This window comes from Thalassophryne amazonica, chromosome 22 (assembly GCF_902500255.1).
Source record: "Thalassophryne amazonica chromosome 22, fThaAma1.1, whole genome shotgun sequence".
In the NCBI taxonomy this organism is placed as follows: domain Eukaryota; kingdom Metazoa; phylum Chordata; class Actinopteri; order Batrachoidiformes; family Batrachoididae; genus Thalassophryne; species Thalassophryne amazonica.
Window position 1 is genome coordinate 4723173 of NC_047124.1, and position 63107 is coordinate 4786279.

The window sequence follows — 63107 nt, forward strand, 5'->3', positions numbered from 1 at the left end:
AAATGGACAGAAGGGTGACGCATGTGGTTTTAATAGCATTACCTGGTTTCCATTGATACCAAGCTTAATCAGCCCATATATCAGCAGACATCCAAAGCCCTGAGGACACATTAAAATGACCATTTTTAAACAACATCAAAGCTCTTTATGACACGCAACAACAAACACACCTTAAAATGTCTTTGTGACACAAATGTTTTATAAGTGCAAATTAAAAGCACAAATATGTAGAACAAAGAGACCAAAAAAAAAACATTTTAAAGTAAGAAAGAAAGAAAAAAAAATCTTAATTTCAATGAATCATTTATATTAGCAAAATGAAAACTGTTCAGCTGAACAAAACAAGTCCATTTTAGTCTACTTCTTCAAAATAAACTGGTTTTTATTCACTTAAAAATATTTGCACTGATGCATGCTGGGATTTGTAGTATATAACTAAAATAACTGATCACAAGAGGGAGCCAGAGAGCTAAAATGTGACACCTCTGGCTCTTGTATTATTATTACTGCCAATCTGTTACAGCAATCTATAAAATTTATTGTTCATGACAATAAATACCATGTGATCAGTTCTGTCGTGATTTTCAGAAATGTCCTTTGTCTAGCAGGTTGATTATTTTTGAGAAAAGTAGTGTGGAGAAAAAAATCTGCTAAATGTATGTAAGAAAAAAAAAACAGCATCTTTAAGAATTTAAATGTTATAAAAGTTGTAAATTATGAGCAAACCTTTTTTTTATTATATCATTTCCACCGACAATCTGCCGTATTCCGACATGTCGAGTTTCACATAAATGCGTGGGAGTTTGTGAAAGCTGGTGAAGGTGTGTGTGTGTGTGTGGGGGGGGGGGTGTCTTACAGGAATCAGATCAGATTACGCAACATCCTGAAAAAAAATGTTCAAATCTTTGGGACCCCAGATCTTTTTACTACTTTAAATTGTTTACAAAAATAAATTATTATTCTTATTATTAGGACTGCAACCTTTATTCCTAGATGTAATCTTCAAATGTTGAGGTGGCTGCAGTACATCTGGTTTTTCATGAAACTTGAAAAAAAAATGACATAGATATTGTGTTATAATGCCAAACTGTTTCAACACTAATGGCAACATTTTCTTTCCTACTTCACTGACCTGCAGGTTTTTGCCCGACCGAGGGGTCAAGTCGATTTGACTGTTTTGGATTTTTCTCCTTTTTCCCTTAAGGTTATTTATTTATTTTGAGGGGGGGGAAGTATATTTTTTTATTTACTCTTTTGTTTTTCGTTTAAAAAAATCAAAAACATAGCTGTATACATTCAATAATGTTTCAAGTCATTTTGGCTTTTAATAAATATATTTGTTAAAAAGAAGCAACCAATACAGACTAGATGGGGGTTTTCTTCCTTCTTAAATTTTTAACAACAAATAAATAAACAGGCTGGTTAAAAAAAAAAAAAAAAAAATTTCTATGATAGGTTTTTTTCCGATTTAAATTTACTTATTTATTTAAATTGGCTTTTTTCATTGTTATTTATTTCACCTTTGGAAATGAGACTTTACAAATAATAGTTATAATCTTTACAGGCATGTTAAAACATAAAGGTGCACATACAACATGTACAAGTTCCATTAATTAATGGCACTGATTTCACATTTCCGCAATGTTTCAACTACTGATTTTTTTAAAAATAATTTTTGATTTTTTTAAAATTTTACAGCAATTTAAATCAGCTGATTTAAATCATACCAGTTCTATAAATAAAAAATAAAATGATTTGTACTTACAGCAAACACTGAATTGAAGATGATGAAGATGCACGTGAGGACGTTGTTAATTTTTCCCATCTTCAGCTTTTCGTGTTGGATAAAGAAGCTGTACGAATCAAACTCTCTGTGGGTGATGGGGAACGCAGCGCTGCAACCAGACGCTCAGATTTCCGACAGACAACAAACTGCTCATAAACACAGCTCCACAAGCAGATTCAGTTTGTAACCTTTTATATATTTTCCCCTCAAAGCGAAACAACTCAGCCAATCAAATACACTGACTGTGGGCGTGTCAGGTCCGTCGCCCTAACTCGACCTGGCACTTAAACTGTCCCTGAGATCGTATCCTGCAAAACACAGTTTCTCAAAGCACGATCACACATAAAGAAGACAACTGTTAGACAGAGATCTCTTTTGTGAGACCAACCTTGCTTCTCCTGCTCCTCTCCGCTGGCCCTCCGGCGCTCTGCTCTTTTATTAGGAAACAATACAACGTAGCATCAGGGTACATTGTTTGGGGGAGGGAGGGGTGAACGGTTGCTTGTGAGTTACGGTTTCCTGTGAAACATGCTCGTTTCTTTCACCAAAAGAAGGGAGTAAGCAGTTAAGTTTCGATGTCAACAGAGTCCTGAAACAACCTTTAGTTCATCACTGTGGCTGGGCAATCATTTAAGTGCAGCATATATGAATGGGTACATAATTATTATGATTAAATGAGTAAATGAAGTATAAAAGAATATAATTCAGACAGTAATAAATGTAGAATCCTTTAACAAGTCAGCTAAGACACATATTCTTTCAGTCTTGTGGCTGGTTTCACTCCCACATCACACAGATAACAGATAGTTGATACAGTTCATTTCACAAGAAGCAGAAACTTAACTCAGACTACTTTTGATTACATTGAATATCATGTAAACAGGCAGTGATTAATTAAATAAATGATAACTCATAAAATCTCCATCATTTCCCTCCTCTTTTAGCATTTATTTGCAGTTAGCTAGAGTAAAAATAAATGTATTTACAGTGTATGACAATAATTCAGCGTCATTTCACTCATCCATCATGAGCACTTGTTTACACAAGAATTTACAAGAATTTTAGCAATATTTGCCACCAGGAGCCAGAGGTAAACCACCCCCACAGGCTCCATCGTGCTGCTGTTTCCTGAAACTCGGTGGTCATAGTAGTTTGCATTTTTTACAGGACCCTCATCGCCTGTTGTGCCGAATCAGAATTTATCTCATCAGATATATATGTACAGCACGTGGCATTTATCATTCCACATACTCCGCCTTGTGTCGCTGTTAACAAATCTAACACTAATCGATTTTGGAGGACCATCGTACGGATTTCGGTCAACATTTTGTTTTGGGCTTTGTTGACTACGAGAGACGCGTTTAGGAATACAGCCAATCGATAATTTACTGTTTCTAATCGAAACTGTAAGTTTGGAATACCCAACCAGGGCAACACGGACAGACCACCCCTCTCCCAATCTTTCCAGATCTTAAACTCCTCGGGCACATCATCGCTCTGCCAGATGTGTTTTACCTGGTGAATCTCAACGTCGTCTAAATTCCGCCTCACCCTTTCTGGCCTTTTGGGCTCGGCCGCAACGACAAAGGTGTGATCTGACACCTGGGTAGGGGCGCAAATTCCATCCCATCCCGGTGGGAGATTCAGGTACAAGCGTGTACCACAAACCCAGAACACGTCATCCACTGGCCATGTTCCGTTCCGGTAACCATAATTTTGCTATCCTGAAGCAATTGTGATCTGTTGGACAGGAGGGTCTGTCCTGAGCCCACTTTCCGCAATATAGGGTTTCAGATTTGGTTGTGTTAACTTGAATACACTCTCCAACATTTAGGCGAGTCTCTATACATCTCTTAGCAGTCAACCGTCCCACTGATACATTCCCTTCCTGATAATAACAAATTGGAAATTTAATTCCGTGGGGTATTATAACAGTTTTGGCCACAAGTGCAGATGCCTTAATCCTAGTCAAGATTATTAATTGACTACACGGGTCATAAATTTTCCCCCAATCAGATCCATTCCATCCGCTGTATGCTTTGGACATATATACGTGATCCTCACCAGTCATTGTTACGTACATAGCTTGAACAATACAGTCAGTGACACCATAACTAAATGGTCGTGCCCATAAAGTTGGTTGTGTGCTGGATATTGGGATGTATGAACAGACATAACAGTCTGTCTCATTAACTGATTGAGCTACGGTTGTTGCATAATTGTACCAAGAGTTTTGCTGTAATGGATTGTCTGTGGTATCGTTTTTTATCTCATCGAGTAGTGCTAGCATCTGTTTAGGTATGTATCTTTTATTGATTTTCGCGAACGCTTCACTTTGTCTAGCTGTCCCTTGTAACCGGAAATGATGAAGTAAATATATTACCCCTGCTAACAGAAGCAACATTATCATACAACAACAAAAACAAGAGCATTTCTTTCTGCTATGAACCTCTCGGATTTCTTCCTTACATCGTTTAACTCTGTCTCCTCAGCAGGAGCTCTTCGTCCTTCATGTTGACTGGTACAGGTGTCATCTTTAGTGACAGTTCAAAAGGTGCAGTTTGTCTGGGCTTAGGGGCTGAAGGTGACAGTTCACAGTCTCAGTTCAGTTCAGCAAGGGACTGAGGGACTCTGGAACTTTTTTTTATGTTATTTCCCTTCAGTTGTAGTGCATAAATCTGTACTATTATCAGTATGTCTAAGGCATGTTGCAATTGGACTTAAGATAATGTGTCATGTACTCTGTCCTGTGCCCTGTTCTTGACGTTTCTTTTAAACACAGGTGCACAGGATTAGAACAGGATCGTCTTGTCTCCTGTTTTCAAAGATGCAGTTTCGTCTGCTTCTATCTCCTGGTCTGGTCACGTCAGCTTCAGTGCTCTTATTTCAAGCTTGTAGTACGTCTGCTTCTGATCCTGGTCTGAGTTGACAGGCCTCTTCTTGGTCACAGTTGATTACTCATCTGCTTCAGGACTCTGATATTTGCTTCAACCTTTGGTCTTTGTCTTTGTAGTGGGATAGATGCACCCAAGATGACCTTTTCCTCTGGGCTGGATGCCTTTTCCTCTGGGTTGTCCAGGAGTTTTACCAGCTTACAGTGACTTAGGTGGATCCAACTCGACCTCTCAGCGATTTTAACTGCAGTTGGTGTTGTTAGTAACACTTGGAATGCCCTTCCCACTTTGGGCTGGACCAGGATTTCCTTTTGATTACTTTAATGTAGATCCAATCTCCAGGGTGTACTTCCAGAGTCTGTAAGTCTGTAGGAAGTAAAGAGAGTAAAGTTTCTTCTCTACAAGTGTCAAGACAGAAGTCAGACTACCAGAGCAAGAATTTTAGCTGAGGAAGCTTCTGTGATTTGAAGCAAAAGGTCCTCACGTCAAGCAATCCAGTCCAGTCGAAGATTCAAGCTTCTCTACTATGGAAACCACCTGGACAAGTGAGAGCCTACACAGAAACATAGGAAGTAAAGAGTTTGATGGCAGTAAATGTGTCTTTTGTATTTGTTTTTCTTGCAGCAGTTCTTTCATATAGTCTGCTAGGTTCTTTTTTCAGTCATAGTCTGAGCGTCTGGTAGCAAGTCCGGAAGTTTAAAACTTCATCCATACAATATCTCAAATGGTGTGAGTCCTGCTTGTGTGGGTGTTATTCTCATGTACATTTTGACTAAATCCAAGTATTCTGGCCAGGGTCTTTTTTTGTCCTCCATGCATTTTCTGAGTCTGCTCTTAATTGTCCCATTTGTTCTTTCTACTAATCCTGCACTTTGTGGATGATAAGAACAGTGATTTTTGAGGGTCATCCCCAAGTTTCGTGTTACTTTTGTGATCACCTCATTCACAAAATGTGTTCCATTATCACTATACAGCATCTCTGGGACACCATATGCCGGATTGATCGTCTTGCAGATGGCTTTAGCAACAGTTAATGCATCAGCTTTTCCACTTGGAACAATCTCAACCCATTTTGAGAAGGCGTCAATCAACACCAAACAGTACTGGTAGGGTCCACTTTTATTCAACTCAATGAAATCCATGTGTACACTCTGGAAGGGGTACTGAGGTGCAGGAAACTGTCCCCGCTTTGGCCTCAAATTTCCCTGTGGATTATGTCTTATACATGTAACACATGCTTTACAGAGGTTTTTTTTGCGTAGGAATTGAATCCAAATGTCGTAAAATGTTTGTTCAATAATGCCACCATACCCCCGGTTGACACATGACAAACGCCATGTGTCATGATAGCAGCCATTTTGAACAAACTTTTAGGCAGGATGGGCTTCCCTCCTAATTCAAAAATTTGATTAGCGTTCTGGAGGGCACCTTGTGTCGACCAGAAGGCTTTTTCTCGACATGGGGAACTTTGTTGGGTGTCATAAAGAAGATCCAAGTCCAAAACCGAAGAGTCAGCCATGTAAATGTCAGACACACCGAGTTCGCCCAAAGCAGCCATTTTGGCTACTTGGTCTGCAAACCTGTTTCCTTCAGACACAAAATCGGAACACTTGGTGTGTGCGGCACATTTACATAGAGCTAGCGGGAAGCTTAATAGACTGCAAAAGATCAAGCAGCAAGCTGTGGTGGGTAACGGGTTTACCAGTTGAGGTAATCATACCCCGCTGTTCCCACTGCTTAGCAAAGAACCAGGCCGTAGAAAAAGCATACTGTGAGTCAGTGTAGATTGTCACAGTTTTCTCTTCTGCAAGACGACAAGCTCTAGTCAAGGCAATTAGCTCAGCAGCTTGAGCCGAATAAAATCTCCATCAGGGCGGAGCCAGGCAGATGCAAAATTCATGGCTGATTCATCTGGAAAGTCAATGTAAAGTCAATGAATTTAATAAATAATAATAATAAAATATAAAATGTACTCCCCTTCTAGCTGCCACCTTATTGTGGTAGGGGAGTTTGCGTACCCGGATGATCCTAGGAGCTATGTTGTCGGGGGCTTTGTGCTCCCTGTAGGGTCTCCCAAGGCAAACAGGTCCTAGGTGACGGGTCAGACTAAGGGCAGTTCAGAACCTCCATGACCAGTAAAAGATCAAGGACCGAGACGTTGCCCGGTATGGCGGAGCCGGGGTCCCACCATGGAGCCAGGCCTGGGGTTGGGGCTTGCGCGCGAGTGCCTGGTGATCGGGCCTTAGCCCATGGGGCCCAGCCGGGCTCAGCCCAAAAGAGTGACGTGGGCCCGCCCTCCTGTGGGTTCACCACCTGCAGAGGGGGCCATGGGGGTCGGGTGCAGAGAGGATTGGGTGGCGGTCGAGGGCGGGTGGCCCGGCGGCCCGGTCCATGCTCACAGCCCCTGGCTGTTGGAACGTGGAATGTCACCTCGCTAGGGGGGAAGGAGCTTGAGCTTGTGCGAGAGGTTGAGAGATACCGACTAGAGATAGTCGGGCTCACCTCCACGCACAGCTTGGGCTCTGGTACCCAACTCCTGGAGAGGGGCTGGGCGCTTCATTTCTCTCGCGTCGCCCATGGGGAGAGGCGGAGAGCTGGGGTCGCATTGCTTATTGCTCCCCAGCTCAGTCGCCAAGTGTTGGAGTTCACTCCGGTGAACGAGAGGGTCGTGTCCCTACGCCTTCGGGTCGGGGACAGGTCTCTCACCATTGTCTTGGCCTACGGGCCGAGCAGCAGTGCAGAGTACCCGACCTTCCTGGAGTCCCTGGGAGGGGTACTAGATAGCGCTCCGACTGGGGACTCTATTGTTCTCCTGGGGGATTTCAACACCCACGTGGGCGGCGACAGTGAGACCTGGAGGAGCGTGATCGGGAAGCACGGCCTCCACGATCTGAACCCGAGTGGTATTCAGTTGTTGGACTTCTGTGCTAGTCACAGTTTGTCCATCACAAACACCATGTTCGAGCACAAGGGTGTCCATAAGTGCACGTGGCACCAGGACACCCTGAGCCGGAAGTCGATGATCGACTTTGTAGTCGTATCATCTGACCTTCGGCCACGTGTCTCGGACACTCGAGTGAAGAGAGGGGCAGAGCTGTCGACTGATCACCACCTGGTGGTGAGTTGGATCCGCTGGGAGGGTAGGAAGTCGGTCAGACCTGGCAGGCCCAAACGTATCGTGAGGGTCTGCTGGGAACGACTCGCGGAACTCTCTGTCAGCGAGGTCTTCAACTCCCACCTCCGGGAGAGCTTCTCCCAGATCCCGGGGGAGGTTGGAGACATGGAGTCCGAGTGGACCATGTTCTCCACCTCCATTGTCGATGCGGCTGCTCGTAGCTGTGGTTGCAAGGTCTCTGGTGCCTGTCGCGGCGGCAATCCCCGAACCTGGTGGTGGACACCGGAAGTAAGGGATGCCGTCAAGCTGAAGAAGGAGTCGTACTTATCTTTGTTGTTAGGTGGGACCCCAGAGGCAGCTGACAGGTACCGGCAGGCCAAGCTTGCCGCAGCCCGTGCAGTCACAGAGGCAAAAACTCGGGTCTGGGAGGAGTTCGGGGAGGCCATGGAGGAGGACTATCGGTCAGCCTCGAAGAGATTCTGGCAAACCGTCCGACACCTCAGGAGGCGGAAACAGCTCTCCACCAGCACTGTTTACGGTGCGGGTGGGGAGCTGTTGACCCTGACTGGGGATGTTGTCGGGCGGTGGAAGGAGTACTTTGAGGATCTCCTCAATCCCATTGTCATGTCTTCTGAAGAGGAAGCAGAGACTGGTGACTCAGAGGCGGACTCATCCATTACCCAGGCCGAAGTCACAGAAGTGGTTACAAAACTCCTCGGTGGCAAGGCTCCTGGGGTGGATGAAATCCATCCTGAGTACCTTAAATCTCTGGATATTGTTGGGCTGTCTTGGCTGACACGCCTCTGCAACATCGCGTGCCTCTGGATTGGCAGACCGGGGTGGTGGTCCCTCTGTTTAAGAAGGGGGACCGGAGGGTGTGTTCCAACTATAGGGGGATCACACTCCTCAGCCTCCCCGGTAAGGTCTATTCCAGAGTACTGGAGAGGAGAATTCGACCGATGGTCGAACCTCGGATTCAGGAGGAGCAGTGTGGTTTTCGTCCTGGTCACGGCACACTGGACCAGCTCTACATGCTCCATCGGGTGCTCGAGGGTTCATGGGAGTTCGCCCAAGCAGTCCACATGTGTTTTGTGGATCTGGAGAAGGCATTCAACCGTGTCCCTCGGGGCACCCTGTGGGGAGTGCTCCGGGAGTACGGGGTCCGGGGTCCTTTGTTAAGGGCTATCCGGTCCCTGTACGACCGCAGCAGGAGCTTGGTTCGCATTGCCGGTAGTAAGTCAAACCTGTTTCCAGTGCACATTGGCCTCCGCCAGGGCTGCCCTTTGTCACCGGCTCTGTTCATTATTTTTATGGACAGAATTTCTAGGCGCAGCCAGGGTGTAGAGGGGGTCTGGTTTGGGAACCACAGAATCTCGTCTCTGCTGTTTGCGGACGATGTGGTTCTGTTGGCTTCGTCAAATCAGGACCTTCAGCGTGCACTGGGGCGGTTTGCAGCCAAGTGTGAAGTGTCCGGGATGAAAATCAACACCTCCAAATCCGAGGCCATGGTTCTCGACCGGAAAAAGGTGCTTTGTCCTCTTCATGTTGGTGGAGTGTCCTTGCCTCAAGTGGAGGAGTTTAAGTATCTCGGGGTCTTGTTCACGAGTGAGGGAGGGATGGAGCATGAGATCGATAGACGGATTGGTGCAACATCTGCAGTGATGCGGTCGCTGTATCGGACCGTCGTGGTGAAGAGAGAGCTGAGTAGGGGGGCACAGCTCTCGATTTACCGATCGATCTACATTCCGATCCTCACCTATGGTCATGAGATTTGGATCATGACCGAAAGAACGAGATCGCGAGTACAAGCGGCCGAGATGAGTTTCCTCCGCAGCGTGGCTGGGCGTTCCCTTAGAGATAGGGTGAGGAGCTCGGCCACTCGGGAGGAGCTCGGAGTCGAGCCGCTGCTCCTCCACGTCGAAAGGAGTCAGTTGAGGTGGCTTGGGCATCTTTTCCGGATGCCTCCTGGACGCCTCGCTGGAGAGGTGTTCCGGGCACGTCCCACTGGGAGGAGGCCCCGGGGAAGACTCAGGACACGCTGGAGGGACTACATCTCTCGGCTGGCTTGGGAATGCCTTGGGGTTCCCCTGGAGGAGCTGGAGGAGGTGGGTGTGGATCGGGAGGTCTGGGCGGCTTTGCTTGAGCTGCTGCCCCCACGACCCGACTACGGATAAAGCGGACGAAAATGGATGGATGGATGGATAAAATGTATTGCTATACCACTCAGATAATTGTTACAATCTGCTTAAAACAATAAATATAATTTCATCATAAAAATGTAACACTTTAATCAGAAGTAGTAGTATCACTCAACAAAAATATAAACGCAACACTTTTGGTTTTGCTCCCATTTTGTATGAGATGAACTCAAAGATCTAAAACTTTTTCCACATATACAATATCACCATTTCCCTCAAATATTGTTCACAAACCAGTCTGAATCTGTGATAGTGAGCACTTCTCCTTTGTTGAGATAATCCATTCCACCTCACAGGTGTGCCATATCAAGATGCTGATTAGACACCATGATTAGTGCACAGGTGTGCCTTAGACTGCCCACAATAAAAGGCCACTCTGAAAGGTGCAGTTTTATCACACAGCACAATGCCACAGATGTCGCAAGATTTGAGGGAGCGTGCAGTTGGCATGCTGACAGCAGGAATGTCAACCAGAACTGTTGCTCGTGTATTGAATGTTCATTTCTCTACCATAAGCCGTCTCCAAAGGCGTTTCAGAGAATTTGGCAGTACATCCAACCAGCCTCACAACCGCAGACCACGTGTAACCACACCAGCCCAGGACCTCCACATCCAGCATGTTCACCTCCAAGATCGTCTGAGACCAGCCACTCGGACAGCTGCTGGAACAATCGGTTTGCATAACCAAAGAATTTCTGCACAAACTGTCAGAAACTGTCTCAGGGAAGCTCATCTGCATGCTCGTCGTCCTCATCAGGGTCTTGACCTGACTCCAGTTCGTCGTTGTAACCGATTTGAGTGGGCAAATGCTCACATTTGCTGCCGTTTGGCACGTTGGAGAGGTGTTCTCTTCACGGATGATGCGAAGGAGATGTGTTGCACTGCATGAGGCAAATGGTGGTCACACCAGATACTGACTGGTATCCCCCCCCCCCCCCCCCAATAAAACAAAACTGCACCTTTCAGAGTGGCCTTTTATTGTGGGCAGTCTAAGGCACACCTGTGCACTAATCATGGTGTCTAATCAGCATCTTGGTATGGCACACCTGTGAGGTGGGATGGATTATCTCAGCAAAGGAGAAGTGCTCACTATCACAGATTTAGACTGGTTTGTGCACAGTATTTGAGGGAAATGGTGATATTGTGTATGTGGAAAAAGTTTTAGATCGTTGAATTAATCTCATACAAAATGGGAGCAAAACCAAAAGTGTTGCGTTTATATTTTTGTTGAGTATATATATATTTATTAATTGTCTTGTTTATTGTATTGGCTCCACCCATTTCTTTACTTTTTCCACCCAGTCTTTGCTGGGAGGTAAAGTAAAGGCTTCCCTACGTGCAGGTCGTTTTGAGATGTTGATGCCCAGAAAAGGAAATTAATTTTTTCATGAAATGACAAATTGTTGATATCAAAGAAAGTAGGATTTATAAATTGTATAATCATTTTCAAAACATTTGGATTTTGTGGTCACTCACTTTACCTCTCAAATGTAATTATACCAAAAATCAGCTCAGAAGGTTTTTTTCTTCAGTATTTTCTTGTTCAAAGTGCTTTTCCTGATGCAGTTTGAGCAGCAAAAATTGAATGATTCCACTCAGGATCAACCTGACGTTTCAGATCTCCCTTTTTCCTTAAGGTTATTTATTAATTTCTGTTGCCCCGCCCATCTTCACCATCACTTATAAGCACGTGGTCATTGTTATTGCGCTCATGTGAATGATACGAGTGGTTGAGTTCCACCAGAACGCTTGATGTGAATGTTGCTACTGATGGCAAACGACAGTGATGAAGTTAAACTTTCATGAACCCTGAGAATTTTTCAGAACCTTGATTAAAAAAACAAACAAAAACATTAAAATAAATAAATAAAGCTCACAGCCAATCAGACAGGATTTTTTTGTAGCCTTTGTCGTTGGAAACTTGTTCTGGAATTTTAGAATGTGGAGGGCTCTAAATTTACAAATATTATTGTGAAAATATTTATAAGGAGGAAATGCGCCTCCCAGGAACCAACGAGCCAAACAGAGAGAGAGATACTGCAGAAACGTCAAAGTTCTCAATACCAAACTTAAATCATGTAACAGTTTTTACCCGATGGTCTGTGCTCAGCATAAGTCCAGTCTGATTACTGCCAGAGTCTTCAAATTCACAGGAAACATTCTTGGGACACAGACCTTGGACAAGTTCAGAGATGGTTAACCTTGACCTATTTTAAGAGGTCAAAAGGTCACATTCTTTCTATACACTTTCACTGATTACATGCTCCTGCAGCTGAGGGTAATTCAGCATTGCAATGTCTTTTTAACTGCTTTACACACACACACACACACACACACTAAATCTGCAAAACTACAGACTAACTCTCAGCCTTTGACTTGTTTTCAATTTCATAAAACACATTTTGCATAAAAAAAAAAAAAAAACCTGCACACACAACCACAAAAAAAAACAGGAAGTAAGATGATTTCCTATCCCAAACACCACTAATCAAAATGACACACTCACCCACCGGTGCCTCACACATGCAAACACTCAAATGAGTCATCGTCCTCAGATAGACTTATGAACGGGATAACGGTCAAGTTTGAACAATGGACGACAACAACAACGCTGAGACAACAAGAGGAACTGGAGGAGAGGCCAAGGATGCCAACGAGGAGGAAGAGGAGGAGGGCGAAGAAGAGAAACAAGAAGAGCCGCTGCAGCTCCGTGTCAGCTAAATGGCCACTGTGGCGGGCTGTTTTCACTGCACAATTAACCGTACAATAAACATTATGACAAATAATTGTAATAAAATGCTCACAAAGGAGCCATCTGGTCATGTTAACATTAGCTGCTAGAATCACACTATATGATGCTAGCAACATGTAAAAAATAATAATAATAATGTCAAAACAGATGATCTGTCATAAATCAGTGCTTTAAGGTGTTCTCACCTTGGTCACGTCATCAGTGACAGTCTGAAAATAAACTTTTAGTTCTTTCTGTTTATTGGTGGCTCTCAAACCAGCTTTAATGTCGTTTTTATTGTCCTTGTTCAAACATGAATACATACAACACAATCTGGCATCATGACAGAGGTGCATACTGCCACCTGCTGTATCGGAGTGTGAAACCACGCCATTAAATATTCTAAGTCAATACAATACAGAACGTGGAAAAAAATACAATATGAAAAATAATCAAACGGTACAATAAATGTCAACACTATGAGGAAACACCACGTTTGATCACTTTAGCACAATCGCATAGCACTTTGAAAAAAAACTGAACTTATTTATAACCAAAAACGAGCCAGTGATGAGCTGATTCTAATGGTTTTCTTTAACTGGGTGACGACTAGTTAGTCATTTATAAACCCACTTTCAAAGTGTAGAACACGTTATAAAAACGAGCTTAAATCCAGTCTTTGAAGACAGAATGTAGAAACGCCTCCTTCAGGACTCAATCTTAAATCTTTGAAGGGAGCTCAAAGAAGCAACCGTCGTCTACCACAGATTTCAGATTGTTTGATTCAGCGGATTCATCTGTGATTTCAGCCGTTGATGGCGGTCTCTGTTTTATGGCGCTAAATCACACGTCACATCAAACATGTCTGCAGAGTTTTTAAAGACATAATGTTGATATTTTTATGGTCACATTTATATTTTCTTCCAGACTGTGTCGACTTTACGGGATGACAGGAAGTAAAAAGACGAGGGGGAACTGAGCAGAAGGAGGAAGATCTGGTCACGACCCAGTTGTTTGTGGTCAACATGTCATATTTCCATTTTTGGTTTGCACTTTTCTCAGTGGAAAATTTAATTTTTTTCCATTCAAATATGGGGAAACAAACTGCTTCAGCTTTCTGATTGATTATTTAACACCACTAAATTACTAGAAAAATTATCATTTTCATCATAACCCTGTTTTAAGCCTCAGTTCTCACATTGTCTGATTGATGTGGGTTTTTTATGTCAGTGGATTAGCTGAGTGTTAATATCTTTTTTTCAATATTCCATTTGTTTGGTAAACTAACATGATTATTTAGACAGTTTCCAGATCAAATATATTTAATTTACAATAAAATTATGTACCCAAACGTGAGTGGGACATCCTGTGTGGGTGTGAATGCCAGCGTAGAGTCAGAGTGCTTCCTGTAGTGGGTTTTAACCTTTATGACACCACAAGAGCGCTGCAGAACCTTTGACACATCACTGAAAACACGAACTGTAACTGAGTTACATCTGTCTGTGTGCGCCATCACATCCCAGCTTAACACTGCACAGCAACACGAACACCGGCAACTTCAACAGGAGCAAGATGAACACCAGCAACATCAACAGGAGCAACATGAACACCAGCAACTTCAACATGAGTAACATGAACACCAGCAACATCAACATGAGTAACATGAACACCAGCAACATCAACAGGAGTAACATGAACACCAGCAACACCAACAGGAGTAACATGAACACCAGCAACTTCAACAGGAGCAACATGAACACCAGCAACATCAACAGGAGCAACATGAACACCAGCAACTTCAACATGAGTAACATGAACACCAGCAACTTCAACATGAGTAACATGAACACCAGCAACACCAACAGGAGTAACATGAACACCAGCAACTTCAACAGGAGCAACATCAGCATGAACACCAGCAACTTCAACACAAACAGCAACTTCAACATGAGTAACATGAACACCAGCAACTTCAACAGGAGCAACATGAACAACATCAACATGAACAGCAACTTCAACAGGAGCAACATGAACACCAGCAACTTCAACACGAGTAACATGAACACCAGCAACTTCAACACGAGTAACATGAACACCAGCAACTTCAACATGAGTAACATGAACACCAGCAACTTCAACACGAGTAACATGAACACCAGCAACTTCAACACGAGTAACATGAACACCAGCAACTTCAACATGAGTAACATGAACACCAGCAACTTCAACACGAACAGCAAGTTCAACATGAGTAACATGAACACCAGCAATTTCAGCAGGAGCAACATGAACAACATCAACATGAACACCAGCAACTTCAACATGAACAGCAACTTCAACATGAGTAACATGAACACCAGCAACATCAACATGAGTAACATGAACACCAGCAACTTCAACATGAGTAACATGAACACAAGCAACATCAACATGAGTAACATGAACACCAGCAACTTCAACACGAACAGCAACTTCAACATGAGTAACATGAACACCAGCAACTTCAACAGGAGCAACATGAACACCAGCAATATTAACATGAGCAACATGAACACCAGCAACTTCAACATGAGTAACATGAACACAAGCAACATCAACATGAGTAACATGAACACCAGCAACTTCAACACGAACAGCAAGTTCAACATGAGTAACATGAACACCAGCAATTTCAGCAGGAGCAACATGAACAACATCAACATGAACACCAGCAACTTAAACATGAACAGCAACTTCAACATGAGTAACATGAACACCCGCAACATCAACATGAGTAACATGAACACCAGCAACTTCAACATGAATAACATGAACACCAGCAACTTCAACAGGAGCAACATGAACAACATCAACATGAACACCAACAATATTAACATGAGCAACATGAACACCAGCAACTTCAACATGAGTAACATGAACACAAGCAACATCAACATGAGTAACATGAACACCAGCAACATCAACAGGAGTAACATGAACACCAGCAACATCAACATGAGTAACATGAACACCAGCAACATCAACATGAGTAACATGAACACCAGCAGCTTCAACATGAGTAACATGAACACCAGCAACATCAACATGAGTAACATGAACACCAGCAGCTTCAACATGAGTAACATGAACACCAGCAACATCAACAGGAGTAACATGAACACCAGCAACATCAACATGAGTAACATGAACACCAGCAACATCAACAGGAGCAACATGAACACCAATAACATGAACACCAGCAACGTCAACATGAGTAACATGAACACCAGCAACTTCAACAGGAGCAACATCAGCATGAACACCAGCAACTTCAACACAAACAGCAACTTCAACTTGAGTAACATGAACACCAGCAACTTCAACAGGAGCAACATCAGCATGAACACCAGCAACTTCAACACAAACAGCAACTTCAACATGAGTAACATGAACACCAGCAACTTCAACAGGAGCAACATGAACACCAGCAACTTCAACATGAGTAACATGAACACCAGCAACTTCAACATGAACAGCAACTTCAACAGGAGCAACATGAACACCAGCAACTTCAACACGAGCAACATGAACACCAGCAACTTCAACACGAGTAACATGAACACCAGCAACTTCAACATGAGTAACATGAACACCAGCAACTTCAACACGAACAGCAAGTTCAACATGAGTAACATGAACACCAGCAATTTCAGCAGGAGCAACATGAACAACATCAACATGAACACCAGCAACTTCAACATGAACAGCAACTTCAACATGAGTAACATGAACACCAGCAACATCAACATGAGTAACATGAACACCAGCAACTTCAACATGAATAACATGAACACCAGCAACTTCAACAGGAGCAACATGAACAACATCAACATGAACACCAACAATATTAACATGAGCAACATGAACACCAGCAACTTCAACATGAGTAACATGAACACAAGCAACATCAACATAAGTAACATGAACACCAGCAACTTCAACACGAACAGCAACTTCAACATGAGTAACATGAACACCAGCAACTTCAACAGGAGCAACATGAACACCAGCAATATTAACATGAGCAACATGAACACCAGCAACTTCAACATGAGTAACATGAACACAAGCAACATCAACATGAGTAACATGAACACCAGCAACTTCAACACGAACAGCAACTTCAACATGAGTAACATGAACACCAGCAACATCAACATGAGTAACATGAACACCAGCAACTTCAACATGAATAACATGAACACCAGCAACTTCAACAGGAGCAACATGAACAACATCAACATGAACACCAACAATATTAACATGAGCAACATGAACACCAGCAACTTCAACATGAACAGCAACTTCAACATGAGTAACATGAACACCAGCAACATCAACATGAGTAACATGAACACCAGCAACTTCAACAGAAGCAACATCAGCATGAACACCAGCAACTTCAACAGGAGCAACATCAGCATGAACACCAGCAACTTCAACACAAACAGCAACTTCAACATGAGTAACATGAACACCAGCAACTTCAACAGGAGCAACATGAACAACATCAACATGAACACCAGCAACTTCAACAGGAGCAACATGAACACCAGCAACTTCAACATGAGTAACATGTACACCAGCAACTTCAACATGAACAGCAACTTCAACAGGAGCAACATGAACACCAGCAACTTCAACACGAGTAACATGAACACCAGCAACTTCAACACGAGTAACATGAACACCAGCAACTTCAACACGAACAGCAAGTTCAACACGAGTAACATGAACACCAGCAACTTCAACACGAGTAACATGAACACCAGCAACTTCAACATGAGTAACATGAACACAAGCAACATCAACATGAGTAACATGAACACCAGCAACTTCAACATGAGTAACATCAGCATGAACAACATAAACACCAGCTACAGCAACATGAACAACAGCAACTTCAATCAGTAATTCATTAAAGTATAAATAAATCAATTTAAAAACAAAACAGAACTGATTGTGTTGCCACTGTTTCAGGGATATAACAGAGAAAAAAAATACAACAAATCGGGAACAGTAACAGTCGATTCAGAGGTTTATTGTAAAAAAAAAAAAAACTTTAAGATCTTTGAAAGGTGAAACTGTTTCCAGTGATGGAAATAAAATGTAAACATTAAATAAAACCAATTGTGGATGGTAAAGATTTAACATATAGCAAAAATAAAACTGCAGACATTAGAACTGTGGCTTTAAAGATATTGTAAATAAAAATCACGTCAGATTGAAATTGAACTGTGTTAAGGATTTTGCACGTCTCAGTGCATTCTGGGAAATCAGCGGTGGGCAGTCTATGGGCTGAACCAGTCACCAGAATAAATAACATCTTGGAAAGAAAAGATACAATCGTTTAATATCAAGTGTTAAACCTTAAAGGTGAAGATAAACGTGAAACTATCACAGCTGTGAAAATTAAAACATCAGTGACTTCCAGCTGTGGTTTCGGAACCAAACACTTTCATTTCAGTTCCTATGAAACGTAACCTTCCGTTGTACCACTGAACGTGTCTGTGTGGCACCGAGGGTTTGTAAAGACATCAAAAGTGTTTTCAAAATATCTTGCCCCCCCAATTTAAAATGAAGTCATGAAAACAGCCAAGGACTTTAAAACATGTTAAAATGGCTGTATTTGTATTTTCTCTGTGATTTCATTCATTTTCTAGCAGGTCTGGTTACAATGTTATGTAGTTGCAGTACTTGGCCAGTAGATGGAGCTGTGGGAATCAGCCATCAAAAAGCAGACGCCAATCACTAATAGAGTGAGATGTCAGAGTGTGAGCGATGCGAAGCGACGCAGACGTGAAGGCTGAAAAGTTTTCTTTGTCATCATTTCTGCAGGAATAAAAATAATGTGCTACACAAAGGGTCGACCACAGCGTCATTCTTAGAAGTGTAACATCTGAACCGGTTGTCTGGATCAGTGAAGGGTGGCACCGGACTTAGGGTTGCCAACTCTCTGAAAAATAAACAAGCGTCTGGGTGAAACGATTTTTAACCATTTGACTGTTGACTTGACCCTGAATTTAGGTAGATGCATACATGAAAACAAATTACTATTTAGCAATTTATTTTTAGTGCAAAATAAATTTTCACTCACAATTTCAATATGAGCATTCTGTCTTCTTTAAAAATAAATCTCTGTAGTGCTATTGCTTAACTTAAAATTGTATAAATTAAAAAAAAAAACAATAGAAAATTTGCATCATCCAAAACAATGTAACAGTGCAAAACAATGTAACTGCACATTTACACATAGTGTAATAAAAAGTGCAAAAAATAAAGTCTGAAAAGTAAACAATACTGTTGTCGCGGACCTTTTCCACCCAGACATTTTCCTTTTCTCATTCTCCCCTGTATTTTTGCAGTTTGTTTTTTTTGTTTTAGGAGTAACGACGTTACAGACATTGCTTCTTTTTTTTTCCACCAAAAAACTTTATTTCAACAAATGCAACAACATACAGTAACGAAATAAAAAAAAAGGGAAGGCCACAATAACGTTCTCAGTATTATGAGAAATAGTTGTTTTTTTTCTTCTTCTTCTTCTTCTTCTTCCTTCTCCTCTCCCTCCCTCTCCTTCCCCTTCCAACAGGATTAAATGTACAAACCATCTTGGCAATTAACAATTTGAAACATTCTGGTGCGGTTTACAAGGCACTGGTAACTTAACAAAAGAAGAAAAGAAGATAGATACACACACACACACACACACATTAGAGGTCAGCAAAAAGTTGTAGATCTTCTATGGTTTCCATCAGAGATAGTGCATTTTTTCATGTCATCTGTTTAAGGGATTTTACATAGTTATCTTGCATTTGTTTTTTAAAGACAGTGAAAATGGGCTTTACTTTCTTACATTTACATGTATGTATAAAATATTTTGCTAACAATAAGGTATTGTTCAGCACATTTCTTGTTTCAGTGTCTCTTGAAAAAATACCAAAAACAATATCATCCCATTTCAGATCACTTTGTAGCTGGATTCTTGAAGATAGCCAGTTCCATAAGTCGTCCCAAAATGTCCTGGAATATATGCACTGGTAAAATAAATGCTTGGTTGTTTCAATGTCGTTATCACAGAATATACAGTTGTTTTGTTCAATATTAAAAAAATTTCTAAGCAGTTCCCTGGATGGATAAATTTCATTTAAAATTTTAAAGTGTGTTTCTTTTGTTTTGGGACTAATGATAATTTTAGATATTTTTAATTTCAACTTTAGAAAATTTTTGGATGATTGAGTTTCTATTTGGTTTTATGGGGAATAATTGATTATTTAGACATTTTCTGAGAGTTTTGTTGGGTATATTTTTTTCTAAGAAATTTTGTTCATAGATTTGCAGGTTTAGGAGGTTAGGAGCAGGCAGATTGTTCATTTCCATGCTCTCTATTAGGCATTTGAGAGCTTGAGGGATTGCTTTGGAGATTTTTTTTAAATTCTGCCCATCGACATGTAATACTGTGTAGGGTGCAGAAGTTTTCAAATGATAACCAGTTCCCTTGGTCATCCATTAGATGGCGTATTGACCACACTCCTTTATCCATCCAGTTCTGCAAGAAAATAGATTTTCTATTGCAAAGTACATATCTGTTGTTCCATATTGGGGGTTGATGTGGAGTAAAATTGTGGTTGTACATAAGTTTCCAGCTTAACAGGACTTGTTTATGAAAGGTTGATAGTTTAACTGGTAATTTATCAACATTAAAATCACATCTAAGGATGAATTCAATACCTCCCATTTTATCAAATAGGCCTTTGGAGAGGCAGAACCAGGTGCTATTTTTTTCAGTTAGGAAAGATTTTAACCATTTTATTTTTAGTACAGTATTTAAACATTCAAAGTCAATTACTTGAAGTCCACCTTCCTCATATTCTTTTATGGTTTCAGATTTTTTAATATAGTGAACTTTGTTTTTCCAGACAAAGTTAAAGTTGAGCTTGTTTATGGCTTTTATTGATTTGTCTGGGATCGCCATGGAGTAGGCTGGATAAATACATCTTGCTAGAGATTCCATTTTAGTTAGGTATGTTCTTCCAAAAACTGTTAGGTCTCGTTGTAGCCAAGAATTCAGCTTAGATTTACACTGATTAATTTTTGGGTGTATATTTAATGAGTCACTTGCATCAGTATCTTTAGTTAGACTAATGCCCAGATATTTTACACAAGATTTTATAGGAATATATGCTTCTATAAGGTTACAATCGTGTATGGCCATAAGTTCACATTTATTACGATTAAGTGTCAAACCAGATGCTTCAGAGAAGAGGTCAATTAAGTTTAATACTACAGGAATTTGTTCTAAATTTTTTAGGAAGATAGTTGTGTCGTCAGCAAGTTGACTAATTATAAGCTGTTTACTAAAAATGTTCAATTTTTATATACTTGAATTTTTAAGCATAATGGCCAGCATTTCAACTGCCATTACGAATAGGAATGGTGAAATATTGCATCCTTGTTTTACTCCTCTATTTAAAGAGATGCGTGGTGTGGTACCAGTTGGAAGTGTCACTGTACTAGTAGTATATCTATAGAATGTTTCAATTACATTACAAAATTTAGGTCCAAAGCCATATGCCCGCAGTACTTGAAAAAGAAATTGATGCTCTAGTTGATCAAAGGCCTTATAAAAGTCAAGGAATAGAATGAATCCTTTGTCTTCAATTAAGTCACTATAATCTAATAGGTCTTTTACCAATCTAATATTATTATGTATAGATCTTTTATTCACAAAGCCTGATTGTGTTTCATTAATAATAGTGTCTATTTTCTTTTTAAGTCTATTAGTATATATATATGTAAGTAGTTTATAATCATTATTAAGAAGTGAGATTGGGCGATAGTTTTCTAGTATTTTTGTATCTTTATCTGGTTTGGGAATTAAAGTGATGATACCTTGTTTCATGCTTGTTGGTAGAGCTAAATTATCTATGGCCTCATTAAACATTTGAAAGAGTAGGTTTCTGAGTGATATCCAAAAATGTCTATAGAAGTTACCAGTTAGCACATCAGGACCTGGAGAATGATCAAGTTTTAGGCACATAATTGCCTTGTCAAGCTCAGTAAGGTTTATGTCTTGCTCACAGTTTTCTTTAAACTCATCAATTTGTGGGATATGTTGTTTGTTTCAGAAAGCTTTCAGCCTTTGGAGCCGAATAGGAGGAGGTGTACAGATTTTGATAGAACTTAGTAATTTCATTTGCAATAGATGTTTCATTAAACCATTCCTCACCATTAATCACTAAAGATTTTATTGTTTTACGTTCTTGTCTCTTTTTTTCTAATCTGCAAAAATAGGCAAGTGTTCTTTTCACCCTCCTCCATCCACTTGGCTCGTGATCTTATGTAGGCTCCTTGAGCTTTCCTTTCATATATTTTATCTAATTTTTCTTGTAGTTGTAGAAGTCTTATCTTATCCTTCTCTGATATTATGGAACCCAGGGTAATGGCAAGTATGTCTTTTACAGTGCGATCTTCTTCCATGTTATTCCTCTTTTTGAGTTGCTTACTATAAGAGATTGAGTATTGACGGATTTTATATTTTAAGAATTCCCATTTTTGAGTAAATGATACTAGGGATTCATCTTTTAAAATGATTTGTATAAGATCTTCTATGCCTTGACAGAAGTCATCGTGAAATAGTAACCTGGAGTTAAATTTCCAGTACCCATTTTTCCTGACGGACTGTGGAAGAGGTGTTACAAATAACTCCACACAGCAGTGATCAGTGAGAGGTGCTGGTAGTATTTCACATTTTGAGGTTTGATTGGCTATGTCATCACTTACTAGCCAGTAATCAAGCCTGGATTTTGCTGAACTGTTTGGTTTAAACCAAGAGTATTGTCTTTTATCAGGATGACTTTGTCTCCATGGGTCTGTAAGATTTAAGGAAACTCAGTAATCCGTTAACATGAGATTAAGGTGAGGAGTGTTATATTTACTGGGATGTCTGTCAAGCCAGTCATCTTAAACCATATTCCAATCTCCTCCTAAAACAATGTTTTCTGATGCATATTTAATTCTGAGTTGAAATAGCACTTCCTGTATTTCAGAGAGCAGTTTTCTATTTAGCATAATGCTGCAGTGACCATAAACATTCGCTAGTATTAAAATAGCTTCATCAAGTTGAATTACTGTTATAATCCAGTGGCCATTATCATAAAATTTTGTACTAACTATTTTCCCTTGGCAGTTGTTGAATAAAATTGCTACACCAGCTGATCTTAAAGTCCCATGTGAAAAAAACATTTTGTCCCCCCATTGAAACGTCCAAAGTTTTTCATCCATTTCATTTGAATGAGTTTCCTGTAGTAGAATGCATTGTGCTTGTCTACTTTTGCAGTATAAAAACAGAGCCTTTCTTTTGACACTATCCCTTAGACCTCAAGTATTAATTGTCAATTTTAAGTTGCATTTTAGTAGCATTGTTGCTCACACACATACATACATTCATACACATATATATAAAAAAAAGCAAAAAGTTGTAGAAGGTCGGTAAAGTTTCTTACTTTAAGTCAGGAGAAACTTTAGGCAGGTCCCTAACAAACGTGGAAATTTGTCCATCTAAAAGTAACATTGTGAATATCAATTGAACATGTTAGAAATGTCATTAGAACAAACTGGATTGAAATGATTTGAATAATTTGAATGTTTTCAAGTCTAAGGTGCTTATATTTTCGTTTTTAGGCTGTAACTATGCGGCCGTCAATGACTGCAGTGTGGCCTTTGTAAAAAGCCACCTTATTCTGTGATCTGGCCAGTTTTATTATTGGCCAAAGTTTCTCTCGAGATAGCAGATCTTCCTTGATGAAATCCTGGACAAAGCGGACTCCTCGATCCTTGCAGACTGGTGAATCCTTGGTTGATTTCCAAACTGCATCTCGATGAATTCTTCTTACAAACTGGATGATGACCTGGCGGCTGCGTCCACTCTCCCTTCTTCCGACGCGGTGCACGGAGTCGATCACGTCTCCGATGTTGTCAGCCCGCTGTGGGAAGATTTTCAGCAGAAGCTCCTCGATTTTCTCCCTGATGTTTTCGCCATCTTGTTCTTTGAGACCGGATAGTCGAAGATTCCAGCGTCGTTTGTAACGTTCAACTTCTAGAACCTTTTCTTTCAGAGCAGTGTTTTCTTTTTTCAGCTCTTTGCATTCGCATTCCAGAGTTTCGACTCTCGAGCAGCATTCAGCGATTGCTTTCCCATTTACCTCGACATGCTGCAGTAGCTCGGCAAACATGTTTGACTGTTCTTTCACTTGCTCCGTCAAGTCATCTACTTTGCTTTCAACTTTCCTCAAATGTGAATTCCATACTGTTTATTTCCAACTCTGTGTTTAATGTCGTCTTCTCTGTGTTTTGTGCAACCTCTTAGCAGGTGGTTGTTTGGTGGGAGTGCATAATTGTCGTCTGGTTTTGCCCTGGTTGATGGCGTCCATCGGTGTGGCCTTCTCCGGAGATGCGGCAGCAGCGGCGTAGCTATGAAAGGCTAGCGAATCTCCCACCTTTCTGTTTGTTTTGTCTTTATTTGCACACATAATTTTTATTCATGTACCTTTCTTCACTGGTAGGCTAGACAGTGATTCCGCAGAGTTCACAGCGATTTTTTTGTCAAAAGAGGACAGTTCTAGTTTAACGTTGGGACCCAGACGTACGGAGCTCAAAAGTTTGCTTGTGCCCTGTCCGCCATCTTGCCCGCCACCCGTTACAGACATTGCTGTCCGTAGGCATATCTACAGTGCCAGTGTCGGTGTCTGTATCGATATCAGCCATGCTGATTTGTTATTGTTGTCCAGCGACCGTCGTCGGCTCATGACGTCGGTATCTTCTTGTGAGCAGATTTCCCTCGACCAATGAGATAAGAGTGATTCTGTATTGTCAACTCGTGTCTGTCAGCTCATTGGTGAAAAGCAGGAGAGAGGCTGGGATCAAATTTACCGTAAGTTTCCATATAAAGCGCTAGTCAATTCCATTGACATTTTACAGACTTTTTGATTCTCACAGAAATACGGGACAAACTGTGTCCCGTTTCAGGTCAATACGGAACGCACACTTTTATTTCCAAATAAGGGACGATTCCATTTTTCAAGGGACGGTTGGCAACCCTAACCGGACTTGACATGTTAAATAAAAAAAATTATAAAATACAGTTTGAGGTCATATGATTCCATTTGTATTAAACAAAAATTTAAATGCATACTCACCTGACAATTTCTTTAGTGCCAAAGAAGCCTGTTTTTTGAGCTAGCTCTGTGCTAACAAGCCAAGCTAGCTGTCTTGATAATCTGCCATTTTAACTCTGCTGGAGGAGCTAGCTTGGTCACTATTTCTACAAAAAAAAAAAAAAAATAGCTAACAAAAAAATTATATATTTGTCCAATTCCATCTGAAACAATTCATTCTGTTTTGTTTGTTTGTTTGTTTTTGCTTTTTTGTTTTTAAAATTGCTTAAATAGTGCAGAATTTAATTGTTCTGCAACACATGACATTGCTAGCTAATGTTGCGGTCGCAATTTTGAGTAATGTTTTCTTCAGCTGCATCAAAGATTATCTAAAATGTTTGTGATTCCACATCAGTTCATGTTCCCATCAAAGTTCATTAAAACTGTAACATGTAGCACTGATACAACCCTCAAGCTAATATTCTGCCTCTCTGAAAAGTCTGTAGATTCCAACTAATTGCATAGAAATTCATTTTAATTTCCTTCAAGATGCTAGCTTCATGCTAACAAGCTAAGCTAGTTGGATTGAAAAGCTGATGTTTAAACTGTTAGAGAAGCTAGCTTCATGACTATTCCTACAAAAAGCTAATTAGCTAAACGTTTATGTACTTGTGCTGTCCAATTACATCTTAAACACAACTCATTTGTTTTTGTTGTTATTGGTTTGCTCAAAGTGTAATAGTGCATAATTTAATTATTCTGCAACATTTTACATTGCTAACTAATGTGATGGTTGCCATTTTGGGTAATGTTAGCTTCAGCCGCATCAAAGGTCATCTAAAATGTTTGTGATTCCACATCAGTTCACATTGACATCAAAGTTCATCAAAACTGTAACATGTAGCACTGATACAACCCTCAAGCTCTGTGAAAAGTCTGTTCATTCTGTTTATTTTGCTCCAAAACTGGAAAAAAAAAAAAAAATGGAGCTTAGGTTCCTTTAACTGTAACTTAACAGAAACACCAACTTCCCCTTTTCTAAGAAACAGCACAAAGAAAACCTGTTTGTTTGGGAGGAAGCTCTAGATAAAGTAATCCCACTTTCACTCTCTGAAGGTGACCGTTTTCCTCACAAACTGACACAAAATCAGTAATCCGGTCAGATAACAAAGAGACAGAAATCTGATAAGTGGATAAGAGATAAGAGACTCATAATCAAATCAAATCAGTTTTATTTATATAGCGCCAAATCACAACAAACAGTTGCCCCAAGGCGCTTTATATTGTAAGGCAAAGCCATACAATAATTACAGAAAAACCCCAACGGTCAAAACGACCCCCTGTGAGCAAGCACTTGGCGACAGTGGGAAGGAAAAACTCCCTTTTAACAGGAAGACACCTCCAGCAGAACCAGGCTCAGGGAGGGGCAGTCTTCTGCTGGGACTGGTTGGGGCTGAGGGAGAGAACCAGGAAAAAGACATGCTGTGGAAGAGAGCAGAGATCAATCACTAATATATTAAATGCAGAGTGGTGCATACAGAGCAAAAAGAGAAAGAAACACTCAGTGCATCATGGGAACCCCCCAGCAGTCTAAGTCTATAGCAGCATAACTAAGGGATGGTTCAGGGTCACCTGATCCAGCCCTAACTATAAGCTTTAGCAAAAAGGAAAGTTTTAAGCCTAATCTTAAAAGTAGAGAGGGTGTCTGTCTCCCTGATCTGAATTAGGCTCTGCCTCCCATTCTACTCTTACAAACCCTAGGAACTACAAGTAAGCCTGCAGTCTGAGAGCGAAGCGCTCTATTGGCGTGATATGGTACTATGAGGTCCCTAAGATAAGATGGGACCTGATTATTCAAAACCTTATAAGTAAGAAGAAGAATTTTAAATTCTATTCTAGAATTAACAGGAAGCCAATGAAGAGAGGCCAATATGGGTGAAATATACTCTCTCCTTCTAGTCCCTGTCAGTACTCTAGCTGCAGCATTTTTAATTAACTGAAGGCTTTTCAGGGAACTTTTAGGACAACCTGATAATAATGAATTACAATAGTCCAGCCTAGAGGAAATAAATGCATGAATTAGTTTTTCAGCATCACTCTGAGACAAGACCTTTCTAATTTTAGAGATATTGCGCAAATGCAAAAAGCAGTCCTACATATTTGTTTAATATGTGCTTTGAATGACATATCCTGATCAAAAATGACTCCAATTTCTCACAGTATTACTAGAGGTCAGGGTAATGCCATCCAGAGTAAGGATCTAGTTAGACACCATGTTTCTAAGATTTGTGGGGCCAAGTACAATAACTTCAGTTTTATCTGAGTTTAAAAGCAGGAAATTAGAGGTCATCTATGTCTTTATGTCTGTAAGACAATCCTGCAGTTTGACTAATTGGTGTGTGTCCTCTGGCTTCATGGATAGATAAAGCTGGGTACCATCTGCATAACAATGAAAATTTAAGCAATGCTTTCTAATAATACTGCATAAGGGAAGCATGTATAAAGTGAAAAAAACTGGTCCTAGCGCAGAACCTTGTGAAACTCCATAATTAACTTTAGTCTGTGAAGAAGATTCCCCATTTACATGAACAAATTGTAATCTATTAGATAAATATGATTCAAACCACCGCAGCGCAGTGCCTTTAATACCTATGGCATGCTCTAATCTCTGTAATAAAATTTTATGGTCAATAGTATCAAAAGCAGCACTGAGGTCTAACAGAACAAGCACAGAGATGAGTCCACTGTCTGAGGCCATAAGAAGATCATTTGTAACCTTCACTAATGATGTTTCTGTACTATGATGAATTCTAAAACCTGACTGAAACTCTTCAAATAGACCATTCCTCTGCAGATGATCAGTTAGCTGTTTTACAACTACCCTTTCAAGAATTTTTGAGAGAAAAGGAAGGTTGGAGATTGGCCTATAATTAGCTAAGATAGCTGGGTCAGGTGATGGCTTTTTAAGTAATGGTTTAATTACTGCCACCTTAAAAGCCTGTGGTACATAGCCAACTAATAAAGATAGATTGATCATATTTAAGATCGAAGCATTAATTAATGGTAGGGCTTCCTTGAGCAGCCTGGTAGGAATGGGGTCTAATAGACATGTTGATGGTTTGGATGAAGTAACTAATGAAAATAACTCAGACAGGACAATCGGAGAGAAAGAGTCTAACCAAATACCAGCATTACTGAAAGCAGCCAAAGATAACGATTATGTCTTTGGGATGGTTACGAGTAATTTTTTCTCTAATAGTTAAAATTTTATTAGCAAAGAAAGTCATGAAGTCATTACTAGTTAAAGTTAAAGGAATACTCGGCTCAATAGAGCTCTGACTCTTTGTCACCCTGGCTACAATGCTGAAAAGAAACCTGGGGTTGTTCTTATTTTCTTCAATTAGTGATGAGTAGTAAGATGTCCTAGCTTTACGGAGGGCTTTTTTATAGAGCAACAGACTCTTTTTCCAGGCCAGTGAAGAACTTCTAAATTATGAGACGCCATTTCCTCTCCAATTTACGGGTTATCTGCTTTAAGCTGCGAGTTTGTGAGTTATACCACGGAGTCAGGCACTTCTGATTTAAGGCTCTCTTTTTCAGAGGAGCTACTGCGTCCAGAGTTGTGCTCAATGAGGATGTAAAACTATTGACGAGATAATCTATCTCACTCAGAGTTTAGGTAGCTACTCTGCACTGTGTTGGTATATGGCACTGGAGAACATAACAAAGAAGGAATCATATCCTTAAACCTAGTTACAGCGCTTTCCGAAAGACTTCTACTGTAATGAAACTTATTCCCCACTGCTGGGTAGTCCATTAAAGTAAATGTTATTAAGAAATGATCAGACAGAAGTGGGTTTTCAGGGAATACTGTTAAGTCTTCAATTTCCATACCATAAGTCAGAACAAGATCTAAAGTATGGTTAAAGTGGTGGGCGGACTCATTTACATTTTGAGCAAAGCCAATTAAGTCTAATAATAGATTAAATGCAGTGTTGAGGCTGTCATTCTCAGCATCTATGTGGATGTTAAAATCGCCCACTATAATTATCTTATCTGAGCTAAGCACTAAGTCAGACAAAAGGTCTGAAAATTCACAGAGAAACTCACAGTAATGACCAGGTGGACGACAGATAACAACAAATAAAACTGTTTTTTGAGACTTCCAATTTGGATGGACAAGACTAAGAGCCAGGCATTCAAATGAATTAAAGCTCTGTCTGGATTTTTGATTAATTAATAAGCTGGAGTGGAAGATTGTTGCTACTCCTCCTCCTTGACCCGTGCTACGAGCATTCTGACAGTTAGTGTGACTCGGGGGTGTTGACTCATTTAAACTAACATATTCATCCTGCTGTAACCAGGTTTCTGTAAGGCAGAATAAATCAATATGTTGATCAATTATTATATCATTTACCAACAGGGACTTAGAAGAGAGAGACCTAATGTTTAATAGACCACATTTAACTGTTTTAGTCTGTGGTGCAGTTGAAGGTGCTATATTATTTTTTTCTTTTTGAATTTTTATGCTTAAATAGATTTTTACTGGTTGTTGGTTGTCTGGGACTATAAACAGTGGTGGGCACAGTTCCGATAATCCGATAACAGATAACAGAATTAGTGCATTATTCAACATTAATATATATTATATATGTTATATTTTAACTTTGTACAAATGACAGAATTGACATTAATGGAGTTATTCTATCGGTATTAATGTTATTTATAAATCAAAACCATAAGTCAATATGACTTTATTTTTCAAGACCTCCGCATGACTGGAAAGAAAAAGTATGGTCTTATTGTTTGGGTCTGTTGTTATTTTTAATATTATTAGAAGCTATTAAATTTGTTTTACTAGTAGTTGTAAATGTGCCAGAGATAATATTAGAATTTATCTGTTATCGGTTATCTGTAACTTCCGATACATTTTTGGGTGGTTTATTGTTTTATCTTTATGGAAGATAACTTTTCAGTTATGATTTTCTGTTATTGAAGTTAATTTTTTGGTTATCTGTGCCAGATCCACTGACTATAAATTATCATATCCAAGTTCATATTTTTATTTTTCAGCTGTAAATTGGATTATTAAATAGTGCACATACATCACGTTCAGGTAGGTCCTCGGAGTAAAACAGTTAAAATGAAATCACTCATGAAGTCTGTTCATTTCTGTAAAAACAAAACCTTTTGGTTGTTCTGTTTGTACAAGCAGGCAGATTAAAGTTAACACACTAATCATACACTAATCCTGCTCTCATGTTCGAGTCAAATGTTTGACCTGTTTTCCCGTTTAGATTTGTGAAATATAAGTAGATTGTTGTTTGTGACTAAACTGGAGCAGCATGGTGGATTAGTGGTTAGTACTGTTGCCAGGGGCGGTCCTGAAGGCGGGCCGACCGGGCAGCGGCATCGCGGGGGGGGCGAAAAAAAAAAACGGTCAAAAAAAAAAAAAAACCTGTCCAAAAAAAAAAAAGGTGGGGGGGATTGTCTTGACGGGGGTTCGTGGTTACATTACGGCAGAGCAGCACCCCCATCTTCCCCCTCCCTAACTAGCCTGATGATGTTTGCTAAATCAGACGGCCTAGCCGAAATTAATTTCAGCATAAGATTAGGCTTAAACTTTTAAAGTTATTGCTGTTGGGTTAACTTGGGTTAACGTTGGGCTCTGTGTTAGCCAACAGAATTTTAGCCCCATAATACACGCCGACGCCGTTCCACTAGTGGAACGCTGTAATAGTTGTCCCGCCCATCGGACGCTCAGTGTGTCTGGGGGTCTATGGGGCAGTGGGCGGGCCTCGGCTGGCCCGGACGCTCAGCTTCTGCATGATGATTGGATGATCTGTCTGAGGCTGAATCCCTTTTTGATTGACAGCGAAATGAGCGAATCAGCGATCGTTTGGTGTAAACATCCATGGGAGCATTTTTTAATTTTCATCCTGTTCTGAGTTGAACCGGAGACTTTCCTAATCCTCTTAGCGGCATTTTCTTTGTTAAAAACGACTAGCGACAAATCGAGCTTCTATTTCTGGTGGGGGGGGGTTTTTTGTAGCTGCTTGTGTTTGGAGACTGACTTCTATCACTCTTTCTGACTTCTATCGCAGTTTCTGTCCCTACCGAGCAGCGGGTGCTGCTGAGCTCCTCCACCGTCACAAAGCACTCACAGGCGGACACACTTCACACTAGCCTCGCGCCAGTCCCAGCTAGCGAGCTAGCTAGGTAGCAAGCTGCACATAATGGCAGACAATTTGAATGTTCTGGACCGGATTTTGGTGAAGCCATTTGATAGTCTTCCTTACGAAGAAGCCGTGGCTGCTGTCATGGCTTCAGCTCTCAATGGTTTGCAGGCCAAAGTTAAAGCAACAGCCCCCAGGTCAATGTTTGTGCATTGCTATGCACACAGACTGAATCTGGTTCTGTCTCAGGGGGCTAAATGCTTATCTGAGTGCAGAATATTTTTTGCATCACTCTCTGGGTTTGCCACATTTTTCTCAAAATCCACAAAGAGGATGTCTTTTCTTGAGTCTACAGGCTGCTCAAAGTTGCCCAGAAATGCTCCTACTCGATGGAAATTCACATCACGGATAGTGAGCACTGTGGCAAACAATTATGATGCCTCCTGCAAACTTTTGAGATGATCATTGCAGATAAGTCCATGGATGATGACACATTAGACTGTGCCAGTTTCTTTGTGTTTGTTATTGCAGTAGTCATTAAAACTGGACATTTGTTCTTGAAAATAGCTGTTGTGAGTTAATTTGTGGGATTGTGGGTGTTCTGGATGAAGTTGTTTTCATGGGTGGTGGGGTGGAGGTGGTGGCCATGTTAGTGTGCGTCGCCCGGGGAGTAAATCACTCTAAGACCGCCACTGACTGTTGCCTCACAACAGGAAGGTCATGGGATCGATTCTGACCTGTGGCCTTTCTCTCGCCTCACGCCCTATGATCACAAGAGGGAGACAGAGAGCTAGAATTTGACACCACTGGCTCCATTTTCATCAGTGACTCATTTATGTGTTGTTTTTTTGTCATTATTATTGCCAATCTGTCACAACAATCTAATCTATAAACTCTATTGTTCATGACATTAAATACCATGTGATCAGTTCTGTCTGGATTTTCAGAAATTCAAGTAGTGTGCAGAAAAATCTGCTAAATCTAAATGCTTTCTGCAAACGGAAGGAAAGTGCATCTAAACTCATTTTGTTTGTTAAACTGAAGCCTTTTGCAATCTGTTTTGTCAAAATAAAGATCCCCCCCCCCCATTCTTACAAATTGTGACGTTCATCTTTTTGTATTTTCTGACATCTGAAATAATAATATTAAATTTTATTAAATTTGCCAGAGACTGAATTCATGTTTTACATTTTGAGATTTTACTCAAAGCATGAAAAAATGTTTTTGATTATCAAAAATGAATAAAGTTTCAAAAATGCAGATATTGAAGTTACTTGCATCTTTGCTGCCAACATGTGGTTGGAAGTGGAAACTGCAAAAGGCTGACAGCACTGATTTTTGGTCCAAAGTTTATTTACACTTCAGAAGATGATGTTTGACATCGTCATGGAGACACTTCATTAGTATTTGCTGCTGGACTTACTGGCAGTGATTTTTTTTTTTTTTTTTTTGGGGGGGGGGGGTAAAGGCAATAAACATCCTGAGCAGTTTGTGTGACGACTTTAAACAGAGTCAAACGTAGACGTGAGAGAGAACAGTGGCTCTTAGCACTCATGTTTGACTACTTCTGGGCATCTTCCAGGATTAGACCATCGTGACCCAGCTGAAGAGGGATGCGTGGTCTCTGCAGCGGACAAAACGCTTGGGGTCCTTCCAGCCAGCCCATTGCAGTGTCTCAGTGTGGCTTTAATTTAACACCAGCAGTACGTGACAACACCAGGGTGATATGGTGGAGGTCAAAGGTCAGGTTAGGGAGTGTTTGGGTTTGAATTTAACTCTGTTGTACTCATCGACTGTAGTTTCCACCGGAGCCGTCCTCCAGTAATCCTCCAGACCCAACACTAGGCACAAACCAATAGCTGCCAGCTGCAAAACAAAGACAGACTGTTTACAGATGCTTACATGTGGTCACTGAAGAAAGAAGTGTGACACTCATAAGGCTTTTATAAAAAGACAAACTATTGTGGCACTCGTTAGAACGAAACCCTCCAAAGTCCAATCCTCAGCCCACCCCTGTCTGAAAACACAGATCTAGATCAAGGTGCACCCACAGATAAATGATCATAGGATTCATAAGTGTGACTTTGTTTGTGTGGTAGAGTTCGGTCTAGATGTAGGGATAGTGTTAGGGGTAGAGTTCGGTCTGGATATAGGGATAGAATTCAGTCTTAGATGTAGGGATAGTATTAGGGGTAGAGTTCGGTCTAGATGTAGGGATAGAATTCAGTCTTAGATGTAGGGATAGTATTAGGGGTAGAGTTCGGTCTAGATGTAGGGATAGTATTAGGGGTAGAGTTCGGTCTAGATGTAAGGATAGTGTTAGGGGTAGAGTTCGGTCTGGATGTAGGGATAGAATTCAGTCTAGATGTAGGGATAGCGTTAGGGGTAGAGTTCGGTCTGGATGTAGGGATAGAATTCAGTCTAGATGTAGGGATAGCATTAGGGGTAGAGTTCGGTCTAGATGTAGGGATAGCGTTAGGGGTAGAGTTCGGTCTAGATGTAGGGATAGCGTTAGGGGTAGAGTTCGGTCTAGATGTAGGGATAGCGTTAGGGGTAGAGTTCGGTCTAGATGTAGGGATAGCGTTAGGGGTAGAGTTCGGTCTAGATGTAGGGATAGTGTTCGGTCTAAATGTAGGGATAGTGTTAGGGGTAGGTGGTTTATGTTCAGGGTTATGGGTTTGGTTAACCCTTGTCACAGTTCACACCTGGGGCCAAGTCTTCTGCATTAGGCCAACTTCTGTGTCCCAAACATCTCATCTGCAATCTTGGACACCCCCCCAAGTAACCATTCACATTATTTAAGAGATGCAGGTGGACACAAAGTACTAAGTAAGTTATTTTGTCTTAACCATATATTTGCTCAGGGTCACAGTGTATAATGCCGTTTGCGTCATTTTGCAGAGCGGTGCAAAGTGTGTGAGTGTGTGTGTTCATGTACCATCACAGTGGCAAAGGCTGAAATCACACCGATGCTGACTTTGGGGATGAAGCTCAGATGTTGCTTCAGGATTGGTCCACAGGGCTGTCACATGAAGAGGTCAGAAGTCAATTAAGAAAACACGTTGGTTCCCTGTATCAAAATAAATATGATGGCGGGGTTACCTTGGAGTGAACCCACACGTTAGTCGTAGCATTTGAGGTGTGAGTGTAAAGGTCGCGACCCGCCCACACACACAGTCCTACTGAGCTCCCCTGACCACGGTCAGCGCTGTTGGACAGAAAACAGGAAAGACAACTGACAACAGCTGATTAGTCAAGTCTAGTGTTTCCTCAGTCCTGATTGGCTGAGCACACCTGACTTAATTCATTAGCAGTGGGTGGAGTCAGGACAGCTGGGAAACCTGCAGGACAGGTGTCCAGTGGCCGTTCTTCTAGTGCCATCTTTTGGTATCAATATCAATGCACACTCTGGGACTTGGTAAACAACACACTGAAATGATTTCAGCATTCCCAGAGCTGTGTGTGTTTGGACTTTTCCGTGTTTCCAGGATTACCTTTGTAACAGTGTGTCAGTGGGCAGCGGAGGGACGGGAGTACAGTAACATGACACCGGAATTTCATCCTTCCAGTCTTCGAAACCCATCAAACCGCAACATGAATCCTGAGAGATGAAAAGACGCACAAAGTTCATCAAGCTGCAATTCCTCTGACGGCCAAAAGATGGTGCAATAATTCAGTGCAGAAATACAGACTGCATCTTCTCACAATTAGAGAAAACAGAGCCCACACAGAAACACAATTAGAGGGGTTTTCCTGAGAACTGAGGAAAAAATCTTCCAGTGTTACCATTTTTGTCCAGTACAGGGGACATAATGACAGGGCTGAGTCTCAGGAGGATATTTGTCTTTTGGAATCATTGTTGTATAACTAAATGAAGAGGAAAATCTATTTAAATTGGAGAATTCCTGGATTATCAGTTTGTGTATTGTTGTATTTCATTAGACAGGAAATGTGTCACAAATAAAACACATAATTACAGATGTTAATATAAAGAAAATTAGTGGATTTTGTGGGGTTTGTATGGTTTTTGCATTTTTCATGGATTTTTGGGAGTTTTTGTGGGGCCTTGTGAGTGTGTGGGTTTTGTAGGTTTTGTTTTTTTTTTTGTTGTTGTTGTTGTTGTTTTTTGTGGGTCTTTTTTTTTTTTTGTCAGTTTTTGCATTTCTTGGTCTTTGTGGGGTTTGGCAGTCTGTCCGTCTGTTCTGTGTCAGCCTGATCCCGGCGGATCCCTGAAGCTAAGCAGTGCGGGACCTGGTTAATACTTGCAGACCTCTTTGGAACACCAGTGGCTGTGTGTGTTTCTCCAGGTAAAACTGGAGTTGCATCAGGAAGGGCATTTGGTGTAAAACTTGTGCCAAATACCAATGCAGATCTGGCTGTATCTGCTATGGTGGCCCCAAACAAAAACAGAAGCAGCCAAAAGGACAACAATAATGTTTTATGGGGTCTGTGGTTTTAGGCCTGGCGGGTTTTTGTCAGTTTGTGAGTTTTTGTGGAGTTTTGTGGGGGGTTTTTTGGTGGTGGTGGGGGGCTCTGTGGAGTTTTGTGGGTTTTTTGGGTTTCGTGGAGTTTTGTAGTATTTGGGGCTTTGTGGAGTATTGTGGGTTTTTGTAAGTTTGTGGGTTTTGTGAGTTTGTGGGTTTTTGTGGAGTTTTTGGGGGTTTGTGGTTTTGTGAGTTTGTGTTTTTTGGGGGTTTCATGGGTTTTTGTGGAGTTTTGTGGTTTTGTGAGTTTGTGGGTTTCATGGGCTTTGTGGGGTTTTGTGAGTTTGTGGGTTTCGTGGGCTTTGTGGGTTTTTGTGGACTTTACTCTGCTGAGGGAGGACATGCAGGTGGTTCGTGTGACAGAGGAAGATACAGAGGACAGGGTGAGATGGAAACCACTGATCTGCTGTGGCAACCCCTAACGGGAACAGCCAAAAAAGAAAGAAGAAGGGTTTTTGTCGAGTTTGTGGGGGTTTGGGGGTTTGTGGAGTTTTGTGAGTTTGTGTTTTTTGAGTTTCATGGGTTTTTGTGGAGTTTTGTACTTTTTGTGAGTTTGTGGGTTTTTGTGGAGTTTTTGGGGGTTTGTGGTTTTGTGAGTTTGTGATTTTTGGGGGTTTCATGGGTTTTTGTGGAGTTTTGTGGTTTTGTGAGTTTGTGGGTTTCATGGGCTTTGTGGGGTTTTGTGAGTTTGTGGGTTTCGTGGGCTTTGTGGGTTTTTGTGGACTTTACTCTGCTGAGGGAGGACATGCAGGTGGTTCGTGTGACAGAGGAAGATACAGAGGACAGGGTGAGATGGAAACCACTGATCTGCTGTGGCAACCCCTAACGGGAACAGCCAAAAAAGAAAGAAGAAGGGTTTTTGTCGAGTTTGTGGGGGTTTGGGGGTTTGTGGAGTTTTGTGAGTTTGTGTTTTTTGAGTTTCATGGGTTTTTGTGGAGTTTTGTACTTTTTGTGAGTTTGTGGGTTTTGTGGAGTTTTGTAGTTTTTGTGTTTGTGGGGGTTTTTGGGGGGGCTTTGTGGGTTTTGTGAGTTTGTGTTTTTTTTGGGCTTTGTGGGTTTTTGTGAGATTGTGGGTTTTATGGGTTTTGGTTTGACTCACTGAGACCTGGAGTTTCTTGAGTTCGACCTGTAGCTGTTCATCGGCGGTATAGAGCGGCGTCACGTTCTTAAACCTGTCATCCAGAATGATGTCTGTCTGCAGAGTGAAGTACAAATCAACACAACAAACAAAAAACAGATTACACTTTACACAAACACCAACACAGAGAGGTTTCTGATTCTAAACATGCTTTTCAAAGTCAGGACACAAATCTGGACAAAATGCACACTAGCGAGTCCAGTGGCTGTGACTGGAGAGGTGACTGTTGCTTCCAAGTGGCACCATGAGCCCGCTATAAATGAGGCCGACACTGAAATGCAGTACCTTGACTGTCCACTTGAGGCTGGCTTCAAAACAGAGCACTTTCCCATAGGACCCCATGTTAAAATGTCCAACTTTAGAGCAGAAATAAACATTTTGCAAGCTGGTACAAAAAATGGTTTAGGTCTCTTCCAACAGTTTTCTCATTCATGACAACTGTAAGGGGGGGGGGGGGGGGGGGGTTATTGTTTTCTTACATCTTAGTTTAAGATGTTTTAAGCCATAAAGTTCTGCTGTATAATTGGGGGCGTGGTCGCTAGCGGCTGCACTCTGCATTGTGTTGTTATGACTCCGCCCATTCGCTCCCCTTGGGACACGAACTCACGATCTCCGGCATGGGAGTCGGACTCTGTAACCAGAAGGCTAAAACCCAGGGCTCTGGCCTTGTGACCAGAGAATCCTTTTGAACCGTTGGGAGTGAGGTTTATTAACTACATCTGCACAATGACACCTGCTGGCCTCCGTTACATGTGCACAGTCCAAAATAGCCACATGGACCTCGGAGCACTCGTTCTCAAGTGCAGAAATGCTGCTAAATGTTCTTGGTTTTTGTTTTAATTTGTTTTGCTCCAATTAAAAATGACAGTTACTGAAACAGAGGCAGGCAGTGCTTCTTTTGCTCCGCCCCCTGACAGTGATACTAAACCTGAATTATCATTATCGTTTGCATTTATGGATGACGTAATATTCAGAAATGATTATTCAAACATGTGTGAGACAGTGAACATGAACACACAAACAAACGAACAAACAAACAAACGACGATGAACAGACGGTTGAGGGTTCTAGAGATTACCTGAGCTTGAAGTTGAACCAACGGTGAAGCAACAACCATCAGAGCTGAAAACTCCACAAACAGCAGAGCAGAAAACTGGAAAGAAAAGTTGCAGGTTAGCTCCGCCCCCTGTGTGTGCACGCTTACATTCATGTGCCTTTGTGACGACTCAACTGACATTCTCACCTTCAGAGGACAGTAATTAAAATGAGCACATTTTGTCCAGTTCTAAGAGAATGAGGTGAGGGTGTTGCATCGAGTTGTGCTGGTGTTGCATCGAGTTGTGAGGGTTATGCATCGAGTTGTGAGGGTGTTGCACTGAGTTATGAGGGTTACTTAAATTAAAGTTTTTCCCACCAGCAGCAGCAGAGGTTTGATATCGAGGGTCACTGCACAGATTCCCAGAACAGACAGAACCATGGTGATTGGACCAAACACCTGCAGAACCAGTGAGCAATGGCTGTACCACCACTGAACACACACACAGACAAAAAAATAGATCACTTTTAATTCTGGTTAATTTTTATCCCATTTTAAACACCACAAATGGTTATTGATTCAATAACTTTCTTACATTTGAAAAATTTCATCTCAAATGTCACACACACACATATACATATATATATATATACGGTATATACACATATATATATATATATATATACACACATATATATATATATATACACACATATATATATATATATATATATATATATATATATATATATATATATATATATATATATATATATATATATATATATATATATATATATATATATATATATACATACACACACAGTAGTGCTAGTGTTCAGAATAATAGTAGTGCTATGTGACTAAAAAGATTAATCCAGGTTTTGAGTATATTTCTTATTGTTACATGGGAAACAAGGTACCAGTAGATTCAGTAGATTCTCACAAATCCAACAAGACCAAGCATTCATGATATGCACACTCTTAAGGCTATGAAATTGGGCTATTAGTAAAAAAAAATAGAAAAGGGGGTGTTCACATTCAGTCAGTGAGTTTGTCAGTTTTGTGGAACAAACAGGTGTGAATCAGGTGTCCCCCATTTAAGGATGAAGCCAGCACCTGTTGAACATGCTTTTCTCTTTGAAGGTCTGAGGAAAATGGGACGTTCAAGACATTGTTCAGAAGAACAGCGTAGTTTGATTAAAAAGTTGACTGGAGAGGGAAAAACTTATATGCAGGTGCAAAAAATTATAGGCTGTTCATCTACAATGATCTCCAATGCTTTAAAATGGACAAAAAAAACAAAAAAAAAACAGAGGTGTGGAAGAAAACGGAAAACAACTATCAAAATGGATAGAAGAATAACCAGAATGGCAAAGGCTCACCCATTGATCAGCTCCAGGATGATCAAAGACAGTCTGGAGTTACCTGTAAGTGCTGTGACAGTTAGAAGACGCCTGTGTGAAGCTAATTTATTTGCAAGAATCCCCCACAAAGTCCCTCTGTTAAATAAAAGACATGTGCAGAAGAGGTTACAATTTGCCAAAGAACACATCAACTGGCCTAAAGAGAAATGGAAGAACATTTTGTGGACTGACGAGAGTAAAATTGTTCTTTTTGGGTCCAAGGGCCGCAGACAGTTTGTGAGACGACCCCCAAACTCTGAATTCAAGCCACAGTTCACAGTGAAGACAGTGAAGCATGGTGGTGCAAGCATCATGATATGGGCATGTTTCTCCTACTATGGTGTTGGGCCTATATATCACATACCAGGTATCATGGATCAGTTTGGATATGTCAAAATACTTGAAGAGGGCATGTTGCCTTATGCTGAAGAGGACATGCCATTGAAATGGGTGTTTCAACAAGACAATGACCCCAAGCACACTAGTAAACCAGCAAAATCTTGGTTCCAAACCAACAAAATTAATGCCTCACAGTTGTGAAGAAATGATGAAAAACTGGTTATACAACTAAATACTAGTTTAGTGATTCACAGGATTGCTAAAAAAGCAGTTTGAACATAATAGTTTTGCGTTTGTAGCGTCAACAGCAGATGCTACTATTATTGTGAACACCCCCTTTTCTACTTTTTTTACTAATAGCCCAATTTCATAGCCTTAAGAGTGTGCATATCACGAATGCTTGGTCTTGTTGGATTTGTGAGAATCTACTGAATCTACTGGTACCTTGTTTCCCATGTAACAATAAGAAATATACTCAAAACCTGGATTAATCTTTTTAGTCACATAGCACTACTATTATTCTGAACACTACTGTATACGTATATACACACATACACACAGGGTGGGCCAATAAAATGTTACCATATTTTAATTCATACAATTTCAAAAATAACAAAGATTGGGAGAATCCCTCTTGAGATGTGTGGCAATGTCATCACAAACTTCAATCTGCGTGTTGCAGCTGTAATCCAAAGAAGAGCAGCGTGGATTGAACAGGTCATCAATTATTGAACTGTGCGGAAAACAAGAGACAAAGTGGGAAACCTTTGGTATCAAATGTTAATCTGATGCTTCAAGTTACAAGTCTGTAAATAAAATTTTCAAATAAGTTGTTATATGGCTGGGGGGGCCTGGCTGCCGGTTTGTTTGTCTTTTTGTTTTCCTCCCAGGTGGCTTGCGTTTGGGACTGAGTGGCTGTGTTGCTGAGGCTGTCAGGACCTCACCCTGATCACCTGCGACTCGTCAGGACTCACAGCTGAGGTGCATCTGGATGGATTGGAGCATGTTGGCATTTAAGACTGGAGTGCACAGTGTGTATTTGCCAGAGACTCGACCTTGTGACCAGACGGGTGAGATCGTCGTCTCGGGAGCCATCTCATCAGCAGCGGATGCTGAGAAACGTCCAGGTTTGATGCACAGTCTGTGAAAGAGGAGGGGGTGAGGTCTCACGCTTGTCAGCACACTTCCTGAGGTACGTTAGATTTTGTGACTAACAGTTATACAGTCAGTAAATGTGGTGTCCCTCACACCTTATTGTATTGAGCTGTTTGTTAGTCATGTATCAGCTTCCACTGCGGTGGAGTTTTGTGAACTGGATGTTCCATGCCTGCAGGTTGGAAGCTGATCAGCAATCAAGCCAGGAAGTGTTTGCTGTTTGTACACCTTTAAGTGTTCTGTGTGTAGAGTGTGGACTCACATAATGGTTCCTTCTTTCACAGACTCGGTTGTTGCGGCCACCTGGGGGGTGTCGGCGGGGTCCTTGGGTCCGAAACAGCTTCTGGCTCCGGACCGTTAGCGCTGCTGGGAGCGCACCACGCCAGACCGCACCTTTCTGTATTATCACTGTTATGTATTAAATTCAGTTAGCCTTTGTACCGTGCTCTGCTTATTTCATACTGGGTCCTTCAAACGCTGGTCGGTTCTCCGAGCTGCGTCCGACACATAACATAAGTTCTCATTTCAAAAACTTGTGTACGATCAAAAAGTGGTAACATTTTATTGGCCCACCCTGTATATATAATTTCCGGAGTGTTGTCTGTTTAGTTTTTATTTATATCTTACATTTTGTTTGTTCTCACTCTTTGAAGCCAGAAAAATGAGACAATATTCAAAGAATTATTAGATTCACTTTAAATCACAACCTCATTTCGACATTATCAAACCAAGATACTGCAGAAATCACATTACATAACCATAATTATATTCCTGCACTCTGTGTCCTTCATGACAATTTAACATATTTGTAACAATGTCACTTGTAGCAACAATATTGGACTATATCTGTTACTAAATGTCTGTTACATAATATCTTGTTATAAAATGTCAGTTATCCTAAATGATCAATTGAGATATAATCAGTTCCTACTCTTGAAATGTCATGATGTTAATGTGACTTAATTCTTAAATTAAGATTAGCAAAAGCAAGGGATGTTAGCATCGATGTTAATGAATAAATATTGTAACCATAGAAATCGCTCCTAATCAATGAACAATTAGGAAACCTGAGCTTATCGACAAATCATTAATCTTATCTAGCAGGAGACCTGCAGCTGTTAGCGCCACAATCGTGAACAACATCACATGACTGAATGTCTTAAACTGTATTTTTTGCAAGTCAAAATAATGATGAATCAAGATTATCTGGAAACACGTTCTGACCAGTCAGGATGACATGAAAGTTTATAACGACGTCACAAAAAGTCCAAGTCTTTACAGACGCACAATTCACTTTTTTTTCCCCACATCTGGACTTCTACCGCTTGTTTAAAAATGGTTTTATCTGAGAACACAAGCATCTCACTGTCTGAGGGAACTGAAAATATGACCCCTTTAAATCGACCGGCTGCAGCCACCACACGTAGCTCCGCCCACTGTGATGTTGTTTTGCACATTCAAAAGACAAAAACAAACAAGTTTTCCATTTCATTGTGTATGTGAGATAAACAGTTACCTCGGCAATGAATATTTCACTGTAGCCAGAGGAGAAACCGACGCCGATCATCAGCACGCCGAACACCTGGACAGTGACGTCACAAAAACTAGGTGAGCTCATCAGCTTTAATTAAAGCTGGTGAAATTATTTATTTATTTAAAGGGACCATTCCTGAGAAAACATGAACATCAGAAATTACTGAACACAACAAAACCATTAAAATTTAATTTTTGTGTTTTCAGAAACTGATGAAAGTTTGTTTACATCATAACCTTTGTTAAAAAAAAAAAAAACAAAGAAGCTTTTATTTGTTGTAATGATCAGCTGACAACTACACAAAAGGCTGATTTTGTTTCCCCCAATGTGAACACAAACTGAGTTTTGTGAATTTTTTGTCAAAATATTACAGTTTAAAAATCTTTAAGATTGTTTCTTTAACTAAGCAGGAAGCTGGTTTAATAAAATCGTAAATAAAAAGATATATGTTTTAAAAAACGATTAACTGAGACTGAAGTCAAAGTGTTTGTGTTCAACATAAATACAAAATCAGACAACAAAAATAAAACACACTGATTTCAAGTATTTAAATTAAAATATTTTGTCAACTACAAAGCTTATAATGTAATTAAATATTATTATCATAATGTAATTAAATATTCACTTAACAAAAAGGTATCACCAATTTGATTAAATTAACTTCTCTGTTGCAGATTTATTTTATTAAAGTTTGTCAAAAGTGATATATATTAAAAAAAATCAAAATAAGGCAGCAAAAGTAAAATAAAATATAATTTAAAGGAATAAGATTCCTCATTAACAGTTAGCATTAGCAGCTTTAGCTGTTAGCATTTATGCTAATTATTTATATCCATTAATTTGCTAAGTGCTAATTAGGATGTTGCCTACCAGCAACAGCAGTGTTAAGCTGATGGTGATTCCTCTCATGTAGCGGCGACACAGACCCATGTTAGCAGACTGAACCCGGTCCGGACCGAACCAGAATAAAGAGCAGAACTCAGTGAGGGAGATGTTTAAAGAGAGCAGAATGAAGAACATAACCAAGTTAGGAATATCAGCAGAGGAGGGGAGGAGGGAGGGAGGAGGGAAAGGGGAGCAAAGGAAGAGGAGGGGAGGGGTGAGGGAAGGGGAGGGGAGAGGGGAGGAGGGGGAGTAAAGGAAGGTGAGGGAAGGAGAGGAGGAAGGGTGGAGTAAAGGAGGAGGAGGTGGAGTAAAGGGGCGGTGTAAAGGAGGTGGAGGGGAAGACAGGTGAGGAAGGAAGGAGGAGTGGAACAAGGATAAGAGAGGGAGGAAAGGAGAACAAGAGACTGGAAGGAAAGAAGGAGGGGTGAAAGAAGTGGGTGAAGAGAGTGAGGATAGAAAAGAGAAAAAAGAAGAGCAAGAGAAAAAGAAAGAAGAACAAGATGAGAGATGAAGAGAAGAGCTGAGGAAGAGAGGCTAGAAAAAGAGAAGCATTGAACAGGAGCTGAGAGGTACCAAGGTGCTGAAAAGGGAAGGAGATGAAGAAGAAGCACAGAGGGAAGAGGAAAGGAAAGGAAAGGAAAGGAATAAAGAAGAAGGGACGAGAAAGGATGATGGAAGGAAGAGCGAAGAGATGACAGGAGAGGAACGAGGGAAGGTGATAAAACAGTGATAGAGAGAAAGAGCAAAGGAGAAAATGAAGAAGGAAGAGAGAGATATGAGGAACAACAGAGAGGAGAAGGATGTGCTCAGAACTGAAAACAGGGACTGGAACAAAGGGGGATGGAAGAATTAACTGAGCAACTTTATCAGTGAATCCTGTCTTTCTGGATCAAAGTGCACTCGTCTGAGCCGTACATCTGCTTGTTCCATTACTACTAGAGCTCTTAGCGAAATTCTATTGTATCTGCATTTATATTAAATGTCCACCAGGTGGAGATATTGCTCCATTTCAAGAACCTTGAGTATAGGCTGCTGTGGGACACAACAGTGAACCAGTTGTTTGTAGTAGTAGATGTTCACAGTGGTGACTGTCCAACCGAAAAGCAAAGCGATTTCACTTTAATGGATTTTGTGTCCAGCAGGTAGCTCAGTGGACAAGGAACTGGCCTGCCAATGTGTAGACCGAGGTTTGAATGCCACTCATGCTACCTGTTTCTGTCCATAGACAAGACACTTAATCTGTATTGTCCTAGTCCAACCAGCTGTAAAAAAGGGGAGTGGTCTTGGCTGGGAGAAGTCCTGTCCAGGAGGAGTCATAGCCTCTTTTCTGCTTCACACTAAGAACATAGGGCTGCAGGGCTGATAAAAGACTTCTTCTTCTTCTTGACTCATAAAACATTGGGTCAGACAGTTTGATGAAGCTGCTTGAGTGAGTTAAAGCACATATGCAGCAAAAAAACAAACAAACGTTACGGAAAACTAAAATAATCCAAAACTAGGACCAAATTGATTTAGGATTAAGGATATTTTTCAAGTGGCACTTACTTGAGTTTCCTGTCTGGCACTGAGCCAAAAATGGTCTACTGACCAGTCCATCTGGGGTCATGATCAGAGAGATGGGAGGTGGGGATGGATCAGTGGTCTGCCTGGGTCCTGATCCATAGCCATTTATACAGTCTATTCCCAGATTTCATGTACGTATCTACTGTGACCAGGTGAAACGTTGGTGGGCCCTTGGTCTTCTTCAGACAGTGGGTTCCTCAACACTGAATTGCCTGCACTCTGGATCACATCCACAAAAACGTTATAGCTGATGTTCCCTCTCAATGCAAGTGAGCCTCGTCATCTGAGTCTCAAGAAGTAACCGGTCAACTGAAGCCAAGGATCCTCAAAGAGACCTGGTACCAAAGACATCCAGCCTTTGGTCAGTGTTTAGTGTCCAAGTCTGGCAACCCATACAGTAAGACAAGAAACACCAGGAGCCAAAAGGTTTGGACCTTCATTCTCCTGCAAAGCTATTGGTATCACCAAACACCTCTATGAGGGGACCTCATGATTCCCAAAGACCTTCCCACAGATCCCTCAGTGTCAAAGACCGAGTGCTAGAAAACATGAAGGTCACGTGTAACTGGCCATCTTTAATTTTCCATTATCTTAACCTACTTTTGTTTAGTTTTTTCTGGTGCCAGGAATCAGTGTGTCTGATCTCCGTTGTTTGACAGGCGGCGATTCCTGTTAGAACAGAATCCAGTGGAATAGGAAGGAATTCAGCCGTCGTTAAGCTCAGGGCCGTGTTGACTTTAGACTAAAAATAACTGAAGAGGACTGACGCTCTCAGTTTGTTTTCCCAGCAGTCCTTCTGGTCCATTTCTCAGCAGACACTTGACTTTGTGTTCAAATTGAATAGTCATCTTTTAACGACATTACATCTGACTATGAAGAAAAACAGATGCTCCTGACAGATTGGTCCAACTGGGGCCAGAATGGTTTGTTCATAGACTGAGGTCATGTGATCACTCGTGTTTGTTTGTGTACAAAATAGCTGAGAAGGTAAACATATTTCACCAAAATATTTTCTGGTCACTTTCTCTTTTAACTGATGCAAATCTGCATACAGCATTTTATTTTTATTTTTATTTTTGGAGTGTGAGCGCCCCCTAGGTCAGATTCCTCTATTGTTAATGAATGCAAACCACTGCTGGATGATTAATAACACAATTATTACTTTCATCAGTTATAACATAAGAATGTGACAAATTCAGTGTCTATCTCAGAACTCCCAACGATGGCATGTGACATAACTCATCACAGATCTCACCCGGACCTCCTGTGAAAGCCAGAAAGGGTGTGTCCAGACCTTTATGATGTCATAAAGCAAGAAAGTTACAGATTAAAGGAAAACATCTCACAAAAGTGATAAAAAGAAACTTCCAGGATGATCCAGATCATGACTGAAATTGAATAATCTCCACTTTTACAAAAAAAAAAAGATGTGAACACAAGCTCCACCTCTCCACTAGAGGGCGTCATTCCTTTACATACTAGAGGGCGTCACTCCTTTACATACAGCTCCATGCTCCTTTAATACTTTATCTGACCAGGAAAAGAAGAAACTGCGTTTGATCCTGCAAACTTGATTCTCATTTCAGTTGGAATGAGAACCTGAAGCAAATTGTTCTGTTTGTGTTGCCGTGCAGATTTTTGTTTCAGAAATGACAGCGCAACACTGAAAGGGAAATTTCAATAATAAATGAGCAAAGGTTGGAGAATCTTTAATGTAATGTGACTTTTGTTCCCTTCTGAGAATATACACAAATATCACAAACACATTCTGAAGATTTTTTTAAAGAAACAGGATTCAATGTGAAACAGGAAACTCAATGTTGTTCCAAATCATAATTTACACACATTATCAAGAAAAAAAAAAAAGAACATTGCTCAACACGTTGAACCTGTGTAGCAGTAACTAAAGAAAATATAATGCACTTTTGACATTTTAAGAACAAATTTAATTTCCTGAGTAAATATGTATCAAATATTTGCTAAAAATGACAGCGATATGAACACCAGTATAGAGACAAAAAAAAAAAAAAAAAAGCGATGACACAAAAAATAACCCAAAACAAAACAGAATATTTGTTGAACAAAACAAACATGTTAATCTAATAGGCCTTGCACAATGTTAACTAGCTAGCTTGCTTTGCACTTTACGTGAGACTAAAACTTTATGGTTAGCAAATGCAGCCAGACAGGATCAGAAATGCAAATTATATCTGTGCTTTCGAGCTCAATGATCAGGACTGGAAGCCTGAGTGTTACATAGGCTCTTAATGTCAGATACGCTATATTCCTGTGGCACCACAACAGCAGTTTGACTAACATCAATAATCCAGTGCTCCAGAATCTGTAAATATCACTATGATTTGTGAGCAGGCTAACTGCTCAAAAGCCAAGTTAGATGGCTTTGCTAAGTCATTTCAGTAATGTGGCTAGGTTATTTAGCTAACACATGTGGTACCTGGCTAATTTAGCATGAATGGAATGCATTTGTACCGCTCTATTCTTCTCCTACAGGTGTTTTTGTGACAGTTAATACAACAGCAGAGCATTTTTTTTTTTTTTTTATTCAGCTAACATGTTTAGCCTGTGTGATCATCGCCTCTAATTTAGTTCTGTTACTATAAAGATCAGTGGCATTGAAGCAGCTTATGGATCAGTACAATCATGAATTACATTTTAAATAGTTCTCAGTTTGTTCTGACATGTTGCTGCATGTATAAGTACAGCTGTTATGGAGAAGAGTTTAGTTATGCTGTTGCCAGATTCTAATAATAATTTTCCAAAGCATTGTTCTTTGAAGACACACAACCTATGACCTAAGAATATATCATTGAGGGTCGAGGTGGAAATATTCCACCAATATTTAGGAAAATCCCAGCTTTAGTGTTACCTGGAATGATGAACAAAAAATGTCCCATCTTACCCAAGAACATTTTCCCTCTTTAAATTCTGACAATTACTATTGAGCCATTACAGAAGTACTCATTTTGTTCATTAAAGGAACATTTCATGTTAAATTGATTTACCAAATTGTATCACACATTTTAATAATTTATTCTTCATTTTGTCTGAAGCTTAAAAAAAAAAAATCACATCTAATAATGTAGTTTTAATGTTATTTGGGGACAACACACCAGTCGACTGAACTCTTTCAACATAAAGGCACAGGTTAAATTTTTAGGATTGACTATAAGCAGATTTAATTAGAATTATTTGGGCAGTGCTGATTGGCTGTTGCCAGACAGCGAGGAGGCGTGGCCATACGTGGAGGCTCAGGCTGTGGTTGGACCTTCTTTCTTTCCGATCTGACAGTAGAGGGTCATGGAGAAGGCCATCCCGAAAATCTGCACAACAGATAACAGTTAGTGCAAAAATAATTACTTACGCATCAAAATAAGAATAATTCTCTGGTTAAAGCATCTTAAGTATATGTTTATATGCTGTTTGCACAAATCATTTGAAAACATCACTCTGTCTTATTGAAGAGTTGCTACTTTAAGACAAACTGATTATACTGCAAACCACTAATTAAAAAAATAATAATTTTGAAAAACTTGCTTTCACTTTACACACCTTTTAAAATTGCAACAAAAAAATTGCAGTACGTATTATTTGATCACTGATGACATTTATGGCAGATTGCCGATAGAAAATATTTTCATAAAAATAAAATATTCTGAGAAGGCAGTGTTGTTTAGCAGATGTTATAGTTGTTACTTACAAAACAGTGGAAAAGTTACAGATGTTTAAAAAAGTTGTATTCTGAAGAAATGTTTTCCACTATTGATAATTTCTACTGAATTATTAAACCATATTTTAACATACAGACAGCAGGCGCCCTCTGCTGTTCGGTCAGATGCATGAACCTCCTTCCACAGACTATCTTCTCTTATTCTGAAAATGTTTTCTGCAGATATCCCCACCCCACCCCCCACAAAAAGAAAAGTCTTTCTGAAATCCAACTTTATACACGTAGCAGCTGATTTTTATTTACTTTTATATCAGTGGAAATTACCTGAAAAAGTTGAGTTTATTTTAACACCAGACACAAATGACGTCGTCATTCTCAGTTCAGTGCAACTACCACTAGATGGCACTACATACCAGGAAAAATTATTTAGCAAGCTTAGGACTGACTTTATGACTCTTTGGAAGCAAATTAATTGATGTGGTGTTAGGTTTAGATTTGGCAGAATGTTTTATTCTTATTTTGTTAAAAAATAAAAATTTCAATTTCAAAAGTATAATTTTTTTGCTGTTGTGGACATAGAAGTCTGGGACCATGATGTGATACTGTGCCACATCTGCGACACCACAGAACCACCTTGGGTGCTGGATGGCAACCATCCAGGCAGACAGCCAGTCCAGTCCCACATCTATCTGCCACAGCCAGGTGAAACATCAGCATGTCCTTGGACTTCAACTACTGGGGTCCTCTATACTTGGGCACCTCTGTACTGGATTGCACACAGAGACAAGGGCCATATAGCCAAGATGTCAAGGCTGACGTTCCTTCAGAATGAAAGTGATCCTCCTCATCTTAGTCACCACTCGTTTGGTACAAAGTTGGTACCCAAGGATCCTCTAAAGACACAGAGGACCAAATACATAGTCTTCACCTTCGGTTACTGGTTATTGTCCAAGTTTGACAACCATGCAGCAAGACAGGTAGCACCAGGACACTAAAGACCTGGACCTTCGTTATCCTGCAAAGATATCAACATTGCCAGACACCTTTGACTTCATGACTCCATGAGATCTTCCCAGGTCCCACTGGACCACGAGACATGATCATCACTGCTGAGATCAGTCAGTTCACCACATATACATGCACTTCTGATGGCTGAGTCCAGAAAAGCTTTAAAAGCCTGGATCTTAGTCTTGGTCCAGGACAATCTCAAACCCAGACACAGATTCCTCACTCAGCTTCTCAAGTACTGCAGAGTATCCATTGTTTCTACAAATATCACAGCATCATTCATAGAGTGAAGGTCAGTAAAGCTTTCCTTGCCAACAAAAAGCGTCCATGTTACTGGTGTAGGAGCCAGAACACATCCCTGAGGAACACCATCATTAACTAGGAAAACTCTGCCTCCACTTGGTACAGCACTCACTATATCTGCATATACACTGGCTACGGTGTCCACTAGCATTTTGGGGATGCCACAAATTCTCAGGATGTTCCAGAGAGCAGTCCGATCAGCTGAATCAAACACTTTGTGAAAATCAGCATATGCTGTAAAGGAGCACTGCTGATATTCACGCTTGGGTTCTATGAGTACCTGTGGGGCTAGAATGCGCTTGACAGTTGACTTCTTGGCTGTGAACCCAGACATTTCCAGTTGCTGAACAACAAGTAGCTTGAACTGAATCCTATTAAGAATTATCCTTGCCAGCACCTTCCCCGCCACAGAGAGCAGTGTGTTGTTATAGTTAATATGATCACCCTTGCATGGACGATACCCATCTCCAAGATTGAAGCAAAAATTGTTTCCAATGCCAGAAGAACATCTCCATCAGCTTGTAGGAGCTCAGCTCCAAAGCCACAGATGCCTTCAATTTTCATTGAAAATATTTTCTGCACGTTTGGCGTGTTTGTGGAAGATGCGCGTTTGCACTAACCAACAGGACTGCAATGGTGAAGGCGATTGCCAGTACCACCTTCGAGAATTTCTCCAACACGTCAATGATGGAGTTGATACAGGGCTGCAGAATGAGACAAACATCATCATTGTCACATGATTTTAGTGTTGTCATAGTTACAACCAGGTCTTGTCACAGCTATAATGTTGTGAAGCTAACGGTGAAAGATAAACATTTAGTAAAAATCATTTCCTGGGAAGCTGCTTGATTATATGAACACATTCGGAATACAACATGCTAACCAGCTAACTGCTATCAGCTGAGCTAGGCTAGCTAGGCAGCTCAGTTGCCATTTTCAATAAGAATCACTTCAGGAATGTGCGTGTATTATTTACTGATAATAAAGTCTCTATATTTACTTCAGAGCATCATTTCATAAACGTGCCTGATGGCTAACGACGAGCGTCCGGTTTACCGCCATCGTCTTAGTGCTCAGGGGGGTTGAAATGTTTGCAGTTAGCATGTCAAGTTCTTCACAGAACTAATACAATACTGCAACTATTACGATAATATGGTCAAAGTGACAGTTTACCAAATGTTATTCGTGCTAATCGTATAATAACTCTGCTTCTGGTCACATGATGGAAAGCTGTACGTTAAACTGTACGGAACACAGTTTTGATGAAAGATTTGAAATCAAACTGAATCGACCTGAAACAATCTGTTAAAAAAAAATATATTAGCACATCAATGCCTGATGTATCCGTTGGCTCCGCCCTCACCGTGTTGTAGACTTGGCGGCCGCCAGACAATGTGCAGCCGTATTTGGGGTCTTTACAGTCGCAGGAGACAGGGATGTTGGAGCCCCAGTCTGCTGGTCCTTTAACTAAACCACAACAAAACAACTGAAACATACAAGGATGCACATGTTAGCAGAGCTACGGAACCAGAACCGATCAGAGTCCAAAAACACTTCCTCCCATTATGTCCACAAAATAAGTGATGAAGGGGGAGAAAAAAAAGTGACAGTGTGAAGTCGCCACCTCACGATTTACTGGACGATAAACTTTCACAGCAAAAACTGACAGTTAAATATAAGTGCAGTGGTTTTGACAGTTAGTGGTGACTAGTTGTCAACAATCCTCCACATCATACCTGCGTCTCCAGTTTCTGTATGTCCTGCTGAAACTCAACTGGTTGAGATGTCAATGGGAGATTTTGTCCAAGTGTCTCAGTGATCAATGGCTTAACCTACAGGGGACAAATGAAGACAGACCAAAGCAAAGGCATGTGTGGACAGGTGAAGTGTGATTGGTCAAAAAGAAGTCCAAATGTAAAGAAACAAATATGGGACACTAATGTGCAGATAAACAGCACCTTGTTCATGAACACGGCTCCGACAATTCCTGCTGCCACAAGGAGGATGAAGATGATGAGCAGACCGATGAAAAACTGAAATAGAGGCAGAGCAGATGTCAGAATTTTAAGAAGACAAATTTAAATCTGTACGACTAAAACAAGCCTTGAAACACACATTTAACCTTCATACGCTCACTGCAGCTTAATAAGACAAAAAAAAAAAAACCTGTCTGATGAAACTGATAGTTAATCAGTAAGAAAGACAGAACTATCCTACAATTCCATCTTAAAACACTTTGCTTTGACTGCTTTTTCACTTGTGTCAATAGGTGGTGCTATTTACCAATTATTTGATATCATGTATTATTTTACTGAAAAGGTGGCATATTATTGAGCCCTGAAATCCCAGCGTGCACAAGAGAGGGATTTGTTCTGACAAGATAACTTGTTCTGAGAAGATAATTGATTGTGCACAAAAAAAAACCTGCCTTAGGACTGATCCAAATGATCAATACCTAATATTAAAAAAATGCATCATGGCAAAAATAAATATTTAAAATGTAAAAATCAAGTATGACTTCATAGATTAGTTAGAAATTCACAAAAAAAAATTCTAAAGTCGTATTAAAATAAAACTTTACTTTGATTTAAATGCATGTATTTGTCGGAGAATTCCATTTCAAATATTGATTTGCTTTTCAAAAGCTGTACCGAGAGAATCATTACAAGACTAAACCTAAATTCAGCTCAATACCAAAAATGCATTTTTGTTCTGGTATCATTTCAGGATGCTTTTGTGATGTCACAAAGGCCATGGCACAGATGTGCATAGTCATGAAAAACAGGTCGTTACTGCAGAGGAACGAACACTGTTTCAGCCTTTTAACAGGGTCTAAAAAGTAAAGTTAAATAAGAACGAAAAATAAACTGCATACTATCAGCAGCATGCAGCGGTTCTCTTTGATGGCGCCGCAGCAACCCAGAAAGCCAAGCACCATGATGATCACACCGATGGCGATCATCAGGTCGATGCCAGGAATCGCCTCGCTGGTGATCTGAGGAGATACAGAGGAAACACCATAAACGAGGGTTGCAGTCGGACGTCACCGTTGTGAAATATGTCTTCTCAACTGCTGCACTGGACGTAAAACTGTTAAAATGCAGCGCAGAATATGATCAAAGTCATATTTCACAAAAACAAGCCATTAAAATAAACAATGGGAGGTCCGTAGGAAAAAAGTAAATGAATTGTGTTCAAAGGTTCCTCACCTTGTTAGATTCCTTGCTGACTTTCAGGTAGATGGTCACAGCAAGGATGAGGCAGCCGCTCAGCTGGAGACAGAGAAGAGAAAACATTGGAAATGAAAGGCATCACAAAGCTGCACGCTGTGCACCCTGGGATATTTCCATGTTACCAGTCAATCACAAATCTGTTGCTGATCCATACAAACGTCAGATGATCTCTCCAGCCCAACTGGTTGTGGAGATACGGCAGCAGAAAACACCATGTATTAGTTGACCTTGTCCTTTGTCCCTTCCTCTCCCAGAGCTAATCATCTTCAGATTTCTGCCTGAGTAATATTTCCAAGTTTGGGGAAAATCCATCTGGCTGATTTTTAAGTGATCTTGCTCATAGACACACACAACCAAAGTCTTACAAAAGTCTACTTCACCGGCATACTGGGGGGAAAGGATTTTATATTTAATATATATATATATATATATTATATATCCTGACAATATTATGCTGTAATTCCATGAGTGAATGTATCACCCAATTACGATGAATCTGCCCCCCGCCCACCAACCACCAAAAATTTCTGGATCCATCCCTGTGGGTGGAGACACAAACAAGTGCTGCACCCAAGTGGACGACTCTAAAACCCACTGACTCTCTGGATCTAACCTGTGACAGTCATGTATGTAGCTCCACTCCAGCCTCATCCAAACAGGGAAAATCAAAACAAACTAACAAAAACAATAAACAAGAATATCAGGCGTATTTGAGCTGGAAGAACATTAATGATAACCAGAACAACATGATCCAGAATTCCCGACTCCATTGTGAGAAACAAGTCACACCCACTTTACGGTCATCCAGTCAAATAATAACATGTGACTGTAGATGTTTTTCACTCAGACATTGAAACTAAAAGACCCGGATTGAGAATTCTGCTTATATCAGAATAAACAGTCACTGACAATCAGTTGAAATGTAATGATCGAGGTGATGAACTGTCAAATGGACTGCAATTATGTCGCCCTTTTCCATCTGCATCAGACGCTCAAAGCACTTTACAATAATGCCTCACATTCACCCTGATGTCAGGGTGCTGCCATACACTAGGCGCAACTAGGGGATTAAGGACCTTGACCAAGGGCCCTTAGTGATTTTCTGGTAAGGCTGGGATTTGAACAGAGGATCCTCTGGTCTCAAGCCCAACATTAACCATTAGACCCCCCCGTCAAATGATTAAACTAAACAACGTTTTGCTGTCGGTTTTAAATTTCAGACCGCTCAGATCACAATGGGATGAACAGAACACACTGGACGGACATGTGAGGTGGAGGAACGTGGCCACACCCTCTGCCCGTTTACGCTTCACACATTTCAACATCAGACACCTGACCGGCAGAACAGGAGTCACAGACGGAGCGTGCACGTTTGTGAGTTAAAGCTGCAGCGTTTTCAGCTCCTCACACGGCGAGCGGACCTTCTCCAGCATGTTAATACGTCATCAAGACGTCTTCACACGTCTGCTTCTGGTGGAGCCTCGAGGACTTGGAGGCCCCAGAGTTTGGCTCCTGCTGGTCTGAAAAGTGCATTCACACAAACCTGTTGAGCAACATAGCAATGAGATGGCGGCGGCTCGGAAAGACAAACACACCCTGTGTGCACTCAGACTGAAAACAGATCAGCAGAACTGATAACAAACCAGGATTAACACACAATCACCACCAACTACCCAACAACAACACACGAAGACTGTGTGATGATGAACGTATAAACGCTTTATTGTCACACATGGACTCGGATTTGTACAACCAGGAGAACAAAGCATCCAGACGACTGCAGCGTCTCGACACCGACGGCTAACGTCTGAATACTGCGCATGACATCATTGCTGTTTGAGGTCTCACAGCACCAGAGCAGGAGAAAACAACATCTCACGTAGTTCCCGAAATATGATCATTATGGTATTTTAGACAATGACCTCTGAGTTGACCTTGATTTTACACCTACGACCTTGATGGTCCGTCGCGTTTGACTGAAACTGCACTTTGCATTTTGAAGATGTCCCCACTGAAGACTTCCATCAAGGCGTCATTACAACTAATTGTAGCATTTTATCAAATCTCCCGAAAACAGAAATGTTTCAATTCTAGGCCACGCCCACCCTCTAAAGTTTTTCTTACAAACTAACAGACAGGGACACAAAGTAAATTTCTTCTGACCGTAATGACGCTCATGTCTCTGGGTCCTGATCAGCATTTTGATCAGGAGACACTTAGGAAGACATGACAGACTCATGAGGTCAAAGGTGTTTGGTGATCCCGATTTATGCCACATTTCATCAACTTGGACTTTGGAGAGATGGAGACAGACCAGTTAGTACATGACCCCAAGCAGGTTTTCAGTACCAACTAAGATGGCAAAACAACACTTACAGTTCAGCCTCAGTGTCCCGTGGCAACACAGAAACATATGGGGGGCCATCCAGGGTGGTAGCTGGAGGTAGGTAGGGGTCAAAATTTAAAAATGCTTCAGTCTACACCACATTATTTGTCAGATGATAAAGATTCCAAAAATGTATAGTTTGGACTATTTATGAGTGAATGTTCTGGAGTTATGGGGTAAAACTAGCTAAACTGGTGACAAATTTCAGTTTCAGTTTGTACAGGAGGGATCAAAAAGTTGAAGTTGCTCCAATTTTGGTAAAAAGTGATGCAAATTATTGTCTGAGGTAATATAAATAGTTTGCACCATCTGCCATGCTTAATTATCAAGTTACAGCATAATATACTGTTTATCACGTCATAGAATCCAGTGGACATCAACCTTGTTTAACCTTTATTTTGGAGACCAAGCATTCAACAGTCAAAACGATTCCATTTATTAATCGTATTAGCTCAACCAATAATTTTCATCGCTTTTTAAACAAAACTGGACCAACTTTAACCCGTTTATGCCCAGATTTTTTTTAATAAGTGGAAAAAGTTGCATTAGTACCTTTGAGATTTTTTTTGTGTGTGTGTGTGTGTGTGTGTGTGTGTGTGTGTGTGTGTGTGTGTGTGTGTGAGTAGATAGTAACAGTGATCCACTTTGGCAACAATTGTTGCCAGTGGGGCAAAACGGGTTAATTTTTGGCCCTTTTTGCCACCATTACTGTCCAAAACATTCACCTTTTTGGAATCTTTATGATGAGAAAAATAATGTGGTATACCTTTTAATATGATTGGAGCATTTTTAAATTTTGACCCCCTGCTTGGCTACAACTGCCACCCTGGATGGCCACCATACATTTTGGGTTGGATATGGTACAGTGAGGAGGCTGGATTGTATTGTTTTGTCATCTTTAGTGGTACTGATTAGGTCAAAATTGTCTCCTGGCTCATGGACTAAGTTGTCTACTTTGGTGGAAAACCTCAAATATCAGCAGAAAGACTTCTGGTTCATTTTCATCTTCAGACTCTGCAGCCACAGTATTTTTCCCGCCTCTCCCTGCTCCTCCCCCATTGGAAGAAATTAAATCCACTCAGCCAATCATGAGCTTCCAAAGGGGGGAAAAAAAAAATCTAATCAGATGCAACAGAGAATATCCTGGAATACTGTTTTGGTGGCTCGGGCATCTCTTCCGGATGCCCCCTGGACGCCTCACGGGAGAGGTGTTCCGGGCACGTCCCATTGGGAGGAGGCCCGGGGAAGACCAGGACACACTGGAGGGACTACATCTCTCAGCTGGCTTGGGAACGCCTTGGGGTTCCCCCGGAGGAGCTGGGGGAGGTGTGTGTGGATTGGGAGGTGTGAGCGGCTTTGCTTGAGCTGCTGCCCCCGCGACCCGACTCTGGATAAAGCGGAAGAAAATGGATGGATAGATACTGTTTTGGAGGAGTTCGGGAACAAGCAAATGAATACAGAAGAGTCAACTTTACCGCCCACAAGAAAGAAAGAAAGAAAAAAAGACTCCTGCCACAGATAATCCAGAGAGGAGGATCACAGGTGAAACGTAAAATGATGTCACACTCACGAGCACTTTGTTGCATAATAAACGCCTACCGTCTAGTGGGCGGGGCAAGTAAAAAAAAAAAAAACAAAACAAAAAAAAAAAACACGCCCTGAAACTTAACCTGCGTTTATTTCTGAGGGCGGGTCCGAGCGACTAAAAATAACAGAAAAATAAATAAATAAATAAATAAATAAATAAAACCTGACCTTCAGCAAGGACACGGATCTGAAAGAGAGTCCGGTCCGACCAGAACACCTACCGACCAAAAAACAAAAAACTAATTACTAAGCGGTAGAAGATGAATGAATAATTTGATAAAGATCAAAGAGACCGACACAAAAAGTCACAGCGCAGAAAGGACACGAGGAAAGGAAATTCAATTAGGACACGAGCAAGGACAAGCGAGGAAAGGAAGGAGGAAGAGAAGAAAAGGGGAAAGAAAGGAGGAAAAAACGAAGAATGACGACAGGAAGTAAAGCTAAAAAATACAAATGAAGCAATGAAGAGTGGCCAATTAAAGACTAAAAGGTGGTGAAGGAAGGAAACGAGTTGAGAGAGGAGAACTCGTTAAAGCGCACGAGGCCTCGGCCACACTCGGAAAAATTAATATGAAGAAAAAAAAAACAAACAAAAAAACTTTTTTTTTCTTCTCCTGGACGCAAGGAGAAGAAAATGTTTTCAGACTCACCCAGAAGAGAAGGTTGAAGATGAAGAGGAGGTATTTAATACATTTATTCACAGCCATGACTCTGGTCTGATTCTTCAGTCGTCAGGAACGAAACGACAAACACACACTTTCTGCTGGAGACAGAAAGAAAGAAAGAAGAGAGAAAGAGAAGGAGGGGGCGTTCCCAACAAACAAGTTCTACTCGTTTCAGGACACGTCCCTTTTACCTTTCCTTGTATCCTTTTCCCGTCTACTCTTTTCCTTTCCTGTCTCCTGCTTCCATCTGCTCTTTCTAACCTTCGCTGTGTCCCAGAATGTAGGTGAACAGTCCTTTTTTCTGCATCATCAGCTCCTTAATTTTGTATCTTTGTGCGTTGCTGTCATGTTCAATATCATTAATATTTTAAATGCTCCCCCCCAGGGAGCCTTAATTGAAGTAAGCAGATATAAAACATGGATGGATGGAGTTTATTTTATTTCATGCTTTGATTCCTGAGAAAAACTAATATATAGTCATAAACTTTAAATTTATTAATTATTAATTTACAATTTATTTTTCAGTATAGTTTACCAGAGTATAAGTCACATGACTTGCCAAACTAATTTAAAAAACCTGCAAGTTATAATCCAATATATATATATATATATATATATATATATATATATATATATATATATATATATATATATATATATATATATATATATATATACACACACACACACACACACCCACACGTACATACATCATGCAAGCCTGATTGTCGGATTGCTGCAGAGATGGTTGTCCTTCTGGAAGATTCTGGAGCTCTGACAGAGTGACCATCAGGTTCTTGGTCCCCCAGTTCCTCAGTTTAGACCTTCCCAAATCGTGTGCAATCAACTGAATTTACCCCAAGTGGACTCCAGTTAATCCAAGTAATTTTTGATACTACATTTTCCTTTGGCCTCCACATTAGAAATATTACTAGAACTGCTTTCTTCCATTTGCAAAATATAGTGAAGATTCGTCCCATCCTGTCTATGGTTGATGCTGAGACCCTGATCCATGCATTTATCTCTTCTAGATTGGACTACTGTAATGTTCTATTTTCTGGTTTACCGCAGTCTAGCATTAGGAGTCTCCAATTGGTTCAAAATGCTGCAGCCAGACTTTTGACATGAAGCAGAAAGTTTGACCACATTACACCCATTTTGGCGTCTCTTCACTGGCTCAGCGAGATCAGATGTTAAGTTTCTGCTAGTAGTCTATAAAATTATTCATGGACTGGCACCTCCCTACTTAGCTGACCTAATTAAACCTTACGTACCGGCCCGGGCTTTGTGTTCTCAGGGTGCAGGACTACTTTGTGTCCCTAAGGTGAATAAGAAGTCTGCGGGTCACAGAGCTTTCTCTTATCATGCCCCTGTTCTGTGGAATGATCTCCCCATGTCAATAAAACAGATTCTGTGGAGACTTTCAAGTCCAGACTTAAGATGCACTTATTTTCCCTTTCATATGGCTAGCATACTGGTAGTTTTATTTTATGCTTTTTACTCTTTTAATTCATTTATTAGTAATTGAAGTGGGCCACAGCCTCAACTTTACCTAAATTCTGGGTCTTTTAGTGAAGTTTAGGGCTAGTAGCCGGCAATCACCTTAGTATTTCTTGTTTTTTTCTTGTTTAATGTTGACAAATTATACTGTATTTCTTGTCTTTTTGATGCCTGGTTGTTTTTTTTCTCTGTTTAAGGTGCTGCTCCATCCAGAGATGGGAGTTGTATTTGTGCTGGAGATCCTCCTGTCCTGTGCACCAACATTTCCTGTATATTCCTTTTGTGAATTGTTCTGTAATTTATGTTTGTATCATGGCCCAAGCAGAGGGTCACCCCTTTGAGTCTGGTCTGCTTGAGGTTTCTTCCTCAGAAGGAAGTTTTTTCTTACCACTGTTGCTCTGGGGGTTGGTAAGGTTAGACCTTTTACTTGTGTGAAGCACCTTGAGGCAACTCTGTTGTGATTTGGCGCTATATAAATGAAAATAAATTGAAATTGATCATCTGAAATCCAAAATGACAAAGTATCTCATGAAAAAGGTATACAAACTATACCATATAAACACGAGTTAAAAAAAAAAACGAACATATGTATAAAACAAAAACTACACCGATGAAGCAAATTGCACTTTGACATAATCCAGTGAAAGAGAACACAGTATGTTTTAATTCGACAGTTTTTAACAGATACTGTATTCAGATATAGTTTCAGATGCTCCCTGTGTGGGGACAGAGGACACGTCACAGCAGTGGTGTCCATCCATAAGAACACCGGAGCCCGCTTTGAAATCTGCACATCTTCTAGGACTCATCCATGTCTCTGATTGCAATATGGATCCACACAAGAAAGACGAAATACTTATAGATGTTAAACTACATTGGATAAGTGAAGAGTAACGCATAATTTAAACCCCATGGATTTGTTTTACTTCCGACTACAACCCCTGGTAAAAATTATGGAATCACTGGCCTCGGAGGATGTTCATTCAGTTGTTTAATTTTGTAGAAAAAAGCAGATCACAGACATGACACAAAACTAAAGTCATTTCAAATGGCAACTTTCTGGCTTTAATAAACACTATAAGAAATCAAGAAAAAAAATTGTGGCAGTCAGTAACGGTTACTTTTTTAGACCAAGCAGAGGGAAAAAAATATGGACTCACTCAGTTCTGAGGAATAAATTATGGAATCACCCTGTAAATTTTCATCCCCAAAACTAACACCTGCATCAAATCAGATCTGCTCGTTAGTCTGCATCTAAAAAGGAGTGATCACACCTTGGAGAGCTGTTGCACCAAGTGGACTGACATGAATCATGGCTCCAACACGAGAGATGTCAATTGAAACAAAGGAGAGGATTATCAAACTCTTAAAAGAGGGTAAATCATCACGCAATGTTGCAAAAGATGTTGGTTGTTCAGTCAGCTGTGTCTAAACTCTGGACCAAATACAAACAACATGGGAAGGTTGTTAAAGTTAAACATACTGGTAGACCAAGGAAGACATCAAAGTGTCAAGACAGAAAACTTAAAGCAATATGTCTCAAAAATTGAAAATGCACAACAAAACAAATGAGGAACGAATGGGAGGAAACTGGAGTCAACGTCTGTGACCGAACTGTAAGAAACTGCCTAAAGGAAATGGGATTTACATACAGAAAAGCTAAACGAAAGCCATCATTAACACCTAAACAGAAAAAAAACAAGGTTACAAGGGCCTAAGGAAAAGCAATCGTGGACTGTGGATGTCTGAATGAAAGTCATATTCAGTGATGAGCTTGTGCTGCTGCCCGCTCTTTTTGTCTTTGACGCTTCTGGCATGAGGCCTCACTTCTTTCTGCCTCGAACTTCAGGCTGGTGGATTTGATGCTGGAACGCCGGCTGAGTCTATCTGTAGCTAGATGCTGCCATGACTGATGCTGAATGCCTGCAAGGGAGAGCTGTTTCTTCAGCTGGTCCTTATAGCGCTTTTTGGGGGCCCCTTGGTTTCGTCTCCCTTCCTTGAGCTCGCCAAAGAGAATTAATTTCGGCATGCGTGTATCATCCATCCTGGCTACGTGGACTGCCCAACGAAGCTGTTGTTTCAGTATAATAGACTCCATGCTGGGCAATTTGGCTCTGGTAAGGATGTCCTCATTTGAGACGTAGTCCTGCCACTTGATCCCGAAGATGTTTCGGAAACAACGCTGATGAAAGCATTCCAGTAATCTGATCTGCTGGCGATACAGAACCCAGGTTTCAGCTCCATACAGGAGAGTAGGGACCACAATGGCTCTGTAGACCTGCACTTTTGTGGAAAGGCGCAGTGCATGATTCTGCCAGACTTTCTTTGAGAGTCGACCAAAAGAACTGCTGGCCTTGGCAAGGCGACTGTCTAGGTCCTTGGCAACAGATGCGTCATTTGAGATAACACTACCGAGATACGTGAAGTGCTCTACTGCATTCAGGCTGGTACCCTCGATGTTGATTTGGGGTGGGGTATATGCTGTATGGGGGACCGGTTGATATAGCACTTCTGTCTTTCTCAGGCTGATGGTGAGGCCGAAGGCTCTTGCTGTTCAGCAAAACAGTTGACAATGTGCTGCAAGGCTTGCTCCGTATGGGCGACGAGGGTGCAGTCATCTGCGAAGAGCAGCTCCATGATTAGCTGTTCTGTGATCTTAGTGTTGGACAGAAGGCGCCGCAAGTTAAACAGACCTCCGTTGGTTCTGAAGCGGATATAGATGCCGTCTGTCAAGTCTTCTTTGGCCTCACGAAGCATCATGCTGAAGAAGATGGAGAACAGAGGTGGCGCGAGGATGCAACCTTGTTTGACGCCATTTGAGATGGGGAAGCTGCCGGACAGAGTCCCATTGTACTTCACTTGTCCCATCTGGCCTTCATGCAGCTGGCAGATGATGGTGAGGAGCTTTGGAGGGCAGCCAAGGCGTGCAAGAATCTTTCACAAACCCTCACAACTGACTGTGTCAAAAGCCTTGGTTAGGTCTATGAAGGCTGCATAAAGGGCCATGTTCTGTTCTCTGCACTTCTCCTGGATCTGTCTCAGGACGAAGATCATGTCGGTGGTTCCCCTGTTGGCCCAAAATCCGCACTGACTCTCGGGAGTATTTTCATGCGCTATGGTAGGGGTAAGCCTGTTGAGCAGCACTCGAGCCAAAATCTTACCTGCTATTGAGAGGAGAGTGATGCCCCGGTAATTAGAACAGTCGGACTTGTCGCCCTTGTTCTTGTACAGGGAGACAATGACTGCATCCCGAAGGTCATGTGGAACCATTTCCTTTTCCCAGCAACTGGAGAAGAGAATCTGAAGCTTGTCAAGGACTGCCTCACCTCCATTTTGGTACACCTCTGCTGGGATGCCATCTAAGCCAGGAGACTTCCCTGGATTCATCTGCGTGGTGGCCTTTTGGATCTCTTCAAGTGTTGGGGGGTCATCAAGTTCCCATTTCACCTCCACCTGGGGAATCTTCTCGATTGATGACTTGCACAGTGCGCTTGTCACTGAAGAAGTTTTCAAAGTGTTCTGACCAACGCTGCATAATGGTTTCCTTGTCCGTCAGAAGGGTGGAGCCGTCTGAGGAGCGCAGGGGTGCTTGCACTTGATGTGCTGGCCCATGGATGGTCTTAAGGGCTTCATAAAAGGAGCGCATGTCTCCGGCATCGGCATGTTGTTGTGTCTTCTCCGCAAAAGCTAGCCACCAGTCGTTCTGCAGTATGCGGAGCTTGCTTTGCAGTGTGGAGCAGGCATTTCTGTAAGCTGTCTTGGCAGAGTGGTCATCAGGTTTAGCTAAAAGAGTCTTGTGGCATGCACGTTTCTTTTCTAGTAGTTCCTGGATCTGTGCATCAGACTCATCAAACCAGTCTTTATTTTTCCTGGCTGAGAAGCCCACTACTTCTGCTGCCGTCTCCTGAAGGATGGTCTTTAATCTCATCCACTGTTGTTCAGGGTCATCAGGCAGGCCTTCTTCTCCACCCAGTCTCTCCTCTAGTTTGGCCTGGAACTCCATTTTTGTGTCTATGTCTTGCAGCTTGTGGACTTGTAGCTTCTTAAACTGTGGGCCTTTCTTCTTAGGAGGGGGCTTGAAAGTGAAAGCAACCTTGGAACGGACC

At 41.0% G+C, this 63107-nt stretch overlaps 3 protein-coding genes across 4 annotated transcripts in view; all 3 read right to left on the reverse strand.

Moving 5' to 3' along the window:
* The window catches only part of LOC117504356 (tetraspanin-8-like), a 7536-nt gene extending 5325 nt beyond the window's left edge, over positions 1-2211 (reverse strand). Inside the window, exons 1-2 of the mRNA XM_034163807.1 lie at positions 1766-2211; positions 43-99 (exon numbers count right to left, since the gene is read on the reverse strand). Coding sequence (XP_034019698.1) covers positions 43-99; positions 1766-1825 — 117 coding nt within the window. The 5' untranslated portion in view covers positions 1826-2211. The remainder of the gene's footprint in view (positions 1-42; positions 100-1765) is intronic.
* A 30312-nt stretch (positions 2212-32523) lies between these two features.
* LOC117504383 (23 kDa integral membrane protein-like) lies at positions 32524-43220 on the reverse strand. Of its 2 annotated transcripts, none has more exons than XM_034163854.1 (9): positions 43054-43220; positions 42166-42231; positions 38128-38241; positions 37792-37866; positions 36675-36770; positions 34586-34692; positions 34194-34299; positions 34030-34113; positions 32524-32957 (listed from the first exon to the last, which is right to left on the reverse strand). In XM_034163854.1, exons 1-9 carry the CDS (start codon positions 43201-43203, stop codon positions 32835-32837), a joined length of 921 nt encoding a protein of 306 aa, XP_034019745.1. In that variant the 5' UTR covers positions 43204-43220; the 3' UTR covers positions 32524-32834. The 2 variants fall into 2 exon arrangements, with proteins under 2 accessions (XP_034019745.1, XP_034019744.1); XM_034163853.1 differs by having other exon boundaries at positions 38128-38246; positions 42162-42231.
* Positions 43221-46325: 3105 nt separating this feature from the next.
* Positions 46326-57638, reverse strand: LOC117504235 (tetraspanin-8-like). Its single transcript, XM_034163637.1, has 8 exons — positions 57487-57638; positions 52840-52902; positions 52506-52625; positions 51589-51663; positions 51367-51462; positions 50994-51116; positions 50251-50334; positions 46326-47972 (listed from the first exon to the last, which is right to left on the reverse strand). Exons 1-8 carry the CDS (start codon positions 57541-57543, stop codon positions 47901-47903), a joined length of 690 nt encoding a protein of 229 aa, XP_034019528.1. The 5' UTR covers positions 57544-57638; the 3' UTR covers positions 46326-47900.
* Between the last annotated feature and the right edge of the window lie 5469 nt (positions 57639-63107).

What these genes read in the sequence shown, in the direction of transcription:
- LOC117504383 (XM_034163853.1), bottom strand. Translation starts at nt 43,203, where the DNA reads ATGTTCTTCATTCTGCTCTCTTTAAACATCTCCCTCACTGAGTTCTGC. An exon ending in AATATTCATTGCCGAGGTAA is followed by an intron (nt 38,247 to 42,161) that starts CTGTTTATCTCA and finishes TCTGTGTGTGTG; the next exon opens with TTCAGTGGTGGTACAGCCAT. An exon ending in TGGTTCAACTTCAAGCTCAG is followed by an intron (nt 36,771 to 37,791) that starts GTAATCTCTAGA and finishes TTCACTCTGCAG; the next exon opens with ACAGACATCATTCTGGATGA.
- LOC117504235 (XM_034163637.1), bottom strand. Translation starts at nt 57,543, where the DNA reads ATGGCTGTGAATAAATGTATTAAATACCTCCTCTTCATCTTCAACCTT. An exon ending in TCTTCAACCTTCTCTTCTGG is followed by an intron (nt 52,903 to 57,486) that starts GTGAGTCTGAAA and finishes CTCTGTCTCCAG; the next exon opens with CTGAGCGGCTGCCTCATCCT. An exon ending in ACCGCTGCATGCTGCTGATA is followed by an intron (nt 51,664 to 52,505) that starts GTATGCAGTTTA and finishes CCTCTATTTCAG; the next exon opens with TTTTTCATCGGTCTGCTCAT.